The sequence below is a fragment of the Danio rerio genome, chromosome 12 (genome assembly GCF_052040795.2).
Source record: "Danio rerio strain M-AB ecotype USA chromosome 12, GRCz13ab, whole genome shotgun sequence".
NCBI lineage: Eukaryota > Metazoa > Chordata > Actinopteri > Cypriniformes > Danionidae > Danio > Danio rerio.
Window position 1 is genome coordinate 48626877 of NC_141032.1, and position 67491 is coordinate 48694367.

General features: G+C 39.5%; 2 protein-coding genes and 1 long non-coding RNA gene across 3 annotated transcripts in view; 1 reads left to right on the forward strand and 2 right to left on the reverse strand.

Annotated features, from left to right (window-relative positions):
* Nucleotides 1-4303, reverse strand: part of LOC137496779 (legumain) — a 7120-nt gene extending 2817 nt beyond the window's left edge. Inside the window, exons 1-7 of the mRNA XM_087277098.1 lie at nucleotides 4225-4303; nucleotides 3944-4029; nucleotides 3654-3751; nucleotides 1806-1887; nucleotides 1649-1719; nucleotides 1304-1379; nucleotides 62-124 (exon numbers count right to left, since the gene is read on the reverse strand). Coding sequence (XP_087133224.1) covers nucleotides 62-124; nucleotides 1304-1379; nucleotides 1649-1719; nucleotides 1806-1887; nucleotides 3654-3751; nucleotides 3944-4009 — 456 coding nt within the window. The 5' untranslated portion in view covers nucleotides 4010-4029; nucleotides 4225-4303. The remainder of the gene's footprint in view (nucleotides 1-61; nucleotides 125-1303; nucleotides 1380-1648; nucleotides 1720-1805; nucleotides 1888-3653; nucleotides 3752-3943; nucleotides 4030-4224) is intronic.
* LOC141376888 (uncharacterized) overlaps nucleotides 1-12804 on the forward strand; it is a 129052-nt gene extending 116248 nt beyond the window's left edge. Inside the window, exon 4 of the long non-coding RNA XR_015504733.1 lies at nucleotides 12694-12804. This is a non-coding gene — a long non-coding RNA (uncharacterized LOC141376888). The remainder of the gene's footprint in view (nucleotides 1-12693) is intronic.
* A 5921-nt stretch (nucleotides 12805-18725) lies between these two features.
* On the reverse strand, nucleotides 18726-52736 carry omc2 (omcin 2). Its single transcript, XM_087276999.1, has 10 exons — nucleotides 52666-52736; nucleotides 51737-51804; nucleotides 51572-51598; nucleotides 49152-49520; nucleotides 49029-49067; nucleotides 46937-47320; nucleotides 46759-46845; nucleotides 45620-45835; nucleotides 19918-43136; nucleotides 18726-19101 (listed from the first exon to the last, which is right to left on the reverse strand). The coding sequence occupies exons 2-9, from the start codon at nucleotides 51777-51779 to the stop codon at nucleotides 19918-19920; spliced, it is 24384 nt and encodes an 8127-aa protein (XP_087133125.1). The 5' UTR covers nucleotides 51780-51804; nucleotides 52666-52736; the 3' UTR covers nucleotides 18726-19101.
* Between the last annotated feature and the right edge of the window lie 14755 nt (nucleotides 52737-67491).

The window sequence follows — 67491 nt, forward strand, 5'->3', positions numbered from 1 at the left end:
GTAAAAACCATGCTAAAAAAGATTCCATCTTCAGTCAAAATTCACGGAATATTCTACAAACCTTTGAGTATTTTTTTCCGGCATTCATGATGTTGATTGTTTTGATGAGATCAGTAGCAGTGAGCTGTCAAAAAATTATTATCAACATTAAAATCAACAGGTTTTCCAATAAAAACAATAAACCCTAATTGCAATATATGTATTAACTTTCAAAATCCTAGATTCACAATCGTATGCCATAAACACACTTAAACATTGCAAAACAAGCAGGAGAATGCTATTATTTTTAAGCCGATCACTTAAACGCAATCATTAAACCAGAAACAATATACAACATAAACCTTATATTTTGTTCAGTTGTATCTCTAGCATGTTGCCACTTTAGGAAATTTACACGAGTGATGTTATTGTGTGTATTTCATTATGGATACAATACATTGCTTTGGTTTGTTTAGGTGGATGATGCCTTAAAGGAAAAATTCTGTCATCATTTACTCGCCCCTATTTGAGCTGCTTTTCTTCTTTTGTACATGACAATGGAAGGTTGTTTGTTCCAGCAAACAGCATTCTTCAAAACATAATATTTTTTGTTCAACAGAAAAAAATAAAAATAAAAAATTCTGAAGATTTAAAATTTCATGCAAGAGAATAAATAATGAGGCATTTTTGAGTGATCTATCCTTTTTGGGTCCAGTCACATACAAAAAAAATACAAATATATAACAGATGTATATATACAGTTGAAATCAGAATTAAATCCCCTAAATTATTAGTCCCCTTGTTTATTTTTATTTCTAATTAACGGTGATGAGTTTTTTTTAACACATTTGTTAACATAATAGTCATCAATAACTCATCTCTAATAACTGCATTATTTTATCTTTGCCATGATGACAGTAAATAATTTTTGACTACATATTCTTCAAGACACTTATATACAGCTTAAATTGACATTTAAAGGCTTAACTAGGTTAATTAGGTTAACTAGGCAGGTTATGGTAATTAGGCAAGTTATTGTAAAACAATGGTTTGTTAGACTATCATAAAAAATACAGCTTAAAGGGGCTAATATTTTTGACCTTAAAATGGCTCTTAAAAAATGTAAAACTGCTTTTATTCTAGCTGAAATAAAACAAATTAGACTTTTTCCAGAAGAAAAAAAATGTTATCAGACATACTGTGAAAATGTCCTTAATCTGTTAAACATCATTTAGGAAATATTTAAAAAAGAAAAAAAAATTCTAAGGGGTGGTGTAATAATTCTGACTTCAACTTTATGTATTGAAACTGTTTATATACTTACAGACTCCTCAGGAAAATCAAACTTTCCTTCACTTCCCACTCCTGACATGTAGATGAATATGTTGTCATTTTCTTCACTGCATCAAATCAAAATAACGGTGCTTTGTTTATTTTAGTGCAAAATCATGTGAGCTGCTAGCAGGAAATACAGGGCCAAGAACAGAAGAAGCAGGTCTGACACAATCAATTGTACATTAGCATACCAAATTATAATTTTTGGCAAATTGGTTTTGGTTGTAGGTGATGCTGTCATCTAAATAGTCACAGTGCTTCTGTACTAGATGATTGGCCCCTAAATACTTGCACAAAAGTAAAAATACTGAAACACTCAATCTTCCACACAAACCTTCTTATGATTTTTTTTTCAGCAGTGTCATCCCCTTGAAGAACGGCAAGAAACGTCTTTGCGTTCACCTTCTATAAGATACATGCATAATTGTGCTCAGAAACTTTGCGAAAACATAAAACAATATCTGGCATGTATAAAACAAGAAAAACGTTACATCTCCAGTGTAGTCATGTGGAACTGATTTGTACACGTTTGTCTGATCAACAACACTGCGAATGTCTCCAGGCAAGGGATTTCTGCAGACAGAAAAGAAACCATTAAACAAACAAAAATAAATTAATAATTAAAAAAAGTTATATATATATATATATATATATATATATATATATATATATATATATATATATATATATATATATATATATATTTATTTATATATATATATATATATATATATATATATATATATATATATATATATATATATATATATATATATATATATATATATATTTATGCTGAAACTTTTTGGAGATTTTTTCATAAGATTTTTGACAGATTTAAATGTGTGTGTATATATATATATATATATATATATATATATATATATATATATATATATATATATATATTAGGGGTGTAACGGTTCACAAAAATCACAGTTCAGTTCGATACGACACTGGTGTCACAAAAGCCAGAGGATTTCTCAGATTTTAATGAACCGGCCCTATTATTAGTTAACAATAATAACTGTGCTGTTCTCACATGTACTGTCTAATATTGCACAGTTGATATTGACATATAACTTATTATTTGCATATGTCATCTTAATAGCAGTAAAGGTCTTTTCATAAGCAGCATAATTAGTTTCATCTAAGTGATTGCATGCTCTTTAGCGATGGTGAAGCGGTGTCAGTCGCACAATTGACAGCATTATGATGATTAAATGAAGGATTAAATAACATCTCATGCTTAAAATGTGTAGATTCAGTGGCAAACACTGTTCCCTGAAAACTCTGTTCCACCGGCTTTTTGGTTAATGATTTAGTCATTTCCATAGCGGACTTTAAATACTGGAAGTCTTTTATCCACTCTTGGAAAAGTGTAAATGCTTGATTGACATTCAGCACATGATCACTGATCAGATGTGCCATTAGTTGTAACTTTAGCTGGTTTCTAAAACTAAATCTGTCAGTGTTGTCTTCATTCTCTCGTATCCAGATCTTTATGTTTTCGCAGTTGTAGCTCCCTGTCATTGGAACTAAGTGATTGACAGCTGATATTAACCAATCCATTCGCGTTCTGTTCTAGCGCAGTGGGTCACTAAGAAGAGCTTGAAGGCGGGGCAAGCATTGCGGGCTTTGTTTACTGGAAGTTGATGTCAACTGTTTTAAACCATTCCAGAGCACTGCGTTTGGCATTTTTAGGTGCAAAGATGCTTAATGTGTTAGTGCCTAATTCCGCGCACGTGGTGAACATTTTGCTGTGAAAACTGGTCGCACGACATCAGTTTTATGCACTCCCAAATATATTTTGACATCGCATAGATAACATTTCGGGTGCATATACGACCAAAACGGTCGCAATTTCAAGCCCTGTCTCATATCCACAGCTGTAAATGTACCGAAACCAAAGTGTTCCCAAACGCTATGTTGGTTATAAGAGGATTACATTAATGTTATTGCCATTTTGTGAGAAAACATTATATTTTGTACACTTATTCTCTTTTATCTTTTTAGATATTTGTCTGAATTGTTAGATTTGTAATGCGTACCGAACCGAAAGTCTCGTACTGCATGATTCAATACAAATACAAGTATCGTTACACCTTTAAAAAAAAAAAAAAAATATATATATATATATATATATATATATATATGTATATATGTATATATATATATATATATATATACTGTATATATACATGTATATATATATATATATATATATATATATATATATATATATATATATATTAAGGGTGTAACGATACTCTGTCAAAAATCTTATGAAAAATCACCAAAAAACACATGAAAACCAAATGCTGCAAGACAAAACTCACTCGGGATTATTAGCGATGTCATCATACGTCATCACCACAATCTGCTTTTCAGGAATTCCTTGTTTTCTAATTAACTGATATGCGCAGCACACATTGGCCTAAAACACACACACACACACACACACACACACACACACACACACACACACACACGCGCACACACGCACACACACACACAAAGATGTTTTCCATGTTTATGAACAGTCATACATACAAGCTATTGTCCAGCAAAGCTTGAGGAATTTCCAAGTAACATGTCTTTAAAGAAATACGGAAAAAGAAGCACAAACCTGATGTCTGTAATTGTCCCAGCCCTTTGAGCCAGCAACAAGGAGAACCCAAGTTTTTCCAGACATTTCTTAAAGCTTTTCAAAGTCTAGGGAATTTAAAACAAATGTAATTAAAGATATAACAGTTTTAGTGAGAATTTATTTTAACTCAGCTTTAGAGTCACTTTCTGTTAATGAAGTGCTGTTAATATCAACCCCTCATTGTGATGTCAATAAATAATACCAGTACATATACCAGTACAGTGCAATAACATTATTGATATAGAAGACAACATATTTACATTCTAAATGATTGGTGATTTGTGAAGTATCAGCTGTTCTTCTGTGTTCGTCCAGGTGTTTGGTTGACTTTAAGCTGACCGTGTCTGTCTTTATATAGGATGTCTGTCACTTTGATCTGAGACGCATGGGTGGAGAGTTTGGTGTGGTTTTCCTTTTAATATTATGCAATATTTCAATGTTAGTAATAACTATTTCCATGCTAGTAAAAATGGGATTGTAAAGATTAAATATATAGCGTGCAATAAGCTTTTGAGCACAAAATTAACTAAATATGATTAAACATTTAAAAAGCTACATTGAAAATAAGAAATAAGAAGACAAATAACCTTGCATTGGGTGCAGATGAAATGAGCTGCAATTATTGAAAGTTTTGTTTTTGGACATTACATTTTCTTAATCGCATCTAAACATCTTTAACAGCTTCAAAGGGCTGTCTTATCTTTTCCCTTGTACTACTTTTGCAGCACATTTATTAATTATATATTCATCTTATGTAACTTTGGGTGTTTAGATTGTTGCAGATTTGATGTGCTTTGTGAAAGCAAGTAAACTGGTTTACATTTAGTTACTTTTAAAATTGCATACAAGTAATCAAAAAAGATAAAGTCATTCTTTAGGCTGTTCAGAGTTTAATCTTGTTTTATCAGCATGTTTTAATTTTACAAAGAGTATTGTTTGTGTGGCCTGCGATTCTTCAGAATTAGATAAGCCAAATAAATGATTGATTTTAATACATTTATTTGTGTCTATTGAGCGGCTATTGAGCGGTGTTATAATTAAACACTTGGAAACTTTTTATTGATGATTTTGGAGTTTAGTAGGCAAATATTCTCACATTTAACATTAATATTGGCTATATGAAATGTTTCATTTAGAGTTTTTAATGATGACTAGTGCGGTACTACAATAATACAAATGTAGTAAACTTATAAAACACCGAAAAATCTGACTTCATTGGTAAAAATGTACAGAGTAAACTGTCAAAATAAAAACAGGACAAAGGCATTTGACTATCTTGTTCATAAGCAATGGTGTCAGGATTTTCTATTGTATTTTTTTGTTTAACTATCATTAACAAAAACTAATAAAAACTGTAATATGTGTATTGTTCATTGATGGTTCATAATAGTAAATAACCATATTTTAAAGTGCCAAAATGTAATCTAATCTTGTTTCTTTCATGACTTCTTCAGAAACTGAAAGATTAGAAACTGTGTAATCAAAACTCTGGCACAGACAGGTTTAACAATCACTGACTGTGATTCACAATTCTGTAATCTCGTCATTTCTTAATAAATCATAAAATAAGATAAGATGATAAGACAACATGAACTGTATTGCAAGCATAAAATCATTTCACAAAGAAAGAATGATTCATTTGTTACAAATGTGTGTGAGACAGGAACTTTCAGGTTTATGGATGATTTATGGATAAGTTTTTGCAAAACAAGATGTCATATTGGTACTATTAATGTAAAACAAATAAATTAATATAGACATGTGGAAATAAAATAAATGTAGAAATGAATAATAATAATAATAATAATAATAATAATAATAATAATAATAATAATAATAATGATAATAATAATAATAATAAAGCCATAAAAAGGATATATACAAATATTATTATAATTTTTTAATTTTATTTGTGTATTAATTTACATTTGCTTTTTGCCTTTATTTTACATTTACAGTTTGTTTGTGATTTTGTAAAATTGCACATTGCACTTTTTCTTTTCTTTTTTAACCCTCTACTCCACGCGTCATGATAGGTCTATAAAAAATAAATAAATAAATAAATTAATTAAAATAAATTTGACTGTTTTTCTTTTTTTTTTAATTCTTAACTCGAAGTGCTGTAAAAAAAAAAAAAATTTTATTACATTATACATTATGATATGTTGACATGGCAACAACATTCAGCAGTGGATCTAACTTAGAAATTTCAAAGTTAGAACTTCCCCTATAATTAATCATTTTGTTGTTAGAAATAATTTAATTGGGGTTGCAGTATTATAAGCTTTAACACAGAACTTATAAATGACACCTTATACACACTTTCCAACAGCAACTGATTTTCCAACTACGGTGACCCAGAAGGGACGTTGTGGAGGAGAAAAATATTGGCTGGGTGAAAAAAAAATGGGTAGGAGAAAAAAAAAATGGGTGAAAGAAAAAAATGGGTAGGAGGAAAATATATATTTCTAAGTTTTTTGCCTTCCCTTGCAAAAATGTTTTGCATTCTCTCCCAAAACTGTTTCTCCACAAACACTTCCTGTTCACGTAAACCCTCCCATTTTTTGCCTAAATTCTTCCGTATTTATCCATTCTATGTCACTTTCTTTACATTAAATCTGTACGTTGATCGTCACCTTTCATATGCAACCTCTGAACAAGTGAATGCATGTATAAGCGCTGACTGACAGACGCACTCCGTACAATAAACTGATCCCAGATCAGCTTCTGTAAACACCATTTAAAGTGACACCTCTGTTATCAAACAAGTGAGCACCAATGAATCTAATGTTTTGTTTAATTTGATAACAGAGGTTTCGCTGTAAGAATGCACAGATCAATAATGAAAGCATTCCCTTATTTTAGAAACTGTTTGTGCTCATTTAAGAGAAAATTAGCTGTTTAACATAAAACATGCAGGATGGAGATCTTTACATGTTATTCAGTGTATTTGTCTGTCTGTTTAAACATACACCCGAATCCAAAAGTGTCTGCACTTTTGCTCCTCTGTAAATGGCGTGTACAGAAAGCTGATCTGGGATCAGATTATTGTACAGAGCGTGTCTGTCAGCCAGCGCTTACATGCATTCACAGGTTCAGAGGTTGCTTATGAAAGGCGACGGTCGACGCAGAGCTCTTGCTTGTTGGCATAAATGCATAATTTTAATGGTTTAGTGTAATGGTTGATTTTTATAATTGCCTATAATCTATTTGTATACTTTATTTATGTATTTACTTTCTTATTTTTTGTTTGTTTGTTGTAATGTTTATCTGTTAGAACTTATATTGTATTGCTACCAAAAACAAGTGACACAATTTCTTTCATTCCAATTACAACAAATAATTCCAACAAGTCCTGCAGGAATTATAAAATCCTGCAGGATTTGTCACTTGCTTGGATCCATTGTAAAAACCTGTATGAAATTCCTGCACATATTGTCAATGTGTCCTACAGGATTTTTGAATTCCTGCAAAACAGCAGCTTTTCTGAAGGGAAAAAAAAATGAATCCATCAGGATTCCTGCAAAAAGTACTGCATGATTCTAAAACCTGTAGGAATTGCCTGCACATATTGTCAATTTGTCCTGCAGGATTTCATAATTCCTACAGGATACCAGCAGGTTCCTGCAGAAAAAAATGAAAATCCTGCAGGATTCCTGTAGGCTATTTTTGTAAGGGCTTTAATGTAAAGAAAGTGAGTGCAGACATTTTAATATTAATTTTAGTGTGCTTTCAAGATTAAAAATATATCAGAAATACGGGAAAATACTTAATGATGGAATGATAGTGGGATAGAATGGTAAAATACGGGAGAATTTCGGCAAAAATGGGAGGGTTTACATGAATGAGAACAGGAAGTGTTTGTGGAGAGACAGTTTTGCGAGATAACACAAAACCATCTTTGCGAGGTATCGCAAAAAAAAAAAAAAAAAAATTTAAAATATGTTTTCTTATCACTTGTTTTTTTTTTCCCCCATCCATTTTTTTTTCCTACACCTATTTTCTTTTTACCCCACCATCACATCACTTCCGGGTCTCCGTATCCAACAGCTTTCATTCATTCCATTATTTTTTGCTGAATATTATTAAAAACAAACCTAAAATTGTATTATCGTGTATACAACATACAGTAAATATACATATTTTCTCCAGTAAATATTATATCAAATAAATAACAAGTCTAGTCTATCTAGATGCATCAGAATAATGTAGCTTCTAGCTAACAATATTTATACATTATACTATATATGCCTGTTTTGGGCTAACCTACTTGAACTGTCTGCATCACTGCTCTTATCAAATGTTCAATCTGCATCATTCTCATGGTCACTGAAACCCATCTCATCCTCACTTTTATCTGCAGGAAGAGCCAGTTTTGACCTTTTCTTCTTTCACTTATCATAGAACATGGTGGTGCCCGCTAATACACTGTTCCCTGTATTCATATCTAATCAAAACTAGTATTGCCAATAAAACTAGATTTAATCCATAATGCAAATGCCATTACCACATGACTAATCAACATTATATTACTAGCATTCATGATGCTATTGTAGCTCAAAAGTGCACAGCTGACCTTGCAAGCTAGCCAACCCATTGCAATATTGCATGTTTCACTATTGGACAGTGTGGCCATTTGGCAACACACACATTTGAGCGATTAAAAAAAATAATAATAATCTGATAACAAAAACGAGTTGTGAATATGTCATCATAACTTACTGGAGGTGATGTTCCAGATATTTTTGTCGGATCTGACATAATTTGATCCTTTGTTTTTATTGACATTTACATTAGCATTCAGCAACTACTCACAATAAACACTTGTCTGTCAGAAATCACGCCACAGAAAAACAGTGCATGTCATGTGACTTAACCAAAGCACATCATTGGCTACACAAAGCTCTTCTCTTTCCAACAAAATATTAGAATAATGGTCTTAAAGAAACAGTGGCAGGAAAATGAACAAATATTATGTTGCCATATGGCAACACCATGCGGTAGAGCATTAATGCTTGGATACAATACAATTAAATCAGAGATACTTCATTTATGAACTAAAAACACCTGTCCCGGCCAACTGAACCATACCTAACCCCGATTCAGAGCACTCACACTTGACAACCGAGTGTGAAGGGGAAGGGCTTCAAAATTTACCCCTAAGAATTGGGACAGCACTAGAGCACCTGCACACGTCATAATATGTCATCGCAATCTCTTCATATGAGATCAGACGATGGCGACTGCTGTAGTCATTCCAGTTGTGTTATTTTTTGGTATTTATCTTCAGGAAATCACTGAAGGCATATATGTTATCATAACGATCTAATGTGGCAAAAAGATTGTAACTATACTGCGCATTTACACAGTGGCCTTATTTATCTATGTAAACACAAACACAGCATTAGCATTATAGCAGACAGTGTAAAAAGCCCATTTCCAGCCACCAGACTTTTCTAACAAGGTATTCCAGTGTCATCGAGTGTCAGAATGTTGTGGGACTGCTATATAGGAGTTATGATTAGAGATTATAGATTGCATATTTTAGTGTTTTTTATTTTAGATTTTTTATTTTTTTTAAAGTGTGATGAAAAAACACAAATGCGGTTATAAATATATAAAAACGTGTTTGTTTGTTGTAAAAAATTCGTAATAATGACAAATATACTAAATTTGCAGATCTCCTTACTTCCGGGTGCAGCTGTGGCTGGTGTATTCTGTTCTAATCTGTATTCTAATCTTCGCTTGAAGCGGTGTACACCCCTTGCCCTAAGCCGTACGCCTTCAAGCTAAAGAGAATTGGGACACCCCTTCACATGCACGCGCAATATGAGGGGTAGGGGTAAGGGAAAGGGCTAAGGGGTAGATTTGGGATTGGGCCTAAGTGAATGTTTATGAATGTGCAGTTGGAGGGTGCTCTGTCGTTTTGTACTTCCCAAGAAACCATGAAATGTGGTAAAATTGCTGAGTTTAGTTGGTGATTAGTAGGGAGGACAAGGCTAAATCATGACGAGATTTCTCATGAGGTGAAAAGTTGTCTCGTGAATTGTGATGTTAGGATGGAGTGTAAGGCTGGTCACTACTCTTGAGTACTTATAGACGGGCTTCTTTTAGGCTACTTGTAGTTTGATTCATATTTAAAACAGATACTTAACTTGCTCTACATTTTTAAAGGTAATGCTACTTTTGCTTGAGTATTATTTTTCACTCTACTCTTTCCACATCTGACAATACGTTTTATTTTTTACGAGATTTTACGACTGCTGCTTCTAGATTTGGTGTCCAGCAGCTTGACTAGTTTTGTCTGAAGGGTTTCTGTAGATGATGAGCAGTGCTGTGGGTCTGATCTCTGCGCAGGTGAGATGAGATCAGTCCGTCAGGTGTGGATCTCAGTGTTGTGTGACAGAGACAGAGTGCCTGTGCTGGAGCGTTCAGCCTCACGGCGTGTGTGACGACTCGCAGACACCAGCATTTGAATTTCACATCCAGAAAGAAGCAGCTCGTCGTCAAACACATTCTCATTTCAGTGTCAGGTGGACTTAGAGGCAATCAATCACAGTGTCAAGTTGATTTTTCCCTCTTTTATTTTGTCTCATTTTAAACCGTTCAGAAGGAAATCTCTCTAATTAAAGTTGCTGCTAAAGTTGAAGACAGAGAAGCACGCCTCTGCTTATGATTAGGCTGTACACTGCAAAAAAAAAAAGCTTTTTTTTTAGATTTTTTTTGTTTTGTTTCTAGTGCAAATATCTAAATATTCTTAAACCAAGAATCATTTTCTAGCCAAGCAATAAAAAATTGCCTTGTTTTAAGAAATTATATGTCAAAATTAAATGAGCTTTTCCTTGAAACAAGCATTGTTAAATCTAATAATTTAATAGTATAACAATAGTCATTTCAGTGTTATTGTCAAGATCACAAGCAATCCATGCTTGCAAATCGCTGGTAAACATGCATCTTCACTTGGACTACAATACTGTCACTTTATGCACTACATTTCCTGTCATGCACCTCGCACACACCTGTTTTGGAATCACCAATTATTAGACAGATACAACCGGGAGCTGATCAATACACAGACTATATACACAGATCACATTCCCACACAGTACTGTATGTACCTGGATGATGGAGGCTTTCAGCAGTGCTTCTGACAGAGCACCAGTTTGATCAACAGTTCTCAGTGTCGGCAGGAGAATTTTCCCTCGGGACACCAACAACTGGCGCTATTTCCCAATCAAATCCCTACAAGAGCAAGTTATTGATTTGTTAACGCGACACGAATGTCAGATTTGAGTTCAGATTTTCCAATTCGAGAGATTTGCGTGAAACGTGCGTCAATTGCACAAAACACTCAACTATCGCTACTTTATTCGCGTGAATCGCATCATTTGTGCCGCCTCATTCTCGCGTAACACGCCGCAGGATGTCTTTTCATGCCTTTGCATTGACTTAACATGTAAATCACTTGCACTTGATACTTCTTCCACGTCAGGTGTGAACGCAGCATAAGTGTTTTCTATGTTTAGTCTTTTCGTGTTCCATGACCCTTGCCTTGTTTCTTTGTTTTCATTGTTTGCTGCTCTATTGACCATTTGCCTGTGCTCCTGGATTGTTCTCATGCTTCTGTTTGCACCCCTTGACCATTGCCTGTCTGACATTCCTAAATAAAGCTACACATGGATCCACAACTGCGTTGTTACCCGACATTTTGGTTACAGTTATTCAGGGATGTTTTAAGTAATTATATATCATGTTTCATTTGTGCATCTTGTAATGATTTATTTATTTATTTGTTGCTATGATCACTCTGTCATTAATATATTTTAATCTGCTTTATTTTGGGACTTTTATTGTCATTTACAAGGGATTTATAAAGCTTAAATTGTCCTCACTATAGATTAGGTCACACAGTTGTTGTGTTCATGAAGCATTTATTTACATATAGTTATTATTTCTATATGCCTGGATTATAAGATATATAAATGTTGATTTGAATAGTTTATTAATAAATTAATAACTCGTTTTAAGGATCCACTAAAACCACTGACTTCTCCTAAATGCTTTGTATATCATGCAATACTTAATTTCATAATGAAAAATGAATCAGTTACAAAATATGAAAGTACAGTTGTTAAGAATACAACAACAACAACAACAATAATAATAATAATAATAGTGTAGTTATAATGTAGTGCTTAAATGATGAATTGACTATTTGCTAATGCTTAATAAATTCTTTTTTGTGTGTAGTTATTATAGTGTTACCAAATTTTATTAAATATTTAGTCTCACACTTTTGAAACAAAATTATGTCTGCGCAAGTAAAATAAATTCATTTTATTTAGAAGCGTTTACAGTAGGAAAGTACTTGTTGTATTGGTTTGGCTTTGTGAAATAAATATGCTATGTACTGTATTTCAACAGTTTTGATTTATTTAAATGTTCATTATTTTGGATGATTATCCATTAAATGCAGCAAATTAAGAACACAATACAAAAAAAAAAAGAAATAGACTAAGACATTTGAAGCAAAAATACAGCTTATCTTGCCATATTCAGAAATTTTAAACAATAAATAATCAATATTGATGGGTCTGTGCATTTCTTTCAGCTTTCATCATAGTTTTATTTTCAATCAGGGTGTTGTATTTATTCAGTTATTTTATTATATTTATTAATTAATTAATTAATTAATTAATTAATTAAATAATTATCTATTTATCTTTCAGCTCTGTTAGGAGTCACTTGTGAGTTCCTGGTGAAGCAAAAGACAATTCATCAAAGGTAGGACTCTCAGTCTATGTTTGTTTGCTTTGTTTAGAAAAGCTGCTTGACAGAGATCAGATGATGCTGACTATCACAATATTCGGTTGCCTTTGGTTTAGAATTTCACTTTTAATATGACATTATTAAAGGCAACGTTACACCGGCGTTATGTACTGATCTGTGAGGTTCAGGTGAAAATAGTGACCCTGCTTTCTATTATGGAGTATGAATTATACATACAAAGGTCTTATAATGTATGGATGCATTAAATGAGCTACTGTGACAGACTTTTAACACAAAAGTTGTAAATGTGGCTGCTTAAGATTGCAACATATAGCGTTTGATGTTGATCTATGGATTGAATAATTGGTTAAGCTAGAATACACTTCAGTTATAATTGTGTCTCCTAGTTGGACTGTTCCTTTTTTATTCTTTGTTTGTTTAAATGTAATTGTAAGTTGTTATTTTAATATTTGCTTTGAAATTCTGTAGGGAAGGAAGCAGAATATAATATCTACTCAATGCTGTAATGGCTACCACTTAAATTGTGCATTTGTCAGCGGGTAACACCACGTAAATCTTAACATTACTTATGCAACTATCCTTTAAATTATGGAGGATGAATTATACTGTTCATACGGTGGTGTTCAAATGTATGGATGCATGACATGAGCTGCTGTGATTGTGACTGTTATTGATTTATTCATTGGTTGAACTATAATACATTCAGTTATTATTGTGTCTCCCAGTTGGACTGTTCCTTCTTTTATTCTTTGTTTGTTTAAATGTGATTTGAAGCTGTTCTTTTGATATTTGCTTGGAAATTCTGTGAGCAAGGAAGCACAGCATTTTATCTACTCAATGCTGTAATGGCTACCTTTTAAATAATGCATCTGTCAATGAGTAACATCACGTACACCATAACATTTTTTCTGCAGCCATGCTTTTAATTATGCGTAATGATTTATGCATACATTGGTTCTAAAATGTATGGATGCATGAAATGAGCTGCTGTGATAGAGTTTTATGTTTTAAATGTAGTCTCTTGGTTGGACTGCTTTTTGTTTGTTTGTTTGTTTGTTTGTTTAAGTGTAATTATAAGTTGTTATTTTGATATTCGCTTTGACAGTTCTGGAAGCACAATACTTCTATATTTGTATCTACTCAAGGCCGTAATGGCTACAGCTTAAAATGTGCATTTGTCAGTGAGAAACATCACATACATCATAACATTACTTATGCAATATGCTTTTAATTATGGAGGATGAATTATACTGTACATACAGTGGTCTTATAATGTATACAATTGAGAATTTAATATGAGCATTAATGAAGCGCCTTGTACCGCCGCTGCTCTAAAGGAGTTTGCGACTATGCCACCAAGGTGCACAATGAAACGGGATGCGAACGGACAGAAATAGCCTATACTTACTCTGCTACTTGTAAATGATAATGAAACAATGAAAGAAAGCATTATAATTCCTTCATTAATTATTAAAAACCTGTTACCGAGCTTTTTTATCACTGTAAACTTAAGTGAAAAGAGGATTCATTTTGGAAAGTAAAATTAAAGAAATAAAAGACAACTAAAATGAAAGTACAAACATGCAAATAAGTAGGCATAAATAAATAAATAAATAAATAAAGCCGTGTTTTAGCCTAAATATAGAGCGAGATACAGAGAAATACAGTGATTCACGTGTTATTTTAAAGTGATAGAACTAAGACAGTCAATAAATAAGTTTTTTTTTTTTAATTTACATTTTCATTTGCATTTTCAATTTTTTGTCTCAGTTACTGTACATAAATAATAAATGAATAATTATAGGCCTAAATAATTCTTTATTTAAAAACATTACCAGCACAACACTGAGAAACAGTCTGGCGCTATATTTATATTAGCCTATTATAATTTAAAAGAAAGCTGCAAAGCGGGCTGTATTATTTTAAAGCCTATATTTTTTTATTTCATTTTCTCTGTCTGTGTTACTTGCAGTTCAATGCGCGTGCACTGCACGAGATGAGAGACAACAAGGCAATATTGACCTTTTTTTAAAGGCTATAAGCTACTATAGTACACAATAATTGCAGATGCATGAAATAAGCTGGTGTGGTAGACTTTTTAACGTCTTTAATGTGGTTGCATAATATGGTAATAATTAGAACTTAAAATAACATGTTGATCTATTGATTGATTAATTGGTTAAACTAGAATACACTTCAGTTATTATTGTGTCTCCTAGTTGGACTGTTCCTTCTTTTGTTCTTTGTTTGTCTTTTAATATTTGCTCTGAAATTCTGTAGGCAAGGAAGCAGAATATAATATCTACTCAATGCTTTAATGGCTACTTCTTAAATTATGCATTTGTCAGCGGGTAACATCACGTGCATCATAACATTACTTATGCAACTATGCTTTTAATTATGCAGGATGAATTATACTGTACATAGGGTGGTCTTATAATGTATAGATGCATGAAATGAGTTGTGAGAGACTTTTACCACATCTTAAATGTGGTTGCATAATACTGCAGTAATTAGAAATTAACCTAATTTTTTGATTAATTGATTTATTAAACTACTTTAGAATACACTTCAGTTATTATTGTGTCTCCCAGTTGGACTGTTCCTTTTATTCTTTGTTTGTTTAAATGTAATTGTATGTAGTTTTGTTTTTTTATATTTGCTTTGAAATTCTGCACACAATATTCCACAATATTTCATCTACTCAATGCTGTAATGGCTACCCCTTAAATTATGCATCTGTCAATGGGTAACATCCCGTACATCACAACATTATTCATGCAACCAATCATGTGAGAGCGTAGGTGAGATTTCTGTTTTAATTGGTTGAAAGTCAGTGTGATGATCTATTGATGAGACTATGAATACTGCAGGAGGAAGATCAGCGGAGCAGAAATAAACGCAGGGAATCCCAGGCTGGAATGATTGACAGCTCAGCCTCTTTTTGACTTCACAGTACTTCTGTCTAATAAATGTGTGTATTATAAATGAAGGGATGTTCCTGTCCACATCTGTGCACATACACTGAATAATAAGTAAACTAATAAGGTTGGTCTGTGGGGGTGAGCAGACGAATTGAAGATCGGACAAATTGAATTGCAGATTATAATGTTTTCATTAAGTGACTAAACACATGACATAGAAGTCTTCTATGTTTAAAAGTGTATCACTAATGAATGCAAGCAGGGCTTGACATTAACTTTTTTGATCACCAGCCACTGTGTCTAATAGTTTTCCAACATTAGCCACCCGCCATTTTAACTAGTGTTACGTTATAGAACATATTAATTATTTGTTTATTTATTTTATATATATATAAATATTATATATATACAGATTTGTGTTTTGTTTATGCATTTGGAGCTGATGTTGTGTTGTGCGCTGTGGAGCATGCGCAGCTTTCTCTCTCTCTCTCTCTCACCCTCCCTCTAGAGCTGCGCTTGATTGCGGTCCAGCCGTGTTGCGTGTGGGAGCGTATATAAGCTGGAGTAGAGGAACAATGGGGAGATCTTTCTGCTCGGTGCAGGTCGCAAATCTCCGTCGTCGTTGCCGCTGCTGTTGTACCGAGCGTCTCCTATCTCCTGCCCCAAATTATTGGTTGACTTGGTGTGATAATTGATTGATTTCTTTTACTGACAATTTAATTCTTTTCTAAAACGGCTCTCTGTTAAATCTGAGCCTGTTGGCTTTTCACTGATTAATATATATATATATATATATATATATATATATATATATATATATATATATATATATATATATATATATATATATATAAGATTTTTGGTTAGAAACAGAAGCAGTAGGTTGGGAATCGCCATTTACTTTAAAACATTTTCTCCTGGTTTGTGGCAGCGAGGGCGAAAGGGAAGTTTGCTGTAATTTTATTTGGGGTACTTTTATTTGAGCAGGTAAGTTAGAATGATTTCTCCGCAAGTTAGCTGTCTTTTTGTTTATTTTTTTTTGGCCTGGATTTCCTTCCGAAGAGATGCTTCTATCTTTGTTGTCTAAGAAAATAATAAATCTTGATACTACTTAATAAGCGTTGTGATTATTGTGAGTTGGGACAGGAGAAGGGGAAAACCCTAAATTGAGTATTTGAGTTTATTTCTTTGTTTATTTACACTTTGTTATTGTTCCCACCAATCCTAGACTGGTCGGGACATAACACTAGCCACACTTTTATTGTTGGGAAAATATATATTATACACATAAATATGACTTTGACATGGTAAAATTACTTGATTTAGAGTTTGCGCATCTGCCTCCTCATTTATTTCACTTTTTGTGTGTCGTGTATGAGCTTGCTCAATAATCAAGAGCAAATGGGTCAGGGTTTCATAGTATTACAATTAGTTTTTATTTCACATTATTTTCAGAGCTCAAAATGAAGGATTTAAATTCACCCAATTTATCTCTGACCACAGTATACATAAACAGTTAATTATTTCTTAGCCACAAATTGTGTTATTAAATGTGTCAAAAAAAAAAAAAGCTTAATATAGCTGTATACCATAGTTTTTATTTAACAAAACATATGCACAGTAATCTATGCTGGCTAAAGGTCCCAGATCACCAGTTAACTACACATAAATGGGGAGTAATCTCTCATTAAAGCCATGTTATTGTAAAAAATTATAATTAAACCATATTAACATGAAGAAAGCAGGTAAAAACATACCGTGTGTGATACAGAAAGGATGATCACACACACATAGTTAATGATAGACCCATAAATAATCTGCTCAAAGAATGGTTAAAGCGAAAGCAACTGGCGCTGCTTACAAAAAGACAAATCTGGAGCTCATGAAAGCAGCAAGACTGTGGGTGCATGTTCATCACTTGTTGTCTAGTCTATTTGAAAGAGAACTGATCACATCAGTTGTGTTTCTAGACAAAGTTGCTTCACAAAAGGAAACAGGAGCGCGCACGCGTTATAAACAGTCACGCGCATCACCTAAGCGCGATTGATCATCCTCTCATTTGGTATTCACCTGCTTTCTATTGCAATTATTTTTGTCATTCGTGTTGCTTCTTCATTCTAAGATCGCCTTTGCATGCATGTTGGACCATCCTTATTGTCGAACCCTGCTTTTAAGAATTATTGTCTGGGGAAACTATTTTCAACCAGCCAAAGTGGCTAGTGGGAGTGTCTGTCTTACCCGCCACCGCTGAAATCTACCCGCATTTGGCGGGTTGGCGGGTGTTAATGTAAAGCCCTGCACACAAGCCTTGACAATAAAAGCAAGAGTTGTGTGAAATTATTAAAATGATTAACATTGATTTATTAGTTGGTGCTTTCCACCGGTTTGAAATATACTAAACATACAAAAACAGCTAGACTGTACTCAGACACCAAAATGGGCAAACTCTACATTATATAATAAATAATCTGATGAGTGTTTTGAGCTGAAACTTTACAGACGCTTTGTGGAGACACCAAATACTTATCTTACATCTTGCAAATGGGGTAAAATAGGTTTCATTCATTCATTTTCTTTTCGAATTAGTCCCTTTATTAACCTGGGGTCGCCACAGCGGAACGAACCACCAACTTACCCCGCATATGTTTAACTCAGCGGATGCCCTTCTGGCCGCAACCCATCTCTGGGAAACATCCATACACACTCATACACTACGGACAATTTAGCCTACCCAATTCACCAGTACCGCATATCTTTGGACTTGTGGGGGAAACAGAAGCACTCGGAGGAAACCCACGCCAACACGGGGAGAACATGCAAACTCCACACACAAACACCAACTGACCCAGCCGAGGCTCAAACCAGCGACCTTCTTGCTGTGAGGTGACAGCACTACCTATGGCGCCACCACGTCGCCGGAGCTAATAATATTGATCTTAAAAATGTTATTTAAATAATTAAAAACTTTTATTTTGGCCAAACTAAAATAAATTAGGCTTTCTCCAAGAAGAAAAAATAAGAATAGAAAACACTGTAGACAATTCTTTATGTGAAAATAATAATTTATTACCCATTACAGCAATAATGTGACAGACATATATTTGTACAATACATATATATATACATATATTCATATATTTATTTGTACTATATGTATGTGGAAAGCAAAGATCACATTCAGTCTTATGTTACCATTTTAAAGGATGATTATGACATCTAAAAAGTCGTTATTACTGTATAGACATTAATAAAATATGTTAAATAGATATAACAAATAAATACATAAATAAATAATTTCTCGACATTTTAAATTAGTGTTAACTGCACGACAAAAAGAGAAGAAAGTTTGAGATCTCAGGTGTGATTAAAGCAGCAATCCATGAGGAACATAGACCTGGGGTCCTGGAAATCTCTACGTTATTTCTGCAAACAGAAGGAATAATATGGATCAATGCATGGATATGTTGGAAAAAAAAACATACAATTAATTTAGCAGTATATATGCATACAGCATCAGGATCTGTGTAGCACTTCTTAGTAATATTGGACCTCATTTATCAAACAAAATACACATAATTGACATTTTGGGAAGGGAGGGTTAATCATGCTTATGTATAGCGTGCATTAGCTTTCACAAGTCAAACCATCTGCTATCAAGATTAAATGCTATTTATTAGCATGTAATATATGGTGAATTACAGACACTTCACAGAATAGCCAGATAATAGAATAACAAGTCAGTGTGAGTCTAAAGGTCAAAATGGGAAGTCAGAAATCTCATCACACAGAAGGAACATTTAAGTTAGCATTTACTTTTCTGATTACAGACAGCCTTTTGAATTGGAGCATTTCTAAACATAATAGCTTGTCTAAAATAACTAATTTATTTTATTATTATTATTGTCATGATGACAGTACATAATATTTGACTAGACATTCTTCAAGATACTAGTATTCACCTTAAAGTGACATTTAAAGGCTTAGTTAGGTTAATTATGCAAGTTAGGGTTATTAGGCAAGTCATTGTGTGACAGTGATTTGTTCTGGAGACAATCTAAAACAAATATTTTGCAAAAGTTCTAAAATATTATTATTTAATCCTACATTAAAACATGTAGGAATTTACATTCAAATCTGCAATCCGTTTTAAGTTTAACAGAAAAAAGAAGCCAATTGTGTCAGTGGTGCTGCCTTTTATGACTCTGGTGCACTAAGTTGTGATTATGCTTAAACACTTACTTAAACGCTGGTGCTATTGGTAGTGGTTTCGGTTGTTATGGTCTTAGTCGTGGTACTTTCTAGAGTTGCGGTGCCAGCTGTTGTGCTCTCAGTTGTTGTGGTGCCAGTTGTGGTGCTTTCTGGAGTTGTGGTGCCAGTTGTGGTGCTTTCAGTTGTTGTGGTCTCAGTTGTGGTGCTTTCTGGAGTTGTGGTGCCAGTTGTGGTGCTTTCAGTTGTTGTGGTCTCAGTTGTGGTACTTTCTGGAGTTGTGGTCTCAGTTGTGGTACTTTCTGGAGTTGTGGTCTCAGTTGTGGTACTTTCTGGAGTTGTGGTGCCAGTTGTGGTGCTTTCAGTTGTTGTGGTGCCAGTTGTGGTGCTTTCAGTTGTTGTGGTCTCAGTTGTGGTGCTTTCTGGAGTTGTGGTGCCAGTTGTGGTGCTTTCTGTTGTTGTGGTCTCAGTTGTGGTGCTTTCTGGAGTTGTGGTGCCAGTTGTGGTGCTTTCGGTTGTTGTGGTGCCAGTTGTGGTGCTTTCGGTTGTTGTGGTCTCAGTTGTGGTGCTTTCTGGAGTTGTGGTGCCAGTTGTGGTGCTTTCGGTTGTTGTGGTGCCAGTTGTGGTGCTTTCGGTTGTTGTGGTCTCAGTTGTACTTTCTAGAGTTGTGGTGCCAGTTGTGGTGCTTTCTGTTGTTGTGGTCTCAGTTGTGGTGCTTTCTGGAGTTGTGGTGCCAGTTGTGGTGCTTTCGGTTGTTGTGGTCTCAGTTGTGGTACTTTCTGGAGTTGTGGTGCCAGTTGTGGTGCTTTCAGGTGTTGTGGTGCCAGTTGTGGTGCTTTCAGTTGTTGTGGTCTCAGTTGTGGTGCTTTCTGGAGTTGTGGTGCCAGTTGTGGTGCTTTCGGTTGTTGTGGTCTCAGTTGTGGTGCTTTCTGGAGTTGTGGTGCCAGTTGTGGTGCTTTCGGTTGTTGTGGTACTTTCTGGAGTTGTGGTGCCAGTTGTGGTGCTTTCGGTTGTTGTGGTCTCAGTTGTGGTACTTTCTGGAGTTGTGGTGCCAGTTGTGGTGCTTTCGGTTGTTGTGGTGCCAGTTGTGGTGCTTTCGGTTGTTGTGGTCTCAGTTGTGGTACTTTCTGGAGTTGTGGTGCCAGTTGTGGTGCTTTCAGTTGTTGTGGTGCCAGTTGTGGTGCTTTCAGTTGTTGTGGTCTCAGTTGTGGTGCTTTCTGGAGTTGTGGTGCCAGTTGTGGTGCTTTCGGTTGTTGTGGTGCCAGTTGTGGTGCTTTCTGGAGTTGTGGTGCCAGTTGTGGTGCTTTCGGTTGTTGTGGTCTCAGTTGTGGTGCTTTCTGGAGTTGTGGTGCCAGTTGTGGTGCTTTCGGTTGTTGTGGTCTCAGTTGTGGTACTTTCTGGAGTTGTGGTGCCAGTTGTGGTGCTTTCGGTTGTTGTGGTGCCAGTTGTGGTGCTTTCGGTTGTTGTGGTCTCAGTTGTACTTTCTAGAGTTGTGGTGCCAGTTGTGGTGCTTTCAGTTGTTGTGGTCTCAGTTGTGGTGCTTTCTGGAGTTGTGGTGCCAGTTGTGGTGCTTTCTGGAGTTGTGGTGCCAGTTGTGGTGCTTTCGGTTGTTGTGGTGCCAGTTGTGGTGCTTTCTGGAGTTGTGGTGCCAGTTGTGGTGCTTTCGGTTGTTGTGGTCTCAGTTGTGGTGCTTTCTGGAGTTGTGGTGCCAGTTGTGGTGCTTTCGGTTGTTGTGGTCTCAGTTGTGGTACTTTCTGGAGTTGTGGTGCCAGTTGTGGTGCTTTCGGTTGTTGTGGTGCCAGTTGTGGTGCTTTCGGTTGTTGTGGTCTCAGTTGTGGTACTTTCTGTAGTTGTTGTGCCAGTTGTGGTGCTTTCAGTTGTTGCTGTGCCAGTTGTGGTACTTTCAGTTGTTGTGGTCTCAGTTGTGGTGCTTTCTGGAGTTGTGGTGCCAGTTGTGGTGCTTTCTGTTGTTGTGGTCTCAGTTGTGGTGCTTTCTGGAGTTGTGGTGCCAGTTGTGGTGCTTTCGGTTGTTGTGGTGCCAGTTGTGGTGCTTTCTGGAGTTGTGGTGCCAGTTGTGGTGCTTTCGGTTGTTGTGGTCTCAGTTGTGGTGCTTTCTGGAGTTGTGGTGCCAGTTGTGGTGCTTTCGGTTGTTGTGGTCTCAGTTGTGGTGCTTTCTGGAGTTGTGGTGCCAGTTGTGGTGCTTTCGGTTGTTGTGGTCTCAGTTGTGGTACTTTCTGGAGTTGTGGTGCCAGTTGTGGTGCTTTCGGTTGTTGTGGTCTCAGTTGTGGTACTTTCTGGAGTTGTGGTGCCAGTTGTGGTGCTTTCAGTTGTTGTGGTGCCAGTTGTGGTGCTTTCAGTTGTTGTGGTGCTTTCTGGAGTTGTGGTGCCAGTTGTGGTGCTTTCGGTTGTTGTGGTGCCAGTTGTGGTGCTTTCGGTTGTTGTGGTTTCAGTTGTGGTACTTTCTGGAGTTGTGGTGCCAGTTGTGGTGCTTTCTGTTGTTGTGGTCTCAGTTGTGGTGCTTTCTGGAGTTGTGGTGCCAGTTGTGGTGCTTTCGGTTGTTGTGGTGCCAGTTGTGGTGCTTTCGGTTGTTGTGGTCTCAGTTGTGGTACTTTCTGGAGTTGTGGTGCCAGTTGTGGTGCTTTCAGTTGTTGTGGTGCCAGTTGTGGTGCTTTCTGGAGTTGTGGTGCCAGTTGTGGTGCTTTCGGTTGTTGTGGTCTCAGTTGTGGTACTTTCTGGAGTTGTGGTGCCAGTTGTGGTGCTTTCGGTTGTTGTGGTGCCAGTTGTGGTGCTTTCGGTTGTTGTGGTCTCAGTTGTGGTACTTTCTGTAGTTGTGGTGCCAGTTGTGGTGCTTTCAGTTGTTGTGGTGCCAGTTGTGGTGCTTTCTGTTGTTGTGGTCTCAGTTGTGGTGCTTTCTGGAGTTGTGGTGCCAGTTGTGGTGCTTTCAGTTGTTGTGGTGCCAGTTGTGGTGCTTTCGGTTGTTGTGGTCTCAGTTGTGGTACTTTCTGGAGTTGTGGTGCCAGTTGTGGTGCTTTCAGTTGTTGTGGTGCCAGTTGTGGTACTTTCTGGAGTTGTGGTGCCAGTTGTGGTGCTTTCTGTTGTTGTGGTCTCAGTTGTGGTGCTTTCTGGAGTTGTGGTGCCAGTTGTGGTGCTTTCGGTTGTTGTGGTGCCAGTTGTGGTGCTTTCGGTTGTTGTGGTCTCAGTTGTGGTACTTTCTGGAGTTGTGGTGCCAGTTGTGGTGCTTTCAGTTGTTGTGGTGCCAGTTGTGGTGCTTTCTGGAGTTGTGGTGCCAGTTGTGGTGCTTTCGGTTGTTGTGGTCTCAGTTGTGGTACTTTCTGGAGTTGTGGTGCCAGTTGTGGTGCTTTCGGTTGTTGTGGTGCCAGTTGTGGTGCTTTCGGTTGTTGTGGTCTCAGTTGTGGTGCTTTCTGGAGTTTTGGTGCCAGTTGTGGTGCTTTCGGTTGTTGTGGTGCCAGTTGTGGTGCTTTCTGGAGTTGTGGTGCCAGTTGTGGTGCTTTCGGTTGTTGTGGTCTCAGTTGTGGTGCTTTCTGGAGTTGTGGTGCCAGTTGTGGTGCTTTCGGTTGTTGTGGTTTCAGTTGTGGTACTTTCTGGAGTTGTGGTGCCAGTTGTGGTGCTTTCGGTTGTTGTGGTCTCAGTTGTGGTACTTTCTGGAGTTGTGGTGCTTTCGGTTGTTGTAGTGCCAGTTGTGGTGCTTTCTGTTGTTGTGGTCTCAGTTGTGGTGCTTTCTGGAGTTGTGGTGCCAGTTGTGGTGCTTTCGGTTGTTGTGGTGCCAGTTGTGGTGCTTTCTGGAGTTGTGGCGCCAGTTGTGGTGCTTTCGGTTATTGTGGTCTCAGTTGTGGTGCTTTCTGGAGTTGTGGTGCCAGTTGTGGTGCTTTCGGTTGTTGTGGTGCCAGTTGTGGTGCTTTCGGTTGTTGTGGTCTCAGTTGTGGTACTTTCTGGAGTTGTGGTGCCAGTTGTGGTGCTTTCAGTTGTTGTGGTGCCAGTTGTGGTACTTTCTGGAGTTGTGGTGCCAGTTGTGGTGCTTTCTGTTGTTGTGGTCTCAGTTGTGGTGCTTTCTGGAGTTGTGGTGCCAGTTGTGGTGCTTTCGGTTGTTGTGGTGCCAGTTGTGGTGCTTTCGGTTGTTGTGGTCTCAGTTGTGGTACTTTCTGGAGTTGTGGTGCCAGTTGTGGTGCTTTCAGTTGTTGTGGTGCCAGTTGTGGTGCTTTCTGGAGTTGTGGTGCCAGTTGTGGTGCTTTCGGTTGTTGTGGTCTCAGTTGTGGTACTTTCTGGAGTTGTGGTGCCAGTTGTGGTGCTTTCAGTTGTTGTGGTGCCAGTTGTGGTGCTTTCTGGAGTTGTGGTGCCAGTTGTGGTGCTTTCGGTTGTTGTGGTCTCAGTTGTGGTACTTTCTGGAGTTGTGGTGCCAGTTGTGGTGCTTTCGGTTGTTGTGGTGCCAGTTGTGGTGCTTTCGGTTGTTGTGGTCTCAGTTGTGGTGCTTTCTGGAGTTGTGGTGCCAGTTGTGGTGCTTTCGGTTGTTGTGGTGCCAGTTGTGGTGCTTTCTGGAGTTGTGGTGCCAGTTGTGGTGCTTTCGGTTGTTGTGGTCTCAGTTGTGGTACTTTCTGGAGTTTTGGTGCCAGTTGTGGTGCTTTCGGTTGTTGTGGTCTCAGTTGTGGTACTTTCTGGAGTTGTGGTGCTTTCGGTTGTTGTAGTGCCAGTTGTGGTGCTTTCGGTTGTTGTGGTCTCAGTTGTGGTACTTTCTGGAGTTGTGGTGCCAGTTGTGGTGCTTTCAGTTGTTGTGGTGCCAGTTGTGGTGCTTTCAGTTGTTGTGGTCTCAGTTGTGGTGCTTTCTGGAGTTGTGGTGCCAGTTGTGGTGCTTTCGGTTGTTGTGGTGCCAGTTGTGGTGCTTTCAGTTGTTGTGGTCTCAGTTGTGGTACTTTCTGGAGTTGTGGTGCCAGTTGTGGTGCTTTCTGTTGTTGTGGTCTCAGTTGTGGTGCTTTCTGGAGTTGTGGTGCCAGTTGTGGTGCTTTCGGTTGTTGTGGTGCCAGTTGTGGTGCTTTCGGTTGTTGTGGTCTCAGTTGTGGTACTTTCTGGAGTTGTGGTGCCAGTTGTGGTGCTTTCAGTTGTTGTGGTGCCAGTTGTGGTGCTTTCTGGAGTTGTGGTGCCAGTTGTGGTGCTTTCGGTTGTTGTGGTGCCAGTTGTGGTGCTTTCGGTTGTTGTGGTCTCAGTTGTGGTACTTTCTGTATTTGTGGTGCCAGTTGTGGTGCTTTCAGTTGTTGTGGTGCCAGTTGTGGTGCTTTCAGTTGTTGTGGTCTCAGATGTGGTGCTTTCTGGAGTTGTGGTGCCAGTTGTGGTGCTTTCTGTTGTTGTGGTCTCAATTGTGGTGCTTTCTGGAGTTGTGGTGCCAGTTGTGGTGCTTTCGGTTGTTGTGGTGCCAGTTGTGGTGCTTTCTGGAGTTGTGGTGCCAGTTGTGGTGCTTTCGGTTGTTGTGGTCTCAGTTGTGGTGCTTTCTGGAGTTGTGGTGCCAGTTGTGGTGCTTTCGGTTGTTGTGGTCTCAGTTGTGGTACTTTCTGGAGTTGTGGTGCCAGTTGTGGTGCTTTCGGTTGTTGTGGTCTCAGTTGTGGTACTTTCTGGAGTTGTGGTGCCAGTTGTGGTGCTTTCGGTTGTTGTAGTGCCAGTTGTGGTGCTTTCGGTTGTTGTGGTCTCAGTTGTGGTACTTTCTGGAGTTGTGGTGCCAGTTGTGGTGCTTTCAGTTGTTGTGGTGCCAGTTGTGGTGCTTTCAGTTGTTGTGGTCTCAGTTGTGGTGCTTTCTGGAGTTGTGGTGCCAGTTGTGGGGCTTTCTGTTGTTGTGGTCTCAGTTGTGGTGCTTTCTGGAGTTGTGGTGCCAGTTGTGGTGCTTTCGGTTGTTGTGGTGCCAGTTGTGGTGCTTTCTGGAGTTGTGGTGCCAGTTGTGGTGCTTTCGGTTGTTGTGGTCTCAGTTGTGGTGCTTTCTGGAGTTGTGGTGCCAGTTGTGGTGCTTTCGGTTGTTGTGGTCTCAGTTGTGGTACTTTCTGGAGTTGTGGTGCCAGTTGTGGTGCTTTCGGTTGTTGTGGTGCCAGTTGTGGTGCTTTCGGTTGTTGTGGTCTCAGTTGTGGTACTTTCTGTAGTTGTGGTGCCAGTTGTGGTGCTTTCAGTTGTTGCTGTGCCAGTTGTGGTACTTTCAGTTGTTGTGGTCTCAGTTGTGGTGCTTTCTGGAGTTGTGGTGCCAGTTGTGGTGCTTTCTGTTGTTGTGGTCTCAGTTGTGGTGCTTTCTGGAGTTGTGGTGCCAGTTGTGGTGCTTTCGGTTGTTGTGGTGCCAGTTGTGGTGCTTTCTGGAGTTGTGGTGCCAGTTGTGGTGCTTTCGGTTGTTGTGGTCTCAGTTGTGGTGCTTTCTGGAGTTGTGGTGCCAGTTGTGGTGCTTTCGGTTGTTGTGGTCTCAGTTGTGGTGCTTTCTGGAGTTGTGGTGCCAGTTGTGGTGCTTTCGGTTGTTGTGGTCTCAGTTGTGGTACTTTCTGGAGTTGTGGTGCCAGTTGTGGTGCTTTCGGTTGTTGTGGTCTCAGTTGTGGTACTTTCTGGAGTTGTGGTGCCAGTTGTGGTGCTTTCAGTTGTTGTGGTGCCAGTTGTGGTGCTTTCAGTTGTTGTGGTGCTTTCTGGAGTTGTGGTGCCAGTTGTGGTGCTTTCGGTTGTTGTGGTGCCAGTTGTGGTGCTTTCGGTTGTTGTGGTTTCAGTTGTGGTACTTTCTGGAGTTGTGGTGCCAGTTGTGGTGCTTTCTGTTGTTGTGGTCTCAGTTGTGGTGCTTTCTGGAGTTGTGGTGCCAGTTGTGGTGCTTTCGGTTGTTGTGGTGCCAGTTGTGGTGCTTTCGGTTGTTGTGGTCTCAGTTGTGGTACTTTCTGGAGTTGTGGTGCCAGTTGTGGTGCTTTCAGTTGTTGTGGTGCCAGTTGTGGTGCTTTCTGGAGTTGTGGTGCCAGTTGTGGTGCTTTCGGTTGTTGTGGTCTCAGTTGTGGTACTTTCTGGAGTTGTGGTGCCAGTTGTGGTGCTTTCGGTTGTTGTGGTGCCAGTTGTGGTGCTTTCGGTTGTTGTGGTCTCAGTTGTGGTACTTTCTGTAGTTGTGGTGCCAGTTGTGGTGCTTTCAGTTGTTGTGGTGCCAGTTGTGGTGCTTTCTGTTGTTGTGGTCTCAGTTGTGGTGCTTTCTGGAGTTGTGGTGCCAGTTGTGGTGCTTTCGGTTGTTGTGGTGCCAGTTGTGGTGCTTTCGGTTGTTGTGGTCTCAGTTGTGGTACTTTCTGGAGTTGTGGTGCCAGTTGTGGTGCTTTCAGTTGTTGTGGTGCCAGTTGTGGTACTTTCTGGAGTTGTGGTGCCAGTTGTGGTGCTTTCTGTTGTTGTGGTCTCTGTTGTGGTGCTTTCTGGAGTTGTGGTGCCAGTTGTGGTGCTTTCGGTTGTTGTGGTGCCAGTTGTGGTGCTTTCGGTTGTTGTGGTCTCAGTTGTGGTACTTTCTGGAGTTGTGGTGCCAGTTGTGGTGCTTTCAGTTGTTGTGGTGCCAGTTGTGGTGCTTTCTGGAGTTGTGGTGCCAGTTGTGGTGCTTTCGGTTGTTGTGGTCTCAGTTGTGGTACTTTCTGGAGTTGTGGTGCCAGTTGTGGTGCTTTCGGTTGTTGTGGTGCCAGTTGTGGTGCTTTCGGTTGTTGTGGTCTCAGTTGTGGTGCTTTCTGGAGTTGTGGTGCCAGTTGTGGTGCTTTCGGTTGTTGTGGTGCCAGTTGTGGTGCTTTCTGGAGTTGTGGTGCCAGTTGTGGTGCTTTCGGTTGTTGTGGTCTCAGTTGTGGTGCTTTCTGGAGTTGTGGTGCCAGTTGTGGTGCTTTCGGTTGTTGTGGTCTCAGTTGTGGTACTTTCTGGAGTTGTGGTGCCAGTTGTGGTGCTTTCGGTTGTTGTGGTCTCAGTTGTGGTACTTTCTGGAGTTGTGGTGCTTTCGGTTGTTGTAGTGCCAGTTGTGGTGCTTTCTGTTGTTGTGGTCTCAGTTGTGGTGCTTTCTGGAGTTGTGGTGCCAGTTGTGGTGCTTTCGGTTGTTGTGGTGCCAGTTGTGGTGCTTTCTGGAGTTGTGGCGCCAGTTGTGGTGCTTTCGGTTGTTGTGGTGCCAGTTGTGGTGCTTTCGGTTGTTGTGGTCTCAGTTGTGGTACTTTCTGGAGTTGTGGTGCCAGTTGTGGTGCTTTCAGTTGTTGTGGTGCCAGTTGTGGTACTTTCTGGAGTTGTGGTGCCAGTTGTGGTGCTTTCTGTTGTTGTGGTCTCAGTTGTGGTGCTTTCTGGAGTTGTGGTGCCAGTTGTGGTGCTTTCGGTTGTTGTGGTGCCAGTTGTGGTGCTTTCGGTTGTTGTGGTCTCAGTTGTGGTACTTTCTGGAGTTGTGGTGCCAGTTGTGGTGCTTTCAGTTGTTGTGGTGCCAGTTGTGGTGCTTTCGGTTGTTGTGGTCTCAGTTGTGGTACTTTCTGGAGTTGTGGTGCCAGTTGTGGTGCTTTCAGTTGTTGTGGTGCCAGTTGTGGTGCTTTCTGAAGTTGTGGTGCCAGTTGTGGTGCTTTCGGTTGTTGTGGTCTCAGTTGTGGTACTTTCTGGAGTTGTGGTGCCAGTTGTGGTGCTTTCGGTTGTTGTGGTGCCAGTTGTGGTGCTTTCGGTTGTTGTGGTCTCAGTTGTGGTGCTTTCTGGAGTTGTGGTGCCAGTTGTGGTGCTTTCGGTTGTTGTGGTGCCAGTTGTGGTGCTTTCTGGAGTTGTGGTGCCAGTTGTGGTGCTTTCGGTTGTTGTGGTCTCAGTTGTGGTACTTTCTGGAGTTGTGGTGCCAGTTGTGGTGCTTTCGGTTGTTGTGGTCTCAGTTGTGGTACTTTCTGGAGTTGTGGTGCTTTCGGTTGTTGTAGTGCCAGTTGTGGTGCTTTCGGTTGTTGTGGTCTCAGTTGTGGTACTTTCTGGAGTTGTGGTGCCAGTTGTGGTGCTTTCAGTTGTTGTGGTGCCAGTTGTGGTGCTTTCAGTTGTTGTGGTCTCAGTTGTGGTGCTTTCTGGAGTTGTGGTGCCAGTTGTGGTGCTTTCGGTTGTTGTGGTGCCAGTTGTGGTGCTTTCAGTTGTTGTGGTCTCAGTTGTGGTACTTTCTGGAGTTGTGGTGCCAGTTGTGGTGCTTTCTGTTGTTGTGGTCTCAGTTGTGGTGCTTTCTGGAGTTGTGGTGCCAGTTGTGGTGCTTTCGGTTGTTGTGGTGCCAGTTGTGGTGCTTTCGGTTGTTGTGGTCTCAGTTGTGGTACTTTCTGGAGTTGTGGTGCCAGTTGTGGTGCTTTCAGTTGTTGTGGTGCCAGTTGTGGTGCTTTCTGGAGTTGTGGTGCCAGTTGTGGTGCTTTCGGTTGTTGTGGTGCCAGTTGTGGTGCTTTCGGTTGTTGTGGTCTCAGTTGTGGTACTTTCTGTAGTTGTGGTGCCAGTTGTGGTGCTTTCAGTTGTTGTGGTGCCAGTTGTGGTGCTTTCAGTTGTTGTGGTCTCAGATGTGGTGCTTTCTGGAGTTGTGGTGCCAGTTGTGGTGCTTTCTGTTGTTGTGGTCTCAATTGTGGTGCTTTCTGGAGTTGTGGTGCCAGTTGTGGTGCTTTCGGTTGTTGTGGTGCCAGTTGTGGTGCTTTCTGGAGTTGTGGTGCCAGTTGTGGTGCTTTCGGTTGTTGTGGTCTCAGTTGTGGTGCTTTCTGGAGTTGTGGTGCCAGTTGTGGTGCTTTCGGTTGTTGTGGTCTCAGTTGTGGTACTTTCTGGAGTTGTGGTGCCAGTTGTGGTGCTTTCGGTTGTTGTGGTCTCAGTTGTGGTACTTTCTGGAGTTGTGGTGCCAGTTGTGGTGCTTTCGGTTGTTGTAGTGCCAGTTGTGGTGCTTTCGGTTGTTGTGGTCTCAGTTGTGGTACTTTCTGGAGTTGTGGTGCCAGTTGTGGTGCTTTCAGTTGTTGTGGTGCCAGTTGTGGTGCTTTCAGTTGTTGTGGTCTCAGTTGTGGTGCTTTCTGGAGTTGTGGTGCCAGTTGTGGGGCTTTCTGTTGTTGTGGTCTCAGTTGTGGTGCTTTCTGGAGTTGTGGTGCCAGTTGTGGTGCTTTCGGTTGTTGTGGTGCTAGTTGTGGTGCTTTCTGGAGTTGTGGTGCCAGTTGTGGTGCTTTCGGTTGTTGTGGTCTCAGTTGTGGTGCTTTCTGGAGTTGTGGTGCCAGTTGTGGTGCTTTCGGTTGTTGTGGTCTCAGTTGTGGTACTTTCTGGAGTTGTGGTGCCAGTTGTGGTGCTTTCGGTTGTTGTGGTCTCAGTTGTGGTACTTTCTGGAGTTGTGGTGCCAGTTGTGGTGCTTTCAGTTGTTGTGGTGCCAGTTGTGGTGCTTTCAGTTGTTGTGGTCTCAGTTGTGGTGCTTTCTGGAGTTGTGGTGCCAGTTGTGGGGCTGTCTGTTGTTGTGGTCTCAGTTGTGGTGCTTTCTGGAGTTGTGGTGCCAGTTGTGGTGCTTTCGGTTGTTGTGGTGCCAGTTGTGGTGCTTTCTGGAGTTGTGGTGCCAGATGTGGTGCTTTCGGTTGTTGTGGTCTCAGTTGTGGTGCTTTCTGGAGTTGTGGTGCTTTCGGTTGTTGTGGTCTCAGTTGTGGTACTTTCTGGAGTTGTGGTGCCAGTTGTGGTGCTTTCAGTTGTTGTGGTGCCAGTTGTGGTGCTTTCTGGAGTTGTGGTGCCAGTTGTGGTGCTTTCGGTTGTTGTGGTCTCAGTTGTGGTACTTTCTGGAGTTGTGGTGCCAGTTGTGGTGCTTTCGGTTGTTGTGGTCTCAGTTGTGGTACTTTCTGTAGTTGTGGTGCCAGTTGTGGTGCTTTCAGTGGTTGTGGTGCCAGTTGTGGTGCTTTCAGTTGTTGTGGTCTCAGTTGTGGTGCTTTCTGGAGTTGTGGTGCCAGTTGTGGTGCTTTCTGTTGTTGTGGTCTCAGTTGTGGTGCTTTCTGGAGTTGTGGTGCCAGTTGTGGTGCTTTCGGTTGTTGTGGCGCCAGTTGTGGTGCTTTCTGGAGTTGTGGTGCCAGTTGTGGTGCTTTCGGTTGTTGTGGTCTCAGTTGTGGTGCTTTCTGGAGTTGTGGTGCCAGTTGTGGTGCTTTCGGTTGTTGTGGTCTCAGATGTGGTACTTTCTGGAGTTGTGGTGCCAGTTGTGGTGCTTTCGGTTGTTGTGGTGCCAGTTGTGGTGCTTTCGGTTGTTGTGGTCTCAGTTGTGGTACTTTCTGGAGTTGTGGTGCCAGTTGTGGTGCTTTCAGTTGTTGTGGTGCCAGTTGTGGTGCTTTCAGTTGTTGTGGTCTCAGTTGTGGTGCTTTCTGGAGTTGTGGTGCCAGTTGTGGGGCTTTCTGTTGTTGTGGTCTCAGTTGTGGTGCTTTCTGGAGTTGTGGTGCCAGTTGTGGTGCTTTCGGTTGTTGTGGTGCCAGTTGTGGTGCTTTCTGGAGTTGTGGTGCCAGTTGTGGTGCTTTCGGTTGTTGTGGTCTCAGTTGTGGTGCTTTCTGGAGTTGTGGTGCCAGTTGTGGTGCTTTCGGTTGTTGTGGTGCCAGTTGTGGTGCTTTCGGTTGTTGTGGTCTCAGTTGTACTTTCTAGAGTTGTGGTGCCAGTTGTGGTGCTTTCGGTTGTTGTGGTTTCAGTTGTGGTACTTTCTGGAGTTGTGGTGCCAATTGTGGTGCTTTCTGTTGTTGTGGTCTCAGTTGTGGTGCTTTCTGGAGTTGTGGTGCCAGTTGTGGTGCTTTCGGTTGTTGTGGTGCTTTCGGTTGTTGTGGTGCCAGTTGTGGTGCTTTCGGTTGTTGTGGTCTCAGTTGTGGTACTTTCTGGAGTTGTGGTGCCAGTTGTGGTGCTTTCGGTTGTTGTGGTCTCAGTTGTGGTACTTTCTGGAGTTGTGGTGCCAGTTGTGGTGCTTTCGGTTGTTGTGGTCTCAGTTGTGGTACTTTCTGTAGTTGTGGTGCCAGTTGTGGTGCTTTCAGTGGTTGTGGTGCCAGTTGTGGTGCTTTCAGTTGTTGTGGTCTCAGTTGTGGTGCTTTCTGGAGTTGTGGTGCCAGTTGTGGTGCTTTCGGTTGTTGTGGCGCCAGTTGTGGTGCTTTCTGGAGTTGTGGTGCCAGTTGTGGTGCTTTCGGTTGTTGTGGTCTCAGTTGTGGTGCTTTCTGGAGTTGTGGTGCCAGTTGTGGTGCTTTCGGTTGTTGTGGTCTCAGATGTGGTACTTTCTGGAGTTGTGGTGCCAGTTGTGGTGCTTTCGGTTGTTGTGGTGCCAGTTGTGGTGCTTTCGGTTGTTGTGGTCTCAGTTGTGGTACTTTCTGGAGTTGTGGTGCCAGTTGTGGTGCTTTCAGTTGTTGTGGTGCCAGTTGTGGTGCTTTCAGTTGTTGTGGTCTCAGTTGTGGTGCTTTCTGGAGTTGTGGTGCCAGTTGTGGGGCTTTCTGTTGTTGTGGTCTCAGTTGTGGTGCTTTCTGGAGTTGTGGTGCCAGTTGTGGTGCTTTCGGTTGTTGTGGTGCCAGTTGTGGTGCTTTCTGGAGTTGTGGTGCCAGTTGTGGTGCTTTCGGTTGTTGTGGTCTCAGTTGTGGTGCTTTCTGGAGTTGTGGTGCCAGTTGTGGTGCTTTCGGTTGTTGTGGTGCCAGTTGTGGTGCTTTCGGTTGTTGTGGTCTCAGTTGTACTTTCTAGAGTTGTGGTGCCAGTTGTGGTGCTTTCGGTTGTTGTGGTTTCAGTTGTGGTACTTTCTGGAGTTGTGGTGCCAATTGTGGTGCTTTCTGTTGTTGTGGTCTCAGTTGTGGTGCTTTCTGGAGTTGTGGTGCCAGTTGTGGTGCTTTCGGTTGTTGTGGTGCTTTCGGTTGTTGTGGTGCCAGTTGTGGTGCTTTCGGTTGTTGTGGTCTCAGTTGTGGTACTTTCTGGAGTTGTGGTGCCAGTTGTGGTGCTTTCGGTTGTTGTGGTCTCAGTTGTGGTACTTTCTGGAGTTGTGGTGCCAGTTGTGGTGCTTTCGGTTGTTGTGGTCTCAGTTGTGGTACTTTCTGTAGTTGTGGTGCCAGTTGTGGTGCTTTCAGTTGTTCTGGTGCCAGTTGTGGTGCTTTCAGTTGTTGTGGTCTCAGTTGTGGTGCTTTCTGGAGTTGTGGTGCCAGTTGTGGTGCTTTTAGTTGTTGTGGTCTCAGTTGTGGTGCTTTCTGGAGTTGTGGTGCCAGTTGTGGGGCTTTCTGTTGTTGTGGTCTCAGTTGTGGTGCTTTCTGGAGTTGTGGTGCCAGTTGTGGTGCTTTCGGTTGTTGTGGTGCCAGTTGTGGTGCTTTCTGGAGTTGTGGTGCCAGTTGTGGTGCTTTCGGTTGTTGTGGTCTCAGTTGTGGTGCTTTCTGGAGTTGTGGTGCCAGTTGTGGTGCTTTCGGTTGTTGTGGTCTCAGTTGTGGTGCTTTCTGGAGTTGTGGTGCCAGTTGTGGTGCTTTCGGTTGTTGTGGTCTCAGTTGTGGTACTTTCTGGAGTTGTGGTGCCAGTTGTGGTGCTTTCGGTTGTTGTGGTCTCAGTTGTGGTACTTTCTAGAGTTGTGGTGCCTGTTGTGGTGCTTTCGGTTGTTGTGGTTTCTGTTGTGGTACTTTCTGGAGTTTTGGTGCCAATTGTGGTGCTTTCTGTTGTTGTGGTCTCAGTTGTGGTGCTTTCTGGAGTTGTGGTGCCAGTTGTGGTGCTTCCGGTTGTTGTGGTGCTTTCGGTTGTTGTGGTGCTAGTTGTGGTGCTTTCGGTTGTTGTGGTCTCAGTTGTGGTACTTTCTGGAGTTGTGGTGCCAGTTGTGGTGCTTTCGGTTGTTGTGGTCTCAGTTGTGGTACTTTCTGGAGTTGTGGTGCCAGTTGTGGTGCTTTCGGTTGTTGTGGTCTCAGTTGTGGTACTTTCTGGAGTTGTGGTGCCAGTTGTGGTGCTTTCGGTTGTTGTGGTGCCAGTTGTGGTGCTTTCGGTTGTTGTGGTCTCAGTTGTGGTACTTTCTGTAGTTGTGGTGCCAGTTGTGGTGCTTTCAGTTGTTGTGGTGCCAGTTGTGGTGCTTTCAGTTGTTGTGGTCTCAGTTGTGGTGCTTTCTGGAGTTGTGGTGCCAGTTGTGGTGCTTTCGGTCGTTGTGGTGCCAGTTGTGGTGCTTTCTGGAGTTGTGTTGCCAGTTGTGGTGCTTCCGGTTGTTGTGGTCTCAGTTGTGGTGCTTTCTGGAGTTGTGGTGCCAGTTGTGGTGCTTTCGGTTGTTGTGGTCTCAGTTGTGGTACTTTCTGGAGTTGTGGTGCCAGTTGTGGTGCTTTCGGTTGTTGTGGTGCCAGTTGTGGTGCTTTCGGTTGTTGTGGTCTCAGTTGTGGTACTTTCTGGAGTTGTGGTGCCAGTTGTGGTGCTTTCAGTTGTTGTGGTGCCAGTTGTGGTGCTTTCAGTTGTTGTGGTCTCAGTTGTGGTGCTTTCTGGAGTTGTGGTGCCAGTTGTGGGGCTTTCTGTTGTTGTGGTCTCAGTTGTGGTGCTTTCTGGAGTTGTGGTGCCAGTTGTGGTGCTTTCGGTTGTTGTGGTGCCAGTTGTGGTACTTTCTGGAGTTGTGGTGCCAGTTGTGGTGCTTTCGGTTGTTGTGGTCTCAGTTGTGGTGCTTTCTGGAGTTGTGGTGCCAGTTGTGGTGCTTTCGGTTGTTGTGGTCTCAGTTGTGGTGCTTTCTGGAGTTGTGGTGCCAATTGTGGTGCTTTCTGTTGTTGTGGTCTCAGTTGTGGTGCTTTCTGGAGTTGTGGTGCCAGTTGTGGTGCTTTCGGTTGTTGTGGTGCCAGTTGTGGTGCTTTCGGTTGTTGTGGTCTCAGTTGTGGTACTTTCTGGAGTTGTGGTGCCAGTTGTGGTGCTTTCGGTTGTTGTGGTCTCAGTTGTGGTACTTTCTGGAGTTGTGGTGCCAGTTGTGGTGCTTTCGGTTGTTGTGGTCTCAGTTGTGATACTTTCTGGAGTTGTGGTGCCAGTTGTGGTGCTTTCGGTTGTTGTGGTCTCAGTTGTGGTACTTTCTGTAGTTGTGGTGCCAGTTGTGGTGCTTTCAGTTGTTCTGGTGCCAGTTGTGGTGCTTTCAGTTGTTGTGGTCTCAGTTGTGGTGCTTTCTGGAGTTGTGGTGCCAGTTGTGGTGCTTTCAGTTGTTGTGGTGCCAGTTGTGGTGCTTTCAGTTGTTGTAATCTCAGTTGTGGTGCTTTCTGGAGTTGTGGTGCCAGTTGTGGGGCTTTCTGTTGTTGTGGTCTCAGTTGTGGTGCTTTCTGGAGTTGTGGTGCCAGTTGTGGTGCTTTCGGTTGTTGTGGTGCCAGTTGTGGTGCTTTCTGGAGTTGTGGTGCCAGTTGTGGTGCTTTCGGTTGTTGTGGTCTCAGTTGTGGTGCTTTCTGGAGTTGTGGTGGCAGTTGTGGTGCTTTCGGTTGTTGTGGTCTCAGTTGTGGTACTTTCTGGAGTTGTGGTGCCAGTTGTGGTGCTTTCGGTTGTTGTGGTGCCAGTTGTGGTGCTTTCGGTTGTTGTGGTCTCAGTTGTGGTGCTTTCTGGATTTGTGGTGCCAGTTGTGGTGCTTTCGGTTGTTGTGGTTTCAGTTGTGGTACTTTCTGGAGTTGTGGTGCCAATTGTGGTGCTTTCTGTTGTTGTGGTCTCAGTTGTGGTGCTTTCTGGAGTTGTGGTGCCAGTTGTGGTGCTTTCGGTTGTTGTGGTGCTTTCGGTTGTTGTGGTGCCAGTTGTGGTGCTTTCGGTTGTTGTGGTCTCAGTTGTGGTACTTTCTGGAGTTGTGGTGCCAGTTGTGGTGCTTTCGGTTGTTGTGGTCTCAGTTGTGGTACTTTCTGGAGTTGTGGTGCCAGTTGTGGTGCTTTCGGTTGTTGTGTTCTCAGTTGTGGTACTTTCTGGAGTTGTGGTGCCAGTTGTGGTGCTTTCGGTTGTTGTGGTGCCAGTTGTGGTGCTTTCGGTTGTTGTGGTCTCAGTTGTGGTACTTTCTGTAGTTTTGGTGCCAGTTGTGGTGCTTTCAGTTGTTGTGGTGCCAGTTGTGGTGCTTTCAGTTGTTGTGGTCTCAGTTGTGGTGCTTTCTGGAGTTGTGGTGCCAGTTGTGGTGCTTTCTGTTGTTGTGGTCTCAGTTGTGGTGCTTTCTGGAGTTGTGGTGCCAGTTGTGGTGCTTTCGGTCGTTGTGGTGCCAGTTGTGGTGCTTTCTGGAGTTGTGTTGCCAGTTGTGGTGCTTTCGGTTGTTGTGGTCTCAGTTGTGGTGCTTTCTGGAGTTGTGGTGCCAGTTGTGGTGCTTTCGGTTGTTGTGGTCTCAGTTGTGGTACTTTCTGGAGTTGTGGTGCCAGTTGTGGTGCTTTCTGTTGTTGTGGTCTCAGTTATGGTACTTTCTGGAGTTGTGGTGCCAGTTGTGGTGCTTTCGGTTGTTGTGGTGCCAGTTGTGGTGCTTTCGGTTGTTGTGGTCTCAGTTGTGGTACTTTCTGGAGTTGTGGTGCCAGTTGTGGTGCTTTCAGTTGTTGTGGTGCCAGTTGTGGTGCTTTCAGTTGTTGTGGTCTCAGTTGTGGTGCTTTCTGGAGTTGTGGTGCCAGTTGTGGTGCTTTCTGTTGTTGTGGTCTCAGTTGTGGTGCTTTCTGGAGTTGTGGTGCCAGTTGTGGTGCTTTCGGTTGTTGTGGTGCCAGTTGTGGTGCTTTCTGGAGTTGTGGTGCCAGTTGTGGTGCTTTCGGTTGTTGTGGTCTCAGTTGTGGTGCTTTCTGAAGTTGTGGTGCCAGTTGTGGTGCTTTCGGTTGTTGTGGTATCAGTTGTGGTGCTTTCTGGAGTTGTGGTGCCAGTTGTGGTGCTTTCGGTTGTTGTGGTCTCAGTTGTGGTGCTTTCTGGAGTAGTGGTGCCAGTTGTGGTGCTTTCGGTTGTTGTGGTCTCAGTTGTGGTACTTTCTGGAGTTGTGGTGCCAGTTGTGGTGCTTTCGGTTGTTGTGGTGCCAGTTGTGGTGCTTTCGGTTGTTGTGGTCTCAGTTGTACTTTCTAGAGTTGTGGTGCCAGTTGTGGTGCTTTCGGTTGTTGTGGTTTCAGTTGTGGTACTTTCTGGAGTTGTGGTGCCAATTGTGGTGCTTTCTGTTGTTGTGGTCTCAGTTGTGGTGCTTTCTGGAGTTGTGGTGCCAGTTGTGGTGCTTTCGGTTCTTGTGGTGCTTTCGGTTGTTGTGGTGCCAGTTGTGGTGCTTTCGGTTGTTGTGGTCTCAGTTGTGGTACTTTCTGGAGTTGTGGTGCCAGTTGTGGTGCTTTCGGTTATTGTGGTCTCAGTTGTGGTACTTTCTGGAGTTGTGGTGCCAGTTGTGGTGCTTTCGGTTGTTGTGGTCTCAGTTGTGGTGCTTTCTGGAGTTGTGGTGCCAGTTGTGGTGCTTTCGGTTGTTGTGGTCTCAGTTGTGGTACTTTCTGGAGTTGTGGTTCCAGTTGTGGTGCTTTCGGTTGTTGTGGTGCCAGTTGTGGTGCTTTCGGTTGTTGTGGTCTCAGTTGTGGTGCTTTCTGGAGTTGTAGTGCCAGTTGTGGCGCTTTCGGTTGTTGTGGTGCCAGTTGTAGTACTTTCTGGAGTTGTGGTGCCAGTTGTGGTGCTTTTGGTTGTTGTGGTCTCAGTTGTGGTACTTTCTGGAGTTGTGGTGCCAGTTGTGGTGCTTTCGGTTGTTGTGGTGCCAGTTGTGGTGCTTTCGGTTGTTGTGGTCTCAGTTGTGGTACTTTCTGTAGTTGTGGTGCCAGTTGTGGTGCTTTCGGTTGTTGTGGTGCCAGTTGTGGTGCTTTCAGTTGTTGTGGTCTCAGTTGTGGTGCTTTCTGGAGTTGTGGTGCCAGTTGTGGTGCTTTCTGTTGTTGTGGTCTCAGTTGTGGTGCTTTCTGGAGTTGTGGTGCCAGTTGTGGAGCTTTCGGTCGTTGTGCTGCCAGTTGTGGTGCTTTCTGGAGTTGTGTTGCCAGTTGTGGTGCTTTCGGTTGTTGTGGTCTCAGTTGTGGTGCTTTCTGGAGTTGTGGTGCCAGTTGTGGTGCTTTCGGTTGTTGTGGTCTCAGTTGTGGTACTTTCTGGAGTTGTGGTGCCAGTTGTGGTGCTTTCGGTTGTTGTGGTGCCAGTTGTGGTGCTTTCGGTTGTTGTGGTCTCAGTTGTGGTACTTTCTGGAGTTGTGGTGCCAGTTGTGGTGCTTTCAGTTGTTGTGGTGCCAGTTGTGGTGCTTTCAGTTGTTGTGGTCTCAGTTGTGGTGCTTTCTGGAGTTGTGGTGCCAGTTGTGGTGCTTTCTGTTGTTGTGGTCTCAGTTGTGGTGCTTTCTGGAGTTGTGGTGCCAGTTGTGGTGCTTTCGGTTGTTGTGGTGCCAGTTGTGGTGCTTTCGGTTGTTGTGGTCTCAGTTGTGGTACTTTCTGGAGTTGTGGTGCCAGTTGTGGTGCTTTCTGTTGTTGTGGTCTCAGTTGCGGTGCTTTCTGGAGTTGTGGTGCCAGTTGTGGTGCTTTCGGTTGTTGTGGTGCCAGTTGTGGTGCTTTCGGTTGTTGTGGTCTCAGTTGTGGTACTTTCTGGAGTTGTGGTGCTTTCGGTTGTTGTGGTCTCAGTTGTGGTGCTTTCTGAAGTTGTGGTGCCAGTTGTGGTGCTTTCGGTTGTTGTGGTCTCAGTTGTGGTGCTTTCTGGAGTTGTGGTGCCAGTTGTGGTGCTTTCGGTTGTTGTGGTCTCAGTTGTGGTGCTTTCTGGAGTAGTGGTGCCAGTTGTGGTGCTTTCGGTTGTTGTGGTCTCAGTTGTGGTACTTTCTGGAGTTGTGGTGCCAGTTGTGGTGCTTTCGGTTGTTGTGGTGCCAGTTGTGGTGCTTTCGGTTGTTGTGGTCTCAGTTGTACTTTCTAGAGTTGTGGTGCCAGTTGTGGTGCTTTCGGTTGTTGTGGTTTCAGTTGTGGTACTTTCTGGAGTTGTGGTGCCAATTGTGGTGCTTTCTGTTGTTGTGGTCTCAGTTGTGGTGCTTTCTGGAGTTGTGGTGCCAGTTGTGGTGCTTTCGGTTGTTGTGGTGCTTTCGGTTGTTGTGGTGCCAGTTGTGGTGCTTTCGGTTGTTGTGGTCTCAGTTATGGTACTTTCTGGAGTTGTGGTGCCAGTTGTGGTGCTTTCGGTTATTGTGGTCTCAGTTGTGGTACTTTCTGGAGTTGTGGTGCCAGTTGTGGTGCTTTCGGTTGTTGTGGTCTCAGTTGTGGTGCTTTCTGGAGTTGTGGTGCCAGTTGTGGTGCTTTCGGTTGTTGTGGTCTCAGTTGTGGTACTTTCTGGAGTTGTGGTTCCAGTTGTGGTGCTTTCGGTTGTTGTGGTGCCAGTTGTGGTGCTTTCGGTTGTTGTGGTCTCAGTTGTGGTGCTTTCTGGAGTTGTAGTGCCAGTTGTGGCGCTTTCGGTTGTTGTGGTGCCAGTTGTAGTACTTTCTGGAGTTGTGGTGCCAGTTGTGGTGCTTTTGGTTGTTGTGGTCTCAGTTGTGGTACTTTCTGGAGTTGTGGTGCCAGTTGTGGTGCTTTCGGTTGTTGTGGTAACAGTTGTAGTGCTTTCGGTTGTTGTGGTCTCAGTTGTGGTACTTTCTGGAGTTGAGGTGCCAGTTGTGGTGCTTTCGGTTGTTGTGGTGCCAGTTGTGGTGCTTTCGGTTGTTGTGGTCTCAGTTGTGGTTCTTTCTGGAGTTGTGGTGCCAGTCGTGGTGCTTTCGGTTGTTGTGGTGCCAGTTGTGGTGCTTTCTGGAGTTGTGGTGCCATTTGTGGTGCTTTCGGTTGTTGTGGTCTCAGTTGTGGTGCTTTCTGGAGTTGTGGTGCCAGTTGTGGTGCTTTCGGTTGTTGTGGTCCCAGTTGTGGTGCTTTCTGGAGTTGTGGTGCTAGTTGTGGTGCTTTCGGTTGTTGTGGTCTCAGTTGTGGTACTTTCTGGAGTTGTGGTACCAGTTGATGTGCTTTCGGTTGTTGTGGTGCCAGTTGTGGTGCTTTCGGTTGTTGTGGTGCCAGTTGTGGTGCTTTCAGTTGTTGTGGTGCCAGTTGTGGTGCTTTCAGTTGTTGTGGTCTCAGTTGTGGTGCTTTCTGGAGTTTTGGTGCCAGTTGTGGTGCTTTCGGTTGTTGTGGTGCTTTCTGGAGTTGTGGTGCCAGTTGTGGTGCTTTCGGTTGTTGTGGTCTCAGTTGTGGTGCTTTCTGGAGTTGTGGTGCCAGTTGTGGTGCTTTCGGTTGTTGTGGTCTCAGTTGTGGTGCTTTCTGGAGTTGTGGTGCCAGTTGTGGTGCTTTCGGTTGTTGTGGTGTCAGTTGTGGTACTTTCTGGAGTTGTGGTGCCAGTTGTGGTGCTTTCTGTTGTTGTGGTCTCAGTTGTGGTACTTTCTGGAGTTGTGGTGCCAATTGTGGTGCTTTCTGTTGTTGTGGTCTCAGTTGTGGTGCTTTCTGGAGTTGTGGTGCCAGTTGTGGTGCTTTCGGTTGTTGTGGTGCTTTCGGTTGTTGTGGTCTCAGTTGTGGTACTTTCTGGAGTTGTGGTGCCAGTTGTGGTGCTTTCGGTTGTTGTGGTCTCAATTGTGGTACTTTCTGGAGTTGTGGTGCCAGTTGTGGTGCTTTCAGTTGTTGTGGTCCCAGTTGTGGTGCTTTCGGGAGTTGGGGTGCCAGTTGTGGTGCTTTCGGTTGTTGTGGTCTCAGTTGTGGTACTTTCTGGAGTTGTGGTGCCAGTTGTGGTGCTTTCGGTTGTTGTGGTCTCAGTTGTGGTACTTTCTGGAGTTGTGGTACCAGTTGTGGTGCTTTCAGTTGTTGTGGTCTCAGTAGTGGTACTTTCTGGAGTTGTGGTGCCAGTTGTGGTGCTTTCGGTTGTTGTAGTCTCAGTTGTGGTGCTTTCTGTTGTTGTGGTCTCAGCTGTGGTACTTTCTAGAGTTGTGGTGCCAGTTGTGGTGCTTTCGGTTGTTGTGGTGTCTGTTGTGGTGCTTTCGGTTGTTGTGGTGCCAGTTGTGGTGCTTTCTGGAGTTGTGGTGCCAGTTGTGGTGCTTTCGGTTGTTGTGGTGCCAGTTGTGGTGCTATCTGGAGTTGTGGTCTCAGTTGTGGTGCTTTCTGGAGTTGTGGTGCCAGTTGTGGTGCTTTCGGTTGTTGTGGTGTCAGTTGTGGTGCTCTCGGTTATTGTGGTCTCAGTTGTGGTGCTTTCTGGAGTTTTGGTGCCAGTTGTGGTGCTTTCGGTTGTTGTGGTCTCAGTTGTGGTACTTTCTGGAGTTGTGGTGCTAGTTGTGGTGCTTTCGGTTGTTGTGGTGCCAGTTGTGGTGCTTTCGGTTGTCGTGGTCTCAGTTGTGATACTTTCTGGAGTTGTGGTGCCAGTTGTGGTGCTTTCTGGAGTTGTGGTGCCAGTTGTGGTGCTTTCGGTTTTTTTGGTCTCAGTTGTGGTACTTTCTGGAGTTGTGGTGCCAGTTGTGGTGCTTTCGGTTGTTGTGGTTTCACCTGTGGTACTTTCTGGAGTTGTGGTGCCAGCTGTGGTGCTTTCGGTTGTTGTGGTCTCAGTTGTGGTACTTCCTGTTGTTGTGGTCTCAGTTGTGGTACTTTCTGGAGTTGTGGTGCCAGTTGTGGTGCTTTCAATTGTTGTGTTCTCAGTTGTGGTACTTTCTGGAGTTGTGGTGCCAGTTGTGGTGCTTTCTGTTGTTGTGGTCTCAGTTGTGGTGCTTTCTGTTGTTGTGGTTTCAGTTGTGGTGCTTTCTGGAGTTGTGGTGCCAGTTGTGGTGCTTTCGGTTGTTGTGGTGCCTGTTGTGGTGCTTTCTGGAGTTGTGGTGCCAGTTGTGGTGCTTTCTGTTGTTGTGGTCTCAGTTGTGGTGCTTTCTGGAGTTGTGGTGTCAGTTGTGGTGCTTTCGGTTGTTGTGGTGTCAGTTGTGGTGCTTTCTGGAGTTGTGGTGCCAGTTGTGGTGCTTTCGGTTGTTGTGGTGCCAGTTGTGGTGCTTTCTGGAGTTGTGGTGTCAGTTGTGGTGCTTTCGGTTGTTGTGGTCTCAGTTGTGGTACTTTCTGGAGTTGTGGTGCCAGTTGTGGTGCTTTCTGTTGTTGTGGTTTCAGTTGTGGTGCTTTCTGGAGTTGTGGTGCCAGTTGTGGTGCTTTCGGTTGTTGTGGTCTCAGTTGTGGTGCTTTCTGGAGTTGTGGTCTCAGTTGTGGTGCTTTCGGTTGTTGTGGTCTCATTTGTGGTGCTTTCTGGAGTTGTGGTGCCAGTTGTGGTGCTTTCGGTTGTTGTGGTGCCAGTTGTGGTGGTTTCGGTTGTTGTGGTGCCAGTTGTGGTGCTTTCGGTTGTTGTGGTCTCTGTTGTGGTACTTTCTGGAGTTGTGGTGCCAGTTGTGGTGCTTTCGGTTGTTGTGGTCTCAGTTGTGGTACTTTCTGGAGTTGTAGTGCCAGTTGTGGTGCTTTCGGTTGTTGTGGTGCTTTCGGTTGTTGTGGTCTCAGTTGTGGTACTTCCTGGAGTTGTGGTGCCAGTTGTGGTGCTTTCGGTTGTTGTGGTCTCAGTTGTGGTGCTTTCTGGAGTTGTGGTGCCTGTTGTGGTGATTTCTGTTGTTGTGGTCTCAGTTGTGATGCTTTCTGTAGTTGTGGTGCCAGTTGTGGTACTTTCTGGAGTTGTGGTGCCAGTTGTGGTGCTTTCAGTTGTTGTGGTGCTTTCAGTTGTTGTGGTCTCAGTTGTGGTACTTTCTGGAGTTGTGGTGCCAGTTGTGGTGCTTTCGGTTGTTGTGGTGCCAGTTGTGGTACTTCCTGTTGTTGTGGTCTCAGTTGTGGTGCTTTCGGTTGTTGTGGTGCCAGTTGTTGTACTTTCTGGAGTTGTGGTGCCAGTTGTGGTGCTTTCGGTTGTTGTGGTCTCAGTTGTGGTACTTTCTGGAGTTGTGGTGCCAGTTGTGGTGCTGTCTGTTGTTGTGGTGCCAGTTGTGGTGCTTTCGGTTGTTTTGGTGCCAGTTGTGCTGCTTTCGGTTGTTGTGGTCTCAGTTGTGGTACTTTCTGGATTTGTGGTGCCAGTTGTGGTGCTTTCGGTTGTTGTGGTCTCAGTTGTGGTACTTTCTGGAGTTGTGGTGCCAGTTGTGGTGCTTTCGGTTGTTGTGGTCTCAGTTGTGGTACTTTCTGTTGTTGTGGTCTCAGTTGTGGTGCTTTCTGGAGTTGTGGTGCCAGTTGTGGTGCTTTCGGTTGTTGTGGTCTCAGTTGTGGTACTTTCTGGAGTTGTGGTGCCAGTTGTGGTGCTTTCGGTTGTTGTGGTCTCAGTTGTGGTGCTTTCAGGAGTTGTTGTGCTTATTGTCATACTATTTGTAGTTGTGCTTTCCTCTCTTGTCATGCTTTCTGCTTCTGTAGTCGCAGGTGTTGTAGCCACTGGGGTTTCAGCTATTGTGGTACTGTCTGAAGTTCTTGTGCTTCCTGGAGTTGTGCTGCTTTCTGGAGTGAAAATAATATGCTTGTCAATAAAATGTGTATTTAAGGTCAGTTTATACTCATGTTGCCACATATAGAGATGCAATTTAACATAGATGAGGAACTTTTTAGGAATGAATAAGCATTTATTACTTGACACTTTATTTTGTAAAGGGCTTTAAGTGCATTAACCTGTCTCAAGACCAGTGATGTTTAGAAATAGACAGACCAACGTCAAAACACAGATGTGTGTAGTAGTTGTATAGAGCAGATGCTTTTTTTCTATGTGCTATACTTTTTTGGCAAGTATTGTACTTTTACTAGAGTATTTTTTCAGTGCTCTTTCCATCACTACTTAAGAGTCACTTAGGAATTAGATAAGAAAAATTGTGTTATACTTTCTTCATCTTTTGCTTAATGCTAGTTCATATTCTTAGTGCATTACACAACCTACTGAATAATTGCTTTACTCATTAAACCTTTATTCATGTGTTATTACTGTGAAAAAGAGCATTTGTTTAATCTAAAAATATATTTTTAAAATAAAGTAAAACAAGTGCAAGAAAGCCTTTTCTATTTTTCATTCACATATGTTGATGGTGAGCCTATATATATATATATATATATATGCTGAAAAATACTTGCAGCTGGCGGATGTTAATGTAAAGCCCTGAATACATTTTATATATATATATATATATATATATATATATATATATATATATATATATATATATATAAATATATATATATATATATATATATATATATATATATATATATACATATATATATATATATATATATATATATATATATATATATATATATATATAAAATGTATTCAGGGCTTTACATTAACACCCGCCAACTGCAAGTATTTTTCAGCTCTGGCGGGTTAGACAGACAGCTCCACTAGCCACTTTGGCTGGTTGGAAACCATTTTTAAGTTGTCTTTTCCTAAAAGCAGGCTTCGACTATAAGCTTGGCCCAATATCATGCAAATGGGATCTTAGAATCGAGAAGCAACACGACTAACAAAAATAACTGTGCTCGCGCGAGCAAAACAGCAAAAAAGAAGGTAAATACCGAACGAGAGGATGATCCCTCGCACACACAGGTGATGTGATGCACGCGACTGTTAAAAAGCACATGTGCTCTTGTTTACTTGCGCGAATCCTGTGCCTAGAGGAACTGGTGCGATCTGTTTCCTTTGAAATGTACTGGACAAAGAGCGATGATTGTGCACTCACAGCCCTACTGCTTTCGATAGCTCAAGATTAAAAAAATAAAAAATAAATATATTCTTTAGTAAGCAGCAGCGGTCTCTGCTTTCATTTAAATTATTCTTTGAACAGATTAACAGGTCTATATTAACCGTGTGCATGTGATCATCCTTTCATTATCACACAATCACACAAGTATGTTTTACCTGCTTTCTTTTGCTTAGTTATCTTAGTTAATATGTTTTAATTATATTTTTAACAATATCATTGCTTTAATGGGAGATTACTCCCCGTTTATTATGTGTAGTTAACTGCTGATCTGGGACTTTTAGCCAGGACCGATCACTGTGCATATTTTACATGACAATACTTTTTATTTATTTATTTATTTTTTATGTTTTTTTAAAGAAAAGTTTTGTTGAATTAAAAAGTGCACCTATACAGCTATAGTTTTGACACATTAAAAAAAATTGTGGCTAAGAAATACTTATTTGGTGTGGTCAGAGATTAATTTGCTAAATCTTTAATTTTGATCCGTAAAAAGTCATGTGAAATAAAAACTGATTGCATTGCGACAACCCTAATCAAGCAAGCTAATACACAATACACACAAGAAGTTAAATGAATAAGGAGGCATTTGGACATAACACAACATCTAAATCAAGTCATCTTAGCATGTCAAAGTCAAATTTATGCATATAAAATATATTTCCCAACAAAACAAGTGTGGCCAGTGAAAAGCTAGTTTTGGCTAGTTGTTTCTGTTTGATACAGCATATTATTTACAGTATATATGTGAACTGAACAGCTCTGCCTCATATGTTTCATTGGCAGTTTTATTGATCACTAAGATATGATTGACTTGGATTTAAGTTGCTTTGATTTAAAAATGAAAATTGCAAAAATATCTTAGATGTGTTATACAACTAACTCAAATTTAGATTTTGTAACAACTGTAAACTTTTTTTTGTTATACGGTCTGGTTTTGTGGTGGCTGTACATTAAAATTAAAATCATATAATCTCAATTTAAATGATGAGAGATTTTGAAATTCTAGCAGTGAACTGAGCTACTGTAAGGTAATCAGAAAGTAATCAGATGTAATCAATTAATTTACTTTTATAAAGTAATTGAAAAGGCACACTGCTTATTACATTTTAAATAGGGTAATTTGTAATCTGTAATCTATTACATTTCCAAAGTAACCTCCCCAACACTCTTGATGAGAGGTCTCATGTACAGTATGTTTATATTAAAGAAATGCATTCTGTTAAAATGTACCTGTGCTTTGTGCTGTTGTTGTTGTAGATTCTGAAGTTGTAGTCATTGTTGTCATATTTTCGCTTGCTGTCATGTCCATAGTGGCACTTTTTGTTGTTGTGGCACCTGTGATCGCCTTTTCACCTGTTGCAGCTTGACTGACTGTCACACTTTCTCCAGTTGTGGTGCCTTCTGTCACTTGGCTTTCTATTGGTGTTGTTTCTGAAGTGGCGTATTCTGTTTGTGAAAAAGAGAGAGACTCAATATTTTTGTAACATTTCTTGTTTTTATCTTATATAGCATAGATCTATTTGTTGGAATAGCCAAGTACACATAATTCGAATCAAAATATGAATAAATATGACTTTTCATGATTATATTTTATGAATTTACAACCGTAAATATAACAATACTTAATTTTTGATTTAGGCGAGGCAGTGGCGCAGTAGGTAGTGCTGTCGCCCCACAGCAAGAAGGTCGCTGGTTCGAGCCTTGGCTCAGTTGGTGTTTCTGTGTGGAGTTTGCATGTTCTCCCTGCCTTCGCGTGGGTTTCCTCCGGGTGCTCCGGTTTCCCCCACAGTCCAAAGACATGCGTTACAGGTGAATTGGGTAGACTAAATTGTCCGTAGTGTATGAGTGTGTGTGTGAATGTGTGTGTGGATGTTTCCCAGAGATGGGTTGCGGCTGAAAAGGCATCCGCTGCGTAAAAATTTGCTGGATAATTGGCGGTTCTTTCTGCTGTGGCGACTCCAGATTAATAAAGGGACTAAGCCGACAAGAAAATGAATGAATGAATAATTTTTAATTTGTAATATGCATTGAAGAACTTTAAATGTGGTTTGTATGTGATGTAATTTTTATTTTTTATTTTTTCAAAGCTTTGCATTGTTTTATAAGACTCGATTTCCAAAAAAACTAACCCTTATGGTTGGTTTTGTGGTCACATTTGTATTTACACTCCTATTTAAGAGTACAACAAACACCTTTATCCTCCACCAGGTGGCAGTAAGAGTGTGCACAACATAACTTTGAACGGTATAATGTACAAGCCCTGCATGCCAAAATCAATACCTTTAACATTTCACACTTGCTTTATGCAGCCATAATCATTTAAGAAGAAATAAATCACACAGAAAGCATCTTCCAACATAATACATTACCAGTTATTGTGTCCATGGTTGTTGTTTCTGTGGTAAACATAGTGTTTGGATTGGCAGTAGTATATGTAGTGTTTATGTTCCTTACATCTGGGAGGGAAAAAAATCATGGATACATTTTATATACTGAAACGACTATGATTAACATAAAGGAAGGGGAAATGTAAGTATATTTATTTACCTGCACAATATGCCAAAGAGCAGAACTCTGGTTTCACAAACTCATAGACATAAAAACCTCCAGGACAGGCTTTGACTTGAATGGGATTGGACTGGAAATAGCAGCAGTTGTTGCTCCATTGACCGCAGACATCTCGAGAGACCACTCCATCCTCAAGTGTTGGATGTCCTCCGCTCAGCCACAGTGGAGCATGAGTGCCGCAACTGTGCTCATCAACACATGTGTCTGGCATCTGAACACTCTGACCATTAATGAAGAGACGGTACCAGCCGTCCCAGTTAACCTCACAGTCGCACATTATTTCAAAGGAATATTGATTACTGGTGGCTCTCCAGGGGTTATCCAGGGCATGGTAACTGGTGCAGGGATCAACAGGAGGAACCACTGTTTAGGAGAAATTAAATTAATATATTACTGTTAAATTAGTTTAATGCAAAATACTTAAATGCACTTAAAACTATTACTGTTTGGTTGGAAAAATTGCAGTTTGTCTGCATTTGTCTTTCCAGAACTCCTTAAAATCAGCACAATTTAATTATTTAAATTTAATTATTGTTAATTGTTATTAATTTAATAATTTAAGATGGGATGCTAACTGACTTTTGCAAGTTGCAAGTAATTTGGACTGGTATCTGAATTATTACCTGATTATTTAAGGCCTTTGTTATGTCATGTTTTAGCCAATTGTTTGTAAGTATTGTTGACGTTAAAATGATCCTTGTTTTGGCTTTAATTAAAGTCTAACTATTGCATATAAGATTCTTTTCTGGCATTATTTGCAGATCTACTTTTATCTACGCATTACCCATGCATTTACATTACTTTTAGCCATCAAATTTACTTTTGTTACTAAAATAATTGCAACTAGCAATCAAAAATGATGTACATCTGCACATTAAACATGCATACAGGTTGTTGTTTTTTTGCATGCAAATTTGTAAATATGTATTTGATTTAACATGTTTTATTAAATAGATTAACACTTTAAATTACCTGTGCTTAGAATTTGTTTTAAGCTACAATTCTTGCTATTAATAAACCATTAACCCTCTGGGGTCTGAGGTGATTTTAGGAACCTTAAGATTTTTTGACATGCCCTGACGTGTGCTTATTTTAGCTACTTATTAGATAGTCCTGGCCAACTTGTATTTTGTTTTCATTAAATTTAATATAATATCAACTTGTTTTCACCACAAACTGTGCTACAATAATATGTGAGAAATATGGATGTACACGCTTGCATTTTTTTAGGGGGGAGAAAATGGTGGTTAATCTTTAAATGTGATGAGCTCAGACTGAAAAAGTAGATATATATATAAGTATATATATATATATATATATATATATATATATATATATATATATATATATATATATATATATATATATATAGCCAAAGGGTTAAGGTAACTGAAAGCATTTGAGGAAACTGATTGCAACAAACCATTTAAGTTCAAAAACTAATCCTAATGAGCGCTGTGAGCTTTCTCCATTGAGTAAACAAAGTAATTTGAGCACAGTAAAATCCAATAAATGACGGCAACTCAAACCAACTGAGAACTGTAAAACTCAATAAGTTAAGGCAACTCAAACTGTTTGAGGAAACTGATTGCTGCAAATCATTTGAGTTAAACTAATCTTTCATTGACGCGCTTCTTACAGTTTGCAGTGAGACGAAAGAAAAAACCCTATATTTTCTTTTGCAAGAGCACACACTTTTGTTGTTATTGTGTATACACAAAGTAAACACTTTACAGATTTGAGTGGTGTAAAACACTTTTTTGTGTAATCAAAATAGTGTCTTTGGCACCAATAAGAAAAAGAAAATGCTAAACACACACAACCACAGTGATCTGGCGACCTCAGAGGGTTAACTTTTAGCTCTACAAACTGCTGCTTCAGCTGCTTATTAATATTTCTAAACTTAGTAGTTTGGTTTAGATATTGTGTAGAATCAGGCATGTAGTATAAAGTCATGCAGAAATATATACTTTTAAGTCCAACAAACAGCCAGTATCTTAATAATATGCAGGTAATGAGCCACTAGATGATAATGAGTGAGAATTGGTGCTTAAATTAAAGTTTGGCTTACCAGTTGTAATGGTGTTGCTGGTGTTGATGTTCCTAACATCTGAGGTGGGAGAAAAAAAGGCCATGAATTGAGATGAAATTAAGACTTACGTAAACGAAAACAAAAAAAAGTCAGTATATTTACCTGCACAGTATGCCAGAAAGCAGAAGGAAGGTTTCACTAGCTCATAGACAAAATAATTTCCCGGACAGGCTTTGACTTGAATAGCATTGGATTTAAAGGAGCAGCAGTCATTTTCATAGTGCCCGCAGACATCTCGAGTGACTACTCCATCCTCAAGTGTTGGATGTCCTCCGCTCAGCCACAGTGGAGCATGAGTGCCACAGCTATACTCATCAACACATGTGTCTGGCATCTGAACACTCTGACCTTCATAAAGCAGACGGTACCAGCCGTTCCAGTTCACCTCACAGTCACACATTATTTCAGAAGAATACAGATTGTTGGTGGCTCTCCAGCGGTTCTCCAGCACATTGTACGTTTTGCAAGGGTCTGTTATGGAAACATTACAATAAAAGTGTGTGAATGAAACTGTTTCAAATTAGTTATGACTTTTCATAAATCACTCACCTGTTCCTCTTTAAACATAAAGTTCACCCAAAACATCAAAACTGTCACCATTTCCTCACCTTCAGGTTGCCTCAAACCCATTTCAGATTTAAAGTCCACATTTAAAATGTTTATTTTGCTAGAACACATTGTTAGTTTTAGGGTGAACAGTTATTACGTGCATTAGTTTTTTTTTTTTTAAAGCTCAATGTAAATTGAACCCTGTGTCCATTACAATGGACATCACTTCACCCCATGTTTTTTTTTTTTTCCTGAGCATTTCATCTAATTCATCTAAGTCCATGGACGATTATCATCCAATCAAATAGCGGTAAGGCTCAGCATGTTGTAATGTAAAAAATAATCCACTGAAAAGCAGCAGGGCATCACTTCACTCCAGACACAGACGTGAACTACATTTACAATGTTGTTATTCAGATTTATTGTTATGTTTCCCAATATTTCATAGATTGTATATAAAAAAGAGGGATTGCACTTGCTAATTAAAGTTTAAAATATTTTGTAACATTGCAAGCTTTAGATCAGGATCATGTCTGTCCATTAAGATGGACAATGGCTTCAAGATCTGTTACTTAAATCTCCAATAATGCGATTCAACTTTTTTATATAAAAAAAAAAATCTATATCAATGTGATAATTCATTGCTGAAGCAATTGTATATGCAGAATATACAGATCCTAAAGTTCTTGAGCATATAGCAGATGAAATTATCTCAGGTGTGGACATTATGTGGAGTGATGAGGAAGATAAAGTTTGTTATAAACAATGTGCAATCTATTCAACTAAAACCTCAAAATTAAAGTTAAAATATTGCAATTTTGATGTTTGTGATTTTGAAAATAAATTTCAAGATTATACCAGCAATCATGTATGATTTTTTTGTATTTTATGTTGGTATAATATTTGGTAAAGTACAACTGTTCTGACCTGATGTCCATAGAAATGGACTGTATATATATATGTATTAGTCCGTACTTGAAGGGTGTTGAATGTTTATTATTATATTTTGGTCTCATTTATCAGAGCCTCAAGAACTGTGAAAACCTACTTTTACATTTTTCTGATAGTTGGAGCATAATTCAGGTCTAAAGGGGTTCAAAATAGAAAGGAGGCCTTATCATAAGACAGTCTTGATGTATTTAAGTAAAAAAAGTGACAGAAAAAAAATATTTGGGCAAATAATCCAAAGTCCTCTGTTTGAGGATTTAAACTGCTCAATGTTTCCAAATATGCAAACTGAAATACCACAATAATTAAAAGAGAGAGCACTGATAATGCAATGCGGAATGTTTATCTCAAGATATCATCTGACAGAATGATTGACAGGCCAGTAGACAGGACGCACACACCTACACAGTACGCTATGTTGTTTAAAGATTCAATTCCATGACGTAGAATAACGCCCTATCAGTTATACACTACGTTATTGTGACATACATAAAAATATGCATATTCTAGTGACATAAAATACTTTAGGGCATAGTTTCAGAGTGAGTTCCCACACCGCACAACCATTAACTGTTCAAACTTTTACTTTATTTCTTATATTAAATCCACTATTTAAATAGATTGTCTTTAATGCTGTGAAATAATAGAGATGGGGTTAAATATTTTAATTTCTCACTAGACTAAACATCTGCAAACCTTTAAATGCATTTACAGTGTTTCCCTAAATATATTTTAATGTTTCCTCATTACAGCTTTTGCTCTCAAAGCAATTAATACAGATAAAATCATACTTTAGCCATTAATTTCTAATTAAGAAATGCATTTCATTAATTATTACAATTATTCAATTATTAAAGTGTCTCTATGTTATTATTTATGATGAAACTTTCTCAATTAACATAATTTCCCTCTTCGTCTTTAACAATTTATTGTGTTTTTCTAAAAAAGCTAATGATCACAGGTTAAAGCAGAATAACTAATATATAATATCTAAGATATGGAGTATAAGATGAAGGAAAGAGTACCTGATGTTTGTCCATTAATGGTTTCACCTAAAAGAAAAGCACAAGAACAGATTGCTTATTTCACAAGACAATATAGTAAGACGTGAATATATTTATGATGTGATATTTGAATATATTTTGCATAATTGGGCCACAAATATATCTTCAGAGATGTAAAACACTCACCTAATAGCAGTATTAAAACACACAATGAGAATGAAAAGCTCATTGTGGTAAACGCACACCTTCAATACCTGCACACACACACACACACACATATACACACTGTGAATTGGTTTTTAGTATTAAACTGAGTATAAAAAAAAATAAAGCTCCATAGGTGTTGCATTTATTTACTATTTATTTGTCTTAAACTGAGTGTAGCTTGTTTTCAGCATTTGGAAATACTACATAAAATCCGTTGGTCACAGTTCATACACAGAATAGTATTACATGGATTACAATTGTATGATTTGTTTGCTGATTAACGCATACTAACAATAAACAATGCTTCAATAGCACTTCTTAATCCTAGTTAATACAAATGTCAACATTTACACACACATTGTCATAATCAGTCAGGATTGGCAAACTTTTAGGATGAACAATTGTATTTAGAATATGTATTTAGAAAAGACTGTAGTTTAGTATATTCATATTTTAATCTTATGATATTTTACTTATTGAAATTATTTATTGAAATATTTTTTTTATTATATATGATAATATTATTGAAATAAAATGTATTTCTTAATATGAATTATCAATATCCCTCTATCTCTCTCTCCCTCTCTCTCTCTCTCTCTCTCTCTCTCTCTCTCTCTCTTTATATATATAAATATATATATATATATATATATATATATATATATATATATATATATATATATATATATATATATATATATAAATAAATAAATAAACAAATGTTATCTTTATTATTAAGAATTCACTGTTGTTAATCAATGCATTACCTTAACAATTGAGTCTTGACTGTATTGTTTTGCTAAAAGCTATTGTTTACAAACATAATAAACATTTACCAAAGCCAGTTATTTGAATTGGGATTGTTACATCAAACTGTAAAGGTATATAATAAATAAAATGTGTGTTACCTGAGACCAAATGTATCTTCACAGTAAACTCCAGAACACGATGATGCTTTAATCCAGCTTGAGAATACAATGAGGTATGAACGTTAGGGCTTAGCAATCTTATGCATGACAGTGTTACGTGTGGGTGTAACTTTTCTCAAATGTGATGGCTTGACAGTTGTGACAATATACCCCACCTCCAACAATAACTCAAACCATATTCACGTCACATAATGGCAGTGTTTCTTTCTACACCTGCTATTCTGAAATACATTTTTAACATTGAATAGATGAATACTGATGAACAACTACAACACAATCTGATGAATCTTAATTATGGGGAGACTCAATGCCTAAAACATTTCAGTCTATTAGTATATTTTACACACTTTAATTAATTCCACTGTTTATAGTCTTCCTGAACACACTGCAAATGTTTTATGGGTTAAAACAGATTACAGACATTTTAAGCAGTGATGGAGAGTATGAAAGTGTATTAACATTAGTAAATTTAATCCATTATCTGTACTTTTTCTTAGCAGTTTTATCCTGGGAAACGTTTGCCTCACTGTATTTTAAGTATAGTATTGTACTTTTTAATAAATGTATATTAGTAAAATTATATTAAAACTGAAATTGTCAGGCAGGTTTTGATATGTTATTCATTTCAATTAATTATTCAGTCGGTCTTACTGAATCTGATTTCGAGTCAACAACCCAAATGATTCAGATAGACATTCAAGTGATCCAGTGTCCAGTTAGCAATTCACTGATTTAAATGATCTGGATCAGAGTGAGTCTCCAGTTGACGATTCACTAATTCTAATGTTTGAATTGGAGTGAATCTCCATTTAACAAATCTCTGATTCAAATGATTTGTTCTGAGGAAGTCACAAGTTGTTGATTCACTTATTTAAACGATCAGGTCAGAGTGAGTCTCATTTTGTTGATTCAGTGATTCAAATGATTTGGTCAGAGTGATTCTCAAGTTGTTGATTCACTGATTCTTACGATGTGGTCAGAGCGAGTCTTAATTTGTTGGTTTACTGATTCAGATTATTCAGTTTCCAGTTGACCCTGATTCCTTTAGAATGAATCTCCAATTAACGATTCATATCTCCAATTAACGATTCAATCACTTATTCATAGGGTCTAGTCAGAGTAAGTCTCAAGTCGTTGATTCACTAATTAACATTTTTCAGTTAAAGTAAATCTGCAATTAATGAATCACTGATTCAAACGATCTGAAGTTGTTGATTCACTGAATTATATGTTTCGATTAGAGTGAGTCTTAAGTTTTGATTCATTGATTCAGATTATCAGGTCTCTGTTGTCAGAGAGAATTTCAAGTAGGGGATTCACTTATTCAATTGATGCTGTCAGACTAAGCCCAACTCACTGATTGAAATGATCTGGTCAGAGTGAGTCTCATGTTGTTGATTCCCTGAATCAAATGATCAGGTCAGAGTAAGTCTCAATTTATTGATTCAGTAATTCAAATAATTTGGTGAGAGTGAGTCTTAAGTTGTTGATTCACTGATTCAAGTTATTCAGTTAGAGTAAAGCCACAGTTAATGAGTCACATATTCAAATGATCTGGTCAAAATAAGTCTCAACTTGTTGATTTACTTATTTAAATTATCTTGTCAGAGTGAGTCCCATGTTGTTGATTCACTGATTCAAATGATTTGGTCAGAGTGAGTTTCAATTTAGAAATTCACTGATTCTAATGCTCTAGTCAGAGTGAGTGTCCAGTTTGAGATTCACTGATTCAAATTATCTGGCTAGAGCGAGTGTCCATCCAGTAAGCAATTCACTAATTCAAATGATCTGGTTCAGACTGAGTCTGCAGGTAGCAATTCACTGATATAAATGATCCTTATAGAGTTAATCTCATTGAATGGGTCAAATATTTGAATGGTCTGCTCAGAGTGAGTCTCTAGTTAGCAATTCATAATTGTAATCTTAAATTGTAGGTCAGTTGTTTATTATTAATCAGCTGTATAAGGTTGGGATGTTTAATCCTATACTGTATCAAATGCTTAAAAGTGGACATATTACTGCCTGAACAGGTTTTATTAAAAGCTAAACACTATAAAATAGCACACATTAATGGTCCTCTATTATCCTCACTGTCATAGCACACATTAAGCATGTTTTCATATTGTTTTCATTACACACATTTAGTATCTTCTGTACATGTATATTATTATTTTTTGATTTTTTTGCACACTTGAATTATCTTTAATTATTAGTAGTCATTATCTTGTTTTACTATTATTATAAAACATTCAAGAACAAGCACATTAATTTCAGTGCTTTAATACATTCAAAAATCAAGTGCTGTTGCAATTTGAAGTAAAATTAAAAAGTTTCATAACACTTCATACTTTTACTCTAGTACTTGATTTGTGTACCTCATCCACCACTGCACTAGTATATCACAAACGTGCAATATACTAAAATCTCCACATCAATCTTAATTTCTCAGTCAAAGACATTGACCCTTTTTACATTAGAATGTGACCTGTATAGATGAATTACCGGTTTGTAAACAATGGACAAACATCAGGTACTCTTTCCTTCATCTTATACTTCATATCTTTATATTAGTTATTCTAAACAGGATGCGCACAGCGAGATTGCAGAACAAAAACTAACAAAATTTAGTGAAAACAATTTACAGTGAGGGAATGACATCCAATGCAGTACAGAGTTTGTTGTTGTATTATAGATAAGTTAAATTGATTACATATTATATATATTATTTACATAATGGCTGCAGCGTTTTATCACAGCTTGTCACCCAGTGATAATCTCAGCGATTTAGCAAAATTAACGTTAAAGTGAGCGGCATTAATCTGACAGGTCAATCGCAATAGCACCCTCGCAATGAATATCGGATAAAACGAAATAGCCAAGCATCCGGCCTGAAATATATAACTATCTCATTTAAACTCCAAGTGAATTTACAAGAGAGAAGTTAAAGGCCTACGAGTCTTTAGATGCCTACAAGTTTGTTTTGTGTGGTCATGTGCAAGAACTAATGGTCCATGATCACCAGATTCAAAACTTTGAGGTTCTGCCAAAGACAAGGAAAGAAGACGAAGCTGTACAAGGCCTGGGTAATAAATCACCAACAAGCAAAACAACTGCATTCTGACCGTGAACCACACCTGTACGGCAGGGAATGTGTACTTACATATTTACATTTTATTCTTTGCATTCAGTGTCCGCAGTTTAATTCACCATATGTAACTGTTTTTGCTGAAATCATTGCTGCAATCTAAAATGGGCAATGTGTGTGATTCAGCAGAGCATAAGCTTACCTGATATGAAACGAGAACTGCAGAGTCCAGCATTTTTAATTAGGTCCTCACTCCATTCAGCTCTCTTTTAGTCAAAGATGTCTGTGGTTGGCAATAAAAGAAATGTGGTGTACGGTAAAATTTAAGTTTTCTATTTTGGCATCCTACCGCACAACACGACATGTTTGCTATTGCAACCGGCCTGTTTTTGCAATCGCTATGCATGTTTATTTTTCTATGTAAAAATAATAATGATATTGTTTTATTATTAAAAACTTTACAGTTTAGCCCCAAAATATTAATTAGTTATAATATTAATTATAATATTGATTGTCTTCATATTTTACCCGATTTTGATCGTTCAAATCAGGTTTTACTGAATTAATGTGTTGTTGTGGGACCCATACTTTCACTCTAGTACTTGATTTGTGCACCTCATCCACCATTGCACTATGTGCACAAATGTGCAATATACCAAAATCTCCACATCAATCTTAATGTCTTAGTCAAAGACACTGACGCTTTTACATTAGAATGAGACCTGTATAGTGTAGTTTGTAAAACCATTAATGATAGTGTTTTATTATCCAAAATATAATTGTGTAACAATGTGTGAAAATAAATATACAATAATCATTTGATGACATCACAGTTTAGTCCTAATATATTGATTAATTATAATAATAATTATTGGTGGCACAGTGGGTAGCTCTGTCACCTCACAGCAAGATCACTGGTTTGAGTCCTGGCTGGGCCAGTAGGCATTTCTGAATGGAGTTTGCATGTTCTCCCCTTGTTGGTGTAGGTTTCCTCCGGGTGCTCCGGTTTCCCCCACAGTCCAAAGATATGCATTATAGGTGAACTGGGTAAGCAAAATTGTCCACAGTGTATGTGTTTGAAGGAGAGTGTATGGGTGTTTCCCAGTGCTGGGTTGCAGCTGGAAATGGGTATTTTTCTGAAATGAAGATGAAGTAGGGTGAAATCAGTCTACATATTGTAAGCTAGGATCAATCTGATTGGATAATTTTTGATTACAAATGAGAGGCCAGCCGGGATCAATCATATCACATGCTCCTCTCGAAAATAGTTTATAAAACTTCACTTGTTAAACCCCAGGATGAATAGCTACTGTATGTTAGTAGTGGCTAATGCGATCTAAATAAAAATAAGCAGCAATTCTTAGTTTGGACTCTGAACACTTTGTGATTTGTAGCTTTGTTTGATGACAAAACCAGAAATAGATGCTTCATTTAAATGATATAAATACAATATTTAATATTGAGGCTCCTTTGTAGTTCAGTTTACGAAAGGTACAGTTACTTGGACGGCACCCAAAAGCTAAAACGTAGTTTAATACATTATAATTATTTACTCCTAAATGATACATATTAGTACACTAAAATTACATTTTAGTGCTGTAAAACAGGACACCGCCCAGGTGACAGCTACTGTTTTCTGAGACAAAATTTACAACCAAAACCTAAACCAACACCTTGTAGCACTTTTGTAGTTTTATAATTTAATTAATTAATATTTTATTTTATGCATTTCTTGCTCATTTATTGATATGAACTATATCTATATTATTTTCATTGCTTTCCATTTTGAAATTACTATAATAGAAACAGGCTGTGTATTTATCTATAATAGTATATGATTATGAAATTTGGGTGGATCTGTGCCATGTCGTTTGTGGCCCTGCCCGTAATACACAACGGCGACATTATGACGTGCATTGTGTGTGTGTGTTGTGATATTTTAGTGTAGGCCTAAATACAGCGTTTTATTTCAGGCCCATATTGGCAGCTTTGACTGGCAGAACCGGCTGTCAATCAGGGAGGATCAAAGCCATCATGAGCCGCACCCGTTTGAGCAATCAAACAATAACAATTCCCTAACGTTTCTGATGATCTGAGCGATGGCTCAACCTCACCCTATTTTACCTTGAATAAATGACAGCTTCAACCAGCACAGCAGCATTCTTCAGATCATTCAGAAATTAGAGTACACCGTCACTCACTCATCTGACGCAAATACAGTATCAGGATCATCTCCATGGGAATGCAAAACAATTGCACATGTAGTGTTGAAATATCATTATCATTGATCTATTTCATGAATATTATATTACTGTTTGCACTGTTCTTTTATTTCATATGAGCATACAAGATATTTTTTTATGGTAGCCCCTTTTCCATAAGATTCATTTCATTTATTATATATACAATGCTAGGTGAACACATTTATATAATAATACATTTTAAGTTGGATGAGATCTATTTCGATAGCTGTACTTTCTACAGAACACAGACACACACACACAGTCAAAGCTGTCTTCATGGAGACGTCCCATGACTGTTATGTTGTTTCTACTGTACAGACTGTATATTCTCAACCCCACCCCTAAACCCAACCCTAACAGGAAACAATCTGCATTTTTACATTTTCAAAAATACATTCTGTTCATTCTGTCTGATTTATGAGTTGTTTTCCTCATGGGGACCAAAAATACACTCACCGGCCTCTTTATAAGGTACATCTTACTTGTACCAGGTTGGACCCCATTTTCCCTTCAGAACTCTCTTCGAAGCATCCTTTGTGGCATTGATTCAATAAGACACTGGAAATATTCCTCAGAGATTTTGCTCCATATTGACATGAAAGCATCACGGAGTTGCTGCAGATTTTTCAGCTGCACATCCACGATGCCAATCTCCCCTTCCACCACATCCCAAAAGTGCTCTATTGGATTGAGTCTTGAGACAGGGGAGGCCATTTGAGTACAGTGAACTCATTGTCATGTTCAAGAAACCAGTCTGAGAAGATTCAGGCTTTAACAGGATGTGTTATCCTGCTGAAAGGAGACACTGTGCTCATAAAGGGATGGACATGGTCAACAACAATACTCAGGCAGGCTGTGGCCTTGACAAGATGCTTAATTGGTACTAATGTGCCAAGTTTGTCAAGAAAATCTCCCCAACACCATTACACCCCCACCATCAGTCTGAGCTGTTGATACAAGGCAGGATGGATCCATGCTTTCATTTTGTTGAGGGCAAATTCTGACCTGACCATAAGGATTTGTCAGCAGAAATGGAGACTCATCAGAGCAGGCAACGTTTCTCTAATCTTCTATTGTCCAGTTTTGGTGAGTCTGTGTGAATTGTAGCCTCAGTTTTCTGTTCTTAGCTGACAGGAGCGGCACCCGGTGTGGTCTTCTGCTGCTGTAGCCCAAGGCTGGCCATGTTGTGTGTTCAGAGATGCTCTTCTGCAGAGCTCGGTTGTAACGAGTGCTTATTTGAGTTACTGTTGCATTTCTATCAGCTTGGACCAGTCTGGCCATTCTCCTCTGACCTCTGGCATCAACAAGACATTTGCGCCCACAGATCTGTTGCTCACTGGAAATTTTCTCTTTCTCTGTAAACCCTAGTGATGGTTGTGGGTGAAAATCTCAGTAGATCAGCAGTTTCTGAAATACTTTCTAAAATTCTGAAATACCAGCCCGTCTGGGAAGAACAACCATGCCATGTTCAAAGGCACTTAAATTCCCTTTCTTCCGCGTTCTGTTTCTCTGTGATTGGCTGATTAGAAATTTGCTAATAAAGTCGCCGGTGAGTGTATGTCCCCACAAGGTTAACTGGTATTGCCATACTCCACAATGTAGAGAATACAAGATAAACACACACACACACACACACACACACACACACACACACACACACACACACACACACACACACACACACACACACACACACACACACACACACACACACACATTTACAGCTGTTTTAATGGAGACTTCATATAGCTGCAATGATGTTTTCTCTGTACATGCTGTATTTTCACTCCACCTATACCCTAAACCCAACCCTCAATGGAAACAATCTAGATTTTTACATTTTCAACATAATTCATTCTGTCGGATTGCTACTTTACAACAAAATACAAAGTGTGTGAGTGTACTGTATGTGTGACGTTCACAATGTACAATGTTGATCATCAAAACATAAAAGAAACTGCTTAAGTCCACACGCACACACACACACACACACACACACACACACACACACACACACACACACACCACATTGTGCAGGTATTATATAGAAAGTCAGCAGCTCCATCTTGTGGTTAAGACGTTTGTGTGCAGATGACACAGATCAGCCAGGTCAACAAACATAAGCAAGCAAGTACAAGAAAAAACAAACAGACATTAAAAAAAAAAACTAAATAACAAGTTATATGCATTTCAGTTTTCTTATTGTCAAACATCTGCAGTCAATCCTTTTAAGATAATTATAAATAATTAGAATATCACATTGGTTAATAACAAAGGATGTGTATAATAGCAGTTAACCTGTTTAAGGGCGGTAGTTTCTCACATACTGTTCTCTATTATAGTAATTCAGCATGCCAGACTACTGTATGCAATTCAGATACATTTATATGATATATACAGTTAAATCACAGTGCCTTTTTTAGAGGTGTATTTTTTGACTCTCTGTTTATAATCTTACATATGTAACTGTGTATTGGAATTGTATATTGTACATAATAAATAGGTATGGTTTATTATAATGGTGCATAATGCAATTAATAACTATTTTAATAACTTATTATAATAGGTTATTATTATTTTATCTCATTAACTACTTAATTTAACAATTTTCCTACTTCATCAACTTTAAAAATCTACATTACCTTTATTCTAGGGTGGAACAGAGGACATTCAATAAAAATTTGTAATAGGCTACAAACAGTTAAGCACACAGGTCAAACAGTGTCACGTGACATTACTGTATGCACTACAGCTCAGATTTGACCTCACAGTGTGACTTTATTTAAACATGATGCATATAATCATATTTAAATAAAGGACATTTTATAATTAAGTATAATATTAAATGGTATAGTCACAGGCAAAACTTATTTATGATTGACATTATCATTAGATAGAAATTCTGCCACAAATAAAAAAATGAACTAAACTATCAGATATGACAGAGACGTAAAGGAAATAAATGGTTCAAATAATTCTAGATGTTTAAATAAGCAAGAAGATTCACGAGTGAAATCAGCAATATGACCAAGGAGCCACACAGGCCTGATGCTCTGGACGCTTGCACCCTATCAATTGTCTGTATGTCTGTGAAGGAGAAAAGGACACAGATCAGTGCATGATGACGCTACATTTGAGCAACCTAATGTGACTTGATTGACATAAATAAATACTGTGTACCTGAGCTCCGTTCAGACCACACTAGAGGACCCAGAGATAGTGAAGTACTGTCATGGAGATCCAGAGCCCTGCGCTCTCTCCGCTGCTCCGAGCAAGACTAAAGATCGCAAATGAAAAATTTGAATATGGTTTGATTTATACACAGTTTACATCATTATTTTAATGCACAGTCACTTATGACCAGGCCCGGCTCCAGCTTGGAATGTTACGGTGGACCAAGTGACATTCCAGGTGGGCCAAAAAAGTATATATATATATATATATATATATATATATATATATATATATATATATATATATATATATATATATATATATATATATATATATATATATTACAATTTAGTAACTAACCATAGGAATTTTTCTTGGTATGATTTATTGTTATTTTTACACATTACTAAATTTATCCATAACAGAGTTGACAAACTGTTTAATCCCTAAAAGTAAAACTTTTAATTATTTATGTTTGGCAAAAGCTGAATTATAAATATTTAAATGATGCTTTCAATAAGAAACTGGAAATAACTGCTGTTTTTACAGAGTTTTAGTCCTTAACTTTTTGAAATGTCAATTATACATGCAGTAGAATCACCCATATTGCTTTTAATGCATGTAATAATGTTTACAATAACTGTCACTAGTGTTTTCACGATGCTGGAATGTCTAACTTTGAGATGATACGCTTAAAAAATATCAACATTAGATATTATTTCACAGATTAAATTTTTTTATACATTTTATGAATTAAAAAAAACAAATCTCAACATTATTATGAATTGTTATTTAATGCACCAGAGCCAATATGGAAATTATTATTTTTAATGACACATTTTTGAATAGCAGATCTTTGCATATTAGCCTATACTTGTAAGTGGCTGCCAATTCCCATTGATAGCCTATCAAAAACATTTTTCAGCATTTATTTCACATTTAACAAGTTTTAATCAACACACAGATGGCGTTTAACATGCTTTGCCATATTGCTCTATGTGTGTGCATCGACTAGCTTGCTGACACATCTTGAGTTCTCAATATTTATTCAATATTCATTATTGAATCCTGAATTTTCAATATTCTATTGCACTACTGTTAAGCACAACAGTAAACAGTAACAGTTTAAAACATCTAGTATATGTTTTTGACGTTTTTCCTTTGTCAGCTAAAAAGTCCAATAACTGAGGGAGATCACAAATAATAATTTGAGAGATTTAAAGGGAAAATTTAGCAATCGACAGCACTTTACATGGCTGTCTTATTTAATTAATTGAGTCAGTGATATTAATAGTAGTTCAGTTACTAACATCTGATATTCTTTTTACAGTTTAGAGACACGCAGTAGTGCACGGAGAGAGCAAAGCAAAAGCAAGATGTGGATATGCTTTGAGATATTGATCATTTTTGACACAAACTTCAACAAAGTGCCTTGCACTCGTGGGTTGAATTTTGTATGTTGCACTTTGCACGAACTTCACTGCTGAAGCTGCCTGTGATTTGTCATTAACATATGGTGAACTTAATATTTGCTCTTTGCTTGAGAAAAATGCTATAATGTTTAAGCGGGCTCAATACATCTGCCGATTATCCCACTCAGTGCTGCTGAACTCTGCATTCTTTAAGACTTTATATGAATTACGACTGCATGACATGATATAAAGTGAAGTGCGTTTGTTGATGTGCACAGTAATCTGCGCTCTATGCTGAATTAGGTTCTCTGCCATCTAATGCAGCTAAAATGGTTTAAAAACTATTAAAACAGAATACTTTAATCAAATTGTAAATGAGTCTGGTTTGCCAAAACATGTTTTTAAAGCTCACGGTCACATCGTATGCTGCTTTCTCAGTTATGAAACGCATCGCAAAAAAGATTGTTGTTATCTGATGTGGGCCAGATTGGGCCAAACTCCTGATTGGGTGGGCCAGGCATTAGGTGGGCCAAATACAAGAATCTGCATTTTAAAATTTTCAAAATAATTACTTCTGTCTGATTTGTAAGTCGTTTAAAAAAAAAAAATGGCCCCACAAGGTCAGAATTTACTGGTATTGCTAAACTACACTATGTTTGGAAAACAAGGCATGTTTAAACACACAACTATCATGTTTCATTATATCTGAAGGGTCTGGACACAGTGTAATGCTTTTAATGTGCAGACCTAACCCTACCCCTCAACGTGATGTTGTTAGCTCCATTATGTGCATTTTGTCTGACAATGCATGTCTAAAAATGCAAGTCATTCATTCATTCATTTATTTTCTTTTTGGCTTAGTCCCTTTATTAATCCGGAGTCGCCAGAGCGGAATGAAGTGCCAACTTATCCAGCACGTTTTTACGCAGCGGATACCCTTCCAGCCACAACCATCCCTTGGACACAACCACACACACTCATTCACACTCATACACTACAGACAATTTAGCCTACCCAATTCACCTCTACATGTCTTTGGACTGTTAGGGAAACCAGAGCACCTGGAGGCAACCCACACAAACGCAGGGAGAACATGCAAACTCCACACAGAAACGCCAACTGACCCAGCCTTCTTGCTGTGAGGCGACAGCACTACCTACTGCACCACTGCGTTCCAAAGGATGCAAGGCTCAACTTGAAAATCCAAGTCTGCTTCCAGATACTATAGGCATTGTTTTATTGGACAGCGACGCATGACTAACTCTAGATGGTGCTGTTATGCCAAAATAAGATCAACAATATCGGAGCAATCTGTGCACTCTAATTTCTGTTATATTTATCTTATTAGTGACAAAACAAAAAATCAATTATGAGGTCCAAACTCACCGTTGAGCATTGTTCACTGGACAGAAGGCAAAGGTGAACAGCACAGTGCAGGTAAAGCTTAGTGGAGTTTGCAGTGAAGATGAACATCCTGAAGGAGAAACGGCTGCTTGTGGAGACGCCGTTCTGCAGCAGCTTCACTGTGTCGTCCTCAGGATTGGGACACCTGACGAGATCAACAACCACAATCAACAAAGCAAGATATTTCATCACATGCATTCAACTCAGAAGTGATTGTAAGTAAAAAAAAAAGAGACAAATCTCAAGATATTTTGTCATTATCAATGATTATTTTCTCAAAATGTATATTTTTTTTTAACTATTACCAAGATCTTTAATGAGCAGAAAAGTCTTTACCCTTCAGTGATGAGGTCCCAGCGGAGACTGTAATCAGGGTCATTCACAGGTGTAGCCCAACACGTGTCCATCACCAGGGCAAACTGGCGGCTGTCGACCCCCTCAACACCAACCTCCACATGCATCTCCTGGTCCAGCTCTGCATCCACTCTACCAGTGAAGGGCTGAGTGAACTCTTCATCCACATACGGGACCATCCGCACCTGATAAACCCCTTTACCACTGGGGAGGACCTTGTGCACAGTGCTGTATAATAGATTATTAGATGTGTATATTAAAATTATTGCATGCATAAAACACATATTTTTTAAACATGATATTACCACATTTAGGTCCAGCTGAATTGTATGTATACCCTTATGCCTACATCTTCCCCTTGGCCCTTTCTTCTAGTGAAATTACATGTGAAGAGGTAGGGATGAAAATATTCCTAAGTACTACACCCGCAACCATCATCATATGTTATCGCTATAACTCAGACCTCACATAAGAGATTGTTCAATGTACAGTAATACCAGTAAACTTCTTCAAAACTAAAGACGAAAGTTTGAAAAACTAACATCTTTGTAATTGTCTGATAAGGCAAACTACAGCAATTATAAAGCAGAATGAGTGTGTTGTGGCACCTCTGCAGTGGGTTGATCTCCACGTTCATGGAAAGTGTTTGTGTTTGAGGATAAACACAGCTGAAAGAAAGCTTCAGGATTCTCACTCTGCTGATGAGACCTTCTGTTCCCGGCGTCCCCACAATATAGTTACTGTAGATGAAGTGGCTGCCGTTGGCCTGCAGACAACACAGAGATATTATTTTTATACATTTAGCAATTAGAAGTTAATTTTTTTTTTTTCCAAGACCAAGATCAGTTGTCAATTGAAATAATGGTGTGTTATATATTAATGCTGGAGATGTGGGCAAAAGTATCAGTGTTTTTGGTAGCATGTTGTTTTGCACTCTTCATCACTGAAAGAGTTTCTAGGCAAGTCTGTTTGGGCCCTTTCATTTTTATAATCTTTATTGACCTGCCTTGGAGACTACTCAGGTGGTCAAGGTTGTTATCTGCTTGTTGTGACATATCGGTGACTTGGAATACTGTTTTCGGGTCTTCGCTCCTCATTTGATATGCGAAATTATTATTTTATGACCACTTTGTAGTCATATCACACTTTAAAATTAATTTTATATACAGTCATGCAATATTGGACATTAGGCATGAATATACAGTATTAAATGATAATAATTTTGAAATATATATATATATATATATATATATATATATATATATATATATATATATATATAAAGTGAATTTTATATACAATCATGCAATATTGGACATTAGGCATGACATTAGGCATGAATATACAGTATTAAATGATAATAATTTTGAAATATACATATATATACATACAAACATACATGCATACATACATACATACATACATACATACATACATATATATATATATATATATATATATATATATATATATATATATATATATATATATATATATATATATATCTATATCAAAATTATTACATCGCTTAGTAATTGTTTATCATTACCATTTGATGAGTCTCTCCATACAGTTTGATATAGCGCTTGGACCTGGAGGCCACTCTGCAGGATGTCACACTTAACAAGCGAATATGAGACTATGTTGGTTCTTTCTGTTGCTTTAGACCATTTTGAGGAATGTAAACAAAAACAATGGTCTTAACGTATTTCCTGTTTTACTTTTTTAAAGTCAACAGCTTCCGAGAATCCAAAAAGAGCCACATATTGATAAATAATATTACGATAGCTGTTGTAACATTAATTTATGATTGAACTGTCTCTTGTTATATTATGAAATATTTTGATAACAAGCAGGAAATGGGTCAACAACATCACCACATTGAAATGGTCTATAAATATTTAGACAGGTATACAGTTTGTGTAGAAGAATTGATGCCTTGAATGATGACTCAGTTGAATTCTTAGAAAACAATTCACAACCAGGTTTGCAAAGCAGACGAAGCAGATGTGCTTTATTTTTTAATAATTTAAGGGACCACAGTCAATTATTATGCATATATGGATATGCACAATTTATATGTTGTATTTCAGACATTTGTCAGGATTTTGTCCTAAAACAGCTTCTGTGTGTAAGACTACACATATTAGCTTTGTGTTGTTTTGTTTGGTGTGATTTTATTGTGATAACCTAAATCATTTAGCACAGTGAAATGGAGCTATAATGCTGTCAAAACCTGCTATGGCTACTTTAGTGTTGGTGTGTATGTCTGAAAATAATGGCATACAGCCAATCAGAAGCAAGCATTCAACACATACACATGTGTGAAAAAATTCAGATTTAACACACAGGTAGTTGATCGTACCACAAGATTTGTGCCACAGATGTGTTGATCGTTGTCGAAGTTAAACTCCACTCTGCCGTTCTGGACGGTTCCTCTGCAGCTGGGGTCATTGAGGTGTAAGTGCTCAGCCGAAAAACCAGCTTCAAAAAGCTGACAGCGAGACACAGACATGGAGCCAGAGCTGCTCTCACAGGTCTCATTGAAATCTGAGAGAAAAACATGATCATTAATGACACAAAAACACCTTTTATTTCACATTTGACTGTAGAATCACACACTAACCAAAGGAGTCTTGAGCTGCTCGCTGTTTTTGGTGGCCTTTGTTACATAAACAGCCATAAACACCATTTTTCATCCCACACCTTTCCTCTTTGGAGCAGTTGAGTTCAGAACAGGGGTTTCTGTCATCTAGATGGACAAGTTATTAATATGCATTATTACAAGTTTTCTAACAGACCATTAGACCGGATTCTTAAATAAATGAATATAATAATTATATATTTTAAGAAATATATAATATATACTGTATATTTGCAGATGTATATGTCCTCCCTACAATCTCAAAAAAAGTGTACAAATCTTGTCACTGGGGTGGTACCTTTTCAAAAGCTAGACCTATGTATCTTACAGGTGCATTTGTTAAGCTGCTTTAACATAATTTACATTGTAAAAAGCGCTTTAGAAATAAAAATAATTGAATTGAATATTTGTTTGTGCACAAATTTAGGGTACACTTTTGTGCATTTTAGGGTGGTTTCACACCTGTGAATCGATTCATTTGTTCCGAAA

What these genes read in the sequence shown, in the direction of transcription:
- omc2 (XM_087276999.1), bottom strand. Translation starts at nt 51,779, where the DNA reads ATGAGCTTTTCATTCTCATTGTGTGTTTTAATACTGCTATTAG. An exon ending in CATTAATGGACAAACATCAG is followed by an intron (nt 49,521 to 51,571) that starts GTACTCTTTCCT and finishes TTTCCATAACAG; the next exon opens with ACCCTTGCAAAACGTACAAT. An exon ending in CTTTCTGGCATACTGTGCAG is followed by an intron (nt 49,068 to 49,151) that starts GTAAATATACTG and finishes CTCCCACCTCAG; the next exon opens with ATGTTAGGAACATCAACACC.